The 72,089-nt window shown below is 35.9% G+C and overlaps 3 protein-coding genes across 5 annotated transcripts in view; all 3 read left to right on the top strand.

Moving 5' to 3' along the window:
- The first annotated feature begins 1,562 nt into the window (after positions 1-1,562).
- On the top strand, positions 1,563-19,077 carry LOC141284517 (ferroxidase HEPHL1-like). The gene is made up of 21 exons (XM_073817483.1): positions 1,563-1,811; positions 3,183-3,427; positions 4,507-4,719; positions 4,919-5,107; positions 5,788-6,042; positions 7,323-7,491; positions 7,917-8,056; positions 8,722-8,853; positions 8,979-9,184; positions 9,541-9,691; positions 9,816-10,028; positions 10,273-10,483; positions 10,833-10,972; positions 11,253-11,381; positions 11,503-11,609; positions 11,702-11,927; positions 12,028-12,167; positions 12,937-13,093; positions 17,756-17,791; positions 18,164-18,199; positions 18,313-19,077. Exons 1-21 carry the CDS (start codon positions 1,651-1,653, stop codon positions 18,390-18,392), a joined length of 3,336 nt encoding a protein of 1,111 aa, XP_073673584.1. The 5' UTR covers positions 1,563-1,650; the 3' UTR covers positions 18,393-19,077.
- An 8,018-nt stretch (positions 19,078-27,095) lies between these two features.
- On the top strand, positions 27,096-56,773 carry hephl1a (hephaestin-like 1a). 2 transcript variants are annotated; one of them, XM_073817597.1, is made up of 21 exons: positions 27,096-27,519; positions 27,834-28,078; positions 34,228-34,440; positions 34,614-34,802; positions 35,190-35,444; positions 35,893-36,061; positions 36,865-37,004; positions 37,324-37,455; positions 38,228-38,433; positions 38,701-38,851; positions 38,978-39,190; positions 46,541-46,751; positions 46,888-47,027; positions 48,656-48,784; positions 48,894-49,000; positions 49,088-49,313; positions 49,417-49,556; positions 50,379-50,538; positions 53,478-53,573; positions 55,588-55,620; positions 55,725-56,773. In XM_073817597.1, exons 1-21 carry the CDS (start codon positions 27,353-27,355, stop codon positions 55,802-55,804), a joined length of 3,402 nt encoding a protein of 1,133 aa, XP_073673698.1. In that variant the 5' UTR covers positions 27,096-27,352; the 3' UTR covers positions 55,805-56,773. The 2 variants fall into 2 exon arrangements, with proteins under 2 accessions (XP_073673698.1, XP_073673699.1); XM_073817598.1 differs by lacking the exon at positions 53,478-53,573.
- A 7,908-nt stretch (positions 56,774-64,681) lies between these two features.
- Positions 64,682-72,089, top strand: part of panx1a (pannexin 1a) — a 10,895-nt gene continuing 3,487 nt past the window's right edge. Inside the window, exons 1-3 of one of the 2 annotated variants that reach the window (XM_073817698.1) lie at positions 64,682-64,736; positions 64,869-65,109; positions 69,466-69,590. In XM_073817698.1, the coding sequence (XP_073673799.1) occupies positions 64,926-65,109; positions 69,466-69,590 (309 nt within the window). In that variant the 5' untranslated portion in view covers positions 64,682-64,736; positions 64,869-64,925. Of the gene's footprint in view, positions 65,110-69,465; positions 69,591-72,089 lie in introns of both variants that reach the window. The other variant, XM_073817699.1, reaches the window with a different exon arrangement.

Raw genomic sequence — 72,089 nt, 5'->3', positions numbered from 1 at the left:
TACCACCCAATTTAAATGTTTTTGTCATTGCTGGTAACTTTAATATAAACATAGGTAACTCTAATAATACTACTGCCAAAAACGTTTGAACTATTCTGAGCGTTTTTGGGAAGGATCTGCCCAACAATCGTGAACTAAATATCACAAGCTTTGTTATAAAGTTGTTTGAAATGTCATTGGTCAACATCACTGAAGCCAGATGCCACAATCAAAAAATGGTACATAAATGAACAATAGTGTTTTGTTATAAATGCTATCTCTACTGTACCACTCTGTTGATGTTGTCATTAACAAGTTTAGTATTAAAATTTAAACAGCAATTGCTAAAATTACTCCTATAAGATCAGGAAAATCACTGGCAAGTAATGGAGAAACACAAATGCAGTGCAATGCATGAGAAGAAAATGCTGAAAAGCAGAACTTTTATGGTGGAAAGCAAAGCTAGAAATCCATTATAACATCTACAAAGAATGTCTTAACACTTACAATATATAACTTCATGCTGCTAGACAGACCTTCTTTTCAACTGTTCTAGACAAGAAAATCAACAACACACATAAACTTCTAATTAACCTTCTTAAAAGCACTCTTAAAAACAAAGGTGCTTCCCAATGCCATAGAAGAACCTTTTTTGTTTGAATGGTTCCATTAAGGACCTTAAACATCTGAAGAACCTTTCTGTTTCACAAAAGGTTCTTTGTGGCAAAAGAATGTTCTTCAAATTATAAAAAGGTAAGAAAGAGATTTTGACTAAGTGGTTCTTTGTGGAACCAAAAATGGTTCTTCTGTCATCGCTGTGAAGAACCTTTTGAAGCACCTTTATTTTTAGAAGTGGACCCTGTGAAAGGTTTTTTCCACACAGAAATGTAACAACATTAGAATGGCGATCAATGCATTACTAAATTAATAACATAAACTGGACTCTAGATGAGATGATATATCATTAACATCAGCATGTAGCCAACATCATCTGACCACATTCTTGTTGCTTTTGCCATATCAAACAGTTCCAGAGATAAACACTGAGTCCAGAGTCAAATAGCCCATCTAAAGCTAACGTTTATCACCATAACGTTGAGATCAACCCAAACTATTACTATCAAACAGACATCAACATCTAAACCTCTGTTTAAAAACCTGTGTAAATGTATGACAGAAATAATTCAATCTGGTTTATAATAAGAGAAGCTGGTAATGCTGTTTTTAGAGATATTTAATGATGCCGGAGCTTGACATCAAACAAAGGTTGGGTTTTCACTTTTCAAACAAACATCTAGTGTGATGAGAAGCTTTATTAGAATGTTAGAAGATAATGTTCTAATAACGTTATCTATAAACATTTGTTTTTAGACAATGTTATCCTACCTTTTAGGAAAATATTCTGGGAACTAAAATAAAGCTTGCTGCTGAAAACATTCCCAGAGCAATACAAATGTATAGCTGTGAAACCGGTTCTTAGGGAATCAGGAACACCCGCGGAATATTGCAGGTTTAGGTTTTACTTTCGATATCAGTGTAACCACACAAACAGGGATTTTCCTTTGTCAAAGCCTATAGTTGGAGTGAGAAGTGGCATTACGTGAGTTTTTTTCTTGACTCCAGATCAGATATCGGTTATACGTGTTGGTTTTGTTCATTTATAGGCTATATATGATGAAGTCTGTGCTGTGCGCTTTTATGACGGTCATAATCGCGTTACAGCGGGCCGAATGTCTCCAGAGGACATATTACATTGGCATACAAGAGGAAGACTGGAATTACGCACCGACTGGCAGAAACCTTATCAATAACCGAAGCATTGAGCAAGATGAGTAAGTAATGACATTTATTTTTACAGTAACAGGTTAAATTTTACATTACCCGAGGCTATTTATTTTAGTTTAATAGGCTACTAGGCAAAAATCAAAGTACTATTTTTTTTTATATGTGGATACAGCTTCTTGTAAGTGCGTGGTGTTAGGCTAACACTCTTATAAGTAAGCTGATTCTGTTATTTACTGTGGTCACACCATCTGCGCTTCGTAAAAGTGCGGTCACGCCATCTCCGCTAAAATACAGATTGCGCGCCTACATGGATAACACGGTAACAAACACTTCCGACCTAATGCGGCGCATTTCAGGTTATTAACTACTTTTAATAACTGCATACCAAAGTCAGGACCAATGCTATTATCTATCTGTCTATCTCCATCTCCCAAATCAAAATACTACTATTAATCTGACATGTGTAAAAAATCATAAAAATATGAAATCAAATTGCTTTCTGAAAACTCCAAAACATTATTGTTCTGCATCTCTCCAAGTACCACTGACATAACTTTCATGTTGTTTTACTGTATCATTTTTTAATAATTGCATGCTAAAGTAAGGAAAAATACTATTGAATATTTCTCTATATAGACATGTTTATTAAAATAATACAAATATATAATCAAATATGAAATATAAATAAAAACATGAAATCAAATGTTCATGCAGTTTTACTGTTATACTGTTATACTGATATATATATATTTGCAGAACAAGATTATGGAGGAATTTGCAGAAAACAATTTTATTTTATATTTTTATGAAATGTAAAAATGTCTATACAAGAATAAAAAATAGCATTTATCTTGACTTTAGTATGGAATTATTTAAAAATGTTACAGTAAAACAACTTGAAAATCACCACAGTGGTACTTAAGGAGATGCAGAACAAGAATCTGTTGGAGTTTTCAGAAAACAATTTGATTCCGTATGTTTATGGTTTTTTTTTTTTTTTATGTATAGAAATGTAATTAGCATTTGTCTTTACTTTGGTATGCAATTATTAAAAAATGATACAGTAAAACAACATGAAAATTATGTCAGTGGTACTTGGAGAGATGCAGAACAATAATGTTTTGGAGTTTTCAGAAAACAATTTAATTTCATATTTATATGATTTTTTTTTTACACGTCAGATTAATAGTAGTATTTTGATTTGTGAGATGGAGATAGACAGATAGATAATAGCATTGGTCCTGACTTTGGTATGCAGTTATTAAAAGTAGTTAATAACCTGAAATGCGCTGCATTAGGTCGGAAGTGTTTGTTACCGTAAATATCCATGAAGGCGCGCAATCTATATTTTAGCGGAGATGGCGTGACCGCAGTGATTATTTGATTATTACGATGAATTTCTCTCCTTCCTTTAACAGATTTGCATCGGTTTATCTGTCGAAAGGCCTTACCAGGATTGGGAGTATTTATAAAAAGGCACTGTACAGGCAGTACACAGATGAGTTTTATTCCCAAGAGATACCCAAACCTAAGTGGCTGGGCTTCCTCGGACCCATTTTGCGGGCTGAGGTCGGTGATGTCATTGTGGTGCACCTGAAGAACTTTGCAAGCAGACCTTATTCTCTCCACCCTCATGGAGTGTTCTATGAGAAGAATTCAGAAGGTTGGATATACAAAATCTCTTTATCAGTTCCTTTATTTATTTTTTCCACATTAATTAAATAAATCAACGGTTAAATTAACTGTTTTGGAAAGCCTTGGTACAACATCTTGTTTCAACTTTCTGCAAGATTTTTTGAGTTTATAAAATTCTTTAAGTAATAGATATAGCCTTACTTACCAATTGCCCGGTTGATTGATTACATTGATAATTGCAAGTTTTCTAAAATGTCAGGTTTAAATATACAAATGAGGCATTATTTAATGAAATATACTCATTTTTATTTCATTTCTATCAGTCCTTAATTCAGAAAATACTTAGAACAGACAGAAAACAATATATTTTCACAATTTTGGGGGAAATAAAATGATGTATAAAATCAAGCAAATGATATATGAGCAAATCCTTCTGTAAAAACCTTCAGGATATAGACAGGAATAAAAATGTAAAGTTTGTTGTGTGTAAATGCTACTGAAGTGGAGATTTATATAGGAGAAAAATCATTTTGAGAAAATTACCTTTAAAAATGTATTGTAGTTGAAATCTATTGACAAAAATAGATCAAATGCTATAAAAAAAAAAAAAACACTTAACAGTGTCTTTTGGATATCCCCTAGCATATTTAGTTACATATTTACAACACTTGAAAAACCAAAAAGCCCCAAATCTCAAACTTAACAGGTCCATGAAACGGGTGTTTTTGCCTGCAGTTTCTCCCCTGAAGAATAGGTTAATTATAACTTTACAGTGTCTACATCCAGCTGCTACACCATCACAGGTCAAGTTACTGAATAGTATTATTGTGTGAACATAAGTTAGTCATGCTTGTGATTACAGTACTGTGAGAATTTTCCAATGAGTTTAGCTTCCATAAAAATGGGTGGACTTGGGAGAAAGGATGTTTATTTTATACTAATTTTATACTAAAAGAATAAGGAAAATCCAGTATTCCATGATGCAGTGATTCCCCTGATGATTGAGTCCTAGATGTATTACAATTGGTCAAATTACGATATGAATCTTGAGCATTAGACTGGACAAGCTCTTTTGCTTTTACCTGAATTCCTTACTCTGTATTTCAGGAGCGTTGTATCCAGATGGCACCAGTGGTCTTGATAAGAAAGATGATGCAGTGGCTCCAGGTGAGAGCTACACATACACCTGGCATGTCAAACCAGAGTATGCTCCTACTGAAGCAGATGCCAGCTGTCTCACCTGGATTTACCATTCGCATAGAGATGCACCAAAAGACATTGCATCAGGGCTTATAGGAGCTCTGCTCACCTGCAAACAAGGTAAGGTCCACATACAAGCCCTAATAAACTGTCATTGTGTAGAATAAATTTAGCTTACATGAGCACAGAAGATTGTAGAATATCTCACAGTACCAACTACTTCTCAGCATTAGGAACTTCTTCCTCCTAATTCTGATTATTTTTACCCGTATTAGTCTTTTTCTAATATTTTCTTTCTTTTTCTTTTTCTTTCTCTTAGGCACTCTGGATTCTACCCAAAAGCGCACTGATGTGGATGAAGATTTCATTTTGATGTTCAGTGTGGTGGATGAGAACTTGAGCTGGTACTTGGAGGAGAATATTGAGAGGTTCTGCTCTGAACCAGAGGCAACAAAAGAACTAATGAATAGCGTAGATGAGGATTTTAGAGAGTCTAACCTCATGCACTGTAAGTCTCTGGATGTCTTAAACTTTCATTAATTCATGCATAGAAATCGGGCTGTTGCTCCTTGTGTTCTAATGAGGAATGTTGTTTTTGATCATAGAAATAATTAACTTTTATTTCAACAATAAAACTTTTGTTTCAAAGCTTATTAAAATATTCTATACACTTCTGTTCAAAGCAGCTTACGTAGCATTGCAGCAGTTAAGTAAGTGCTTACTAGCAAAGAAGTGATTAATAGTAATCTTTTGTATCTTTAGGATTGAAATTGTTAAATTTCACTGGATTTGGTACTGACTACTGAATCAAAACTTTCAAAACTGTATCTTTGCTACAGCTACAGTAATTTACATTTTTAAAAAGTAAGACCATATATTTTCATTGTATGATTTGTAGCTGAAGACACATGACTGATTTTTGCATACATTGATGGAAAGTACCTTCCTCTATCAGTTTCACTTTGGAACAAAGGCATTCAGAAATGTTTAGTTTTCCTTTTGATATCCAAAGTTCTCTACATTCACGGTTATTCGTGGTTTTAATTTCTACGATTGAAAATGTATTATTTAAATGAATAATGTATTTTTTCAAATGTGTATATATATCTAATTATTAAACTCATATTATTTTATGTCCTCTATTTCTCAGTGTTACTTGTTCAGTTTGTTCTTATCTTTCCCCATTAGCAATCAATGGATATGTTTATGGAAATTTGCCTGCACCGAAAGTGTGTGTCGGACGTCCTGTGTCTTGGCATCTTTTCGGCATTGGTAATGAGGGGGACGTTCATTCGGCTTATTTCCATGGACACACCCTGATCGATCGCATGCACCGCACAGATGTTCTCAGTCTATTTCCTGCCACTTCCGTCACTGCAACAATGATCCCCAGAACAGAAGGAAAATGGTTGTTAAGCTGCCAAGTCAATGATCATATACAAGGTAGCTATTCACTGAGCAATTATCTCTGTCATCTTTGTGTGAAGCCTACATTTTCTTTTTAAACAGTTTTTGTCTGTAATCAGTGTACAATCACTTTCATTTTTGATTTGTAACCTTGGTAAAGAGTTCATGTTTTACGCTCATTGTAATTCCTACAATTAAAAATACATTTATTATTATGTCATAACAACAATTTGAATCCATAAATGTAACTTGTCAGGATAATTTCCATTATTCTAAATTTCATTCATTTTCAGAGCTTTAACTCTTGTCTTTATCAGTAATTAAATTCATGGTTGTTCAAAAGGACCAATTAGCTCTGCTTAAAATGTTTTATTTGGGTTTACTTAAACTAAGTTTGCTCTTCTTAACCCTTTAACTGATATCTCTTCCGTACGGTTGAGCCAAGATTTATAGGGAAAAAATCAATCAAAAGGAAGAGATGAGGGAGCAATGTCTCCACATATACTGCCCCATCTCTGTGTCTGCTGTTTCCATGGAGGGATGGGAATTTCCAGTTTTCAAGTGACGGCAGCAGTTTACAAACTAAAGTCAGTCACAGAGAAGGGAGATTGGTGCTGGTCAGTCATCAGATAATAGGGTCAAACAAGCAATCAAGGAAGTGTCAGGTTTCAGGCAGGAACAGATGAACAACGACGTAGTAAAACGAACAGTATTTAATAAATCCAACGGGGAAGCACAGGAAACTCAGGAAACACAGGAACACAGGGTTGTGACAGGAAGTATGGATGCAATCATAAAGTTGTTGTGAATAGGGTAGAGGGTAAAGAAAAGAAATATAGGAAAAAAATATGAGAAATGCAGAAATTTTTATAATTTTTATAATAATTATTCAAATCATGCGTGACCATCAAAAAATGTCAATAAAAAACATTGTATAGCATATACATTGCCATACTGCTATATATATTATACAGCCACTTAAAAATTATTATTTTTTTTTTTACTTTGTGGACTCTGAAGGTTGGGAGATGTATCCAAGAGACTAATAAAGTTAAAGGAATGTTTATTATTGCGAAATAACTCATGAAATAGTTCTCTGAATTTAAAATGACCTTTTCCATGGACTGACATCTCAACCGTATGGTAGAGTTTTATAAAAAACATAAATTGAAAAAAAAAGTGCATGAGGCCCTTATTTAGATGTCTACTAATAAGAATTTAAGCATTCCTTTAAGAGGCGAAAGTTAAAAGGTTAAGGGAAGCAACTAAAATTATGATTTAACAATATCTGAATCTCTCTCTGTTCTTGTGAGCAGCAGGTATGCAGAGTTTCTATGAGGTCTCAGCCTGTGGGTCCTCGTCCTCTTCAACAGAAGCCCCTGGTAAAGAGAGGCGTTTCTACATCGCTGCTGAGGAGATGGTTTGGGACTACGCCCCTTCAGGAATGAACTACATGACAGATGTGAACCTTACTACACCTGACAGGTAAAACTCAGATTTGGAGATGTTTTAATGCATAATTGAGTAACTTAAAACCTGCTAGAAGAGCTAATGTGAAATTACTGAGGGATTCTGAAAGCCCTTATCGGTGGTGCTCAGACTTACGCTTTGCTTGTAAATGTTATTGAATAAATGCAGATTGGATAAACTTTTGCCACTATTTATTAATATACAGACAATGTCTGAAAAAAGAAATAAGCAGTAGAAAACAACTGTAAATATATTTTTAAAAATTAACGATAAATGAGAAAAAATATATGTTATTTTCACATATACTGTAATTGCTGCTGCAGGTCTGGTATAATCTCTTATTCATACTTTAAATGTACTTTTATTTTTTATTTATAATCTGCCTGTTAATGTCGTCATTGTATTGGAGTTTACAAGTTAATGTCTTTATTTTCCTGCAGTGACTCTGAATCCTACTTTAGTCGTGATGGTGGTAAGCTGGGTGGAAAATACCTGAAGGCCAGATATATTTCGTACACTGACGATACATTTACTACCAAAACACATGTTGCGGGCTCAGATGAGCATCTTGGAATTCTGGGTAAAATCCTCACTTGTGTCTTACATGTTTATGAAAGCTAATATGTCTTTGTTAATATTTTAAAGTTGGTATGAAACAAAATGTGCTTAAAAGGTGCAAAGAGCATTCAGTCGTTTCACAGGAGTCCATTCATATCAGTAACATGCATAAAGAAAAATATGGTTCATTTTAGGGATGCACCGATACGAATCGGCCGATCATGCTTGCGCGTTTTGTCAGTAAAGCCGGTTCTGTAATCAGCGGTAAATGCCATCAGGTGCGTGATTTCACGTTGAGCCGTATATACTACACACAGCCGTTGTTTACCGAACGAGCTGCGCAAATCCATGTTCATTATCAGTGTGAAAGTGCGCAGCTCGTCAGTGAACAACGGCTGTGTGTAGTATATACGGCTCACGCACCTGATGGCATTTACCGCTGATTACAGAACCGGCTTTACTGACAAAACGCGCAAGTGATCGGCCGATACGGATCGGTGCATCCCTAGTTCATTTTGATTTCCTGCCAACTTTAAAGTTTCTGAGTAAGAAGTGTAGTAATGTGCCTTAGTGGTAATATCATGCTGTGATGTATGAATGCTTTTCAGTTTTATTCAAGTAGTTTAAATGATCGATTTTCTCTGCACTTCCTCCTCTCTCTCTCTCTCTCTCTCTCTCTCTCTCCAGGTCCTGTCATCAAAGCAGAGACTGGTGATGTTATCATTGTGGCATTCCTGAACAGAGCTTCACGTGAATACAGCATTCAGCCACATGGTTTACATTATGAGAAGGCCTATGACGGAGCGAAGTATCAGGATGGTAAGTCATATACAGCTACAGCTAGACACACAGATATAAACATATACCTTTAGTCTAAACAGGGTAAAGTAGTAAGCATTCATAAAAAATAAAAATAAAAAATGTTTGGCTTGTCTCCTCTGCAGGTACTCAGAAATCTGGAGCCTCTGTGGCTCCTGATGAAAAGTTCATCTATCGTTGGAGAGTAATTGAAGGTCCCTCCAGCAGTGATCCTGCTTGTCTTTCATACTTGTACTATTCTGCCGTTGATCCTGTTCGGGACACTAACTCGGGTTTATTTGGGCCCATACAAGTGTGCAAGAAAGGTGTTCTTGATGGAAGTGGCCATCAGGTAACAACTTACATTTTTTTATGAGCTGTTTTATATTAATGGATAACAGGTTTGCAAATCCTAAATTCTATCCTAAATTGAGCAGTCACTTAGCTGGGGCTATACAAGTTTAGATCTAGATAATAATAAACTAACATAAACTAAAGAAAAATAAAACCTTTGATCATTTATTTCTTCAGAGTTGATTGTTTGAAGAATGCACTGTCGTTAGACAAATTACTTGTTTTCAGCATTAGTTTAAGCAGAAAGTCATACACGAATTTGCACAGCAAAGCTATGTATGGGAACTTTAAAAAATGTATGACTATGAATATAATGGCTTATTTGTTTTGTTTGTGTGTGTGATGTCTCTTAAGTATGCCAACAAAATTCAGCATGAGTTTTTTCTGCTGTTCTCTGTGATGGATGAGAATAAAAGCTGGTATCTGGAAGAGAATGTTAAAAAGTTTGGCAGCAGTGAATCAGAACCAGCGGAAGAAGAGTTTCAGGAGAGCAATAAGATGCACGGTATGCATATATGTGTTTGTGTGTGTTTAATCACACAATCATATGCATTTACATCCACACTTTGTAAATACACAAATATATGGTTTGACCGAATTCTTATTAAGTGTGTTTGTGTTTTTTTCAGCTGTGAATGGATACATGTATGGAAACCTGCCTGGTCTGGACTTGTGTAACGGGGAACATGCTATGTGGCACATACTTGGTTTGGGCACTGAGGTGGATATCCATGGGGTCTATTTCGAGGGCAACACGTTTCAACGAGACGGGATGAACCGTGACACTCTCAGTGTCTCGCCACATACCACAGTAACTGTTACCATGATGCCTGACATTAATGGTAAGTCACAACAATTTAACACCAGGGATATGTATTTTTTTAATCGGCTACATTATAATCTAAAATATTATGGGAATTGCTACCCATTGGAGTCAAAGGGGGTGTAGGATTTAACAATGGTTTACCAAAATAAGAGAAGATTTTGCCAGTTTTCTGCTTTTATATACAGTTGCTAGGTATAAAATGTATAATGTATGAAAAATGTTTTTGTAAATTTACTCATCAGTATGCTCTTCCACCTCAGGCCAGTTTGAGCTGAGCTGTCTTACGGGTGATCACTACGAAGCTGGTATGCGTCAGCATTACAAAGTCAAGTCCTGTTCAGCAAAGACTCCTGAACCAGAACATTTCAGCTCCCCAGTCCGGTACTACATAGCAGCAGAGGAAGTTGAGTGGAATTATGCCCCAGACCGCACATGGGAATTAGAGAAACACAAAACTACACTGAAGGACAGGTATACACACAAACTTATAAGCATATGTGTGCACACAGTCTTTAGCAGGGGTTGGAGGGCCGGTGTCCTGCAAAGTTTAGCTCTAACCCCAGTTAGACACACCTGAACCAATTAATCAAGCTCTTAATAAGCATACTAGAAACTCCCCAGGAGGTGTTTTGAGTCAAGTTGGAGTTAAACTTTGCAGGGCTGAGAGGAGTCAAGTCTTGTGCTTGAGACCCACTATTTAACACAAAGTGAGCCACACTGTTTTACCTATTTATTGTTATCTTAAGATTTTCAGAAAACATACACATTTAGATACCTTTTCTCTCCTTTTTATTTTCTTTTTCTTTCCTGCCGTACTTAGCCCTGCAAGAATTTACCTCGAACAATCAGAAAATCGGATTGGTGCTAAATATAAGAAGGTGGTGTTTCGTGAATACACAGATGAATCATTTACCAAAAGGAAACCCAGGATTACAGAGGAAGAACACTTGGAAATAATGGGTATGGCACAACTGACTTTGGAAGTGTGGAACTGGAAAACACAGCTTACAATTTAGTTGTAAATCTAAATGTAGTTGTAAATTTTGTTGTAGCTCTCATTCATTTCTAAACCTGCTTCTCAAAAATCAAACATAAATGCAAGAGGTGTAATTAGTAACAATATTATAAAGCATCTCACATTGATAGATGAATGTTAGATTATGATTCACTATTGGTAAAGCAGGTCTTTGGCTCTTCACCTTTGCTTTTGTGATTCTATAATGACTAATTTTATCTGCAGGACCCATCATCAGAGCTGAGGTTGGTGAGAGGATTCAAGTCGTGTTTAAAAACAAAGCCAGCAGGCCATATTCTGTTCATGCCCATGGAGTGAAGACCAGTAAAACCCATCAAAATGGTGTTCAACCAGGTTTGTTATTACACAAATTTGTCTAAATTGTCTTTTTTTTTTTTTATTTATTTTTTTTTTTTTTTAAGGAAGTGATTGTATGGTATACTGACAAGCATACCATGTGTTATGTGTGTAATAGGTGAAGTGCTGACATACAACTGGACCATTCCAAAACGATCAGGTCCGGGTTCCAAAGAGCCAAACTGTATAACATATGCCTACTACTCTTCTGTCAGCTTAGTTGAGGTATAAAGATGAAAACAATAAGTGAAGTTGATAATGTGAGTTTGTACAGTGTGATTATAGATTTACAGCTCTACTATGTGAATGTTCTTCAGGACTTGATGAGCGGTTTGGTGGGTCCACTGATAGTGTGCCGCAAAAACACCCTGAACACCGACAGACGTAGGACAGATATTGATAAAGAGTTTGCCCTCCTTTTTATGGTGTTTGATGAAAACAGGTCCCATTACCTGGATGAAAACATAAAAACGTACCTCAAAACAGACCCAGAAAAATTTGACAAATATGATGAGGACTTTATGGAGAGCAACAAAATGCACGGTAATTTTGTGTGTGTTTTTGTCTGTGTTACAAGTTTACTGGAGAAATACATGGTGCCTTTATTTTTTTGAAGAACTTAAACTTTCTTTCTCTTCCATAGGTATTAACGGAAAGTTGTATTCTAACCTCCATGGGTTAAATATGACAGAAAATGACAAGACCGAGTGGTATTTGATAGGATTGGGGAATGAAGTGGACATGCACACTGTGCATTTCCATGCTCAGAGCTTCATTTACAGAGTAAATGCATAAACACACCAGAGCAGATCAAAAGGGGGTGGCATGAGGACAATGAGGGTTTAAACATCAAAACAAGTGTCAATGCGTATTTCTTATGCATTAATATGTGAATCAGTTGCATTTCTATAGAGGAAGCTCAAAACAAATGTTTTACTGTTTAAAACAATTAAAAATAAATGAAATGCAAATATCCACGCCAAGATTACAGTCGCCACTGTATCATATTAAGAATTGTCTTTTCCAGTAAATTTACCACATGTGCTTTCATACAAGTAACAACTTTTCTAAGATTAGTTAAACACAAATACTCAACATACATATAATAATTAACATTATATATACAATTAGGAGAAATAATTCATTGAGATTCAATTCTTACCCGGTTATTATAGTTTCCATTCTAAACTGCTTCCATAATGTTTTTCTTAACAATTGATTGATTATTTATTTCTTTCTTTTCTTTTCTTTTCTTTTCCTTTGTTTATGAATTAGACACTGGGTATGCTGCATGAACATTCAGCTTTTTTAAAAATTATTATTTTGCTGGCATAGGCTTTTTTTTCCAGATCGCATTGAAGCGCTGCTACTGAAAGCACTCTAGGAAACACTTCTCACATTTATGTTGTGTTATATTTTGGGATATTAAATACTAAGGTGGTCTCTCTCATCCCATGCCACCCCAGTAGATCCACTCCTGGAACACACTTATGCATAAATACAGCTTAAGTGTTAAAATGTCTCTCAAACACTCTCTTTTTATGTTCCTCAGACGGATCATCCTCATCGTGCTAGTGTATACAACCTGCTCCCAGGAACATTTCAGACCATTGAACTGACTGCAGGAAGTCCTGGACAGTGGCTGCTTCACTGCCATGTGACCGACCACATCCACGCGGGCATGGAGACGCTTTTCACTGTTCATAAAGGTTAGTAGTTCAAAAGTTTTTTTAAAAAAATCCTATGGAGCTCCTAGCCTAGAGAGAGCCTTCAAGATTATAAGGATGCTTTCACATTAGAGTTTATGATGTGGACCTGAGTCCGTTTGCCCTTAGAGTTTAAGTTGTTTGGTTCGTGTCAAATCATTCTTCCAAACTCAGACATGCCTGAGTCCAATTCTGCTCCTAGAGGGCCAATGTCTAGCAGAGTTCCACTTCAGCTTGCTTCAACATCTGAATGGAAGTTTGTAATAATCCTGAAGATTTTGATGAGCTGGTTCCTGTTAAAGTTTATTCAGTTTCTGTGTATTTTTGTACCTGAATACTACTGTTAGACTGAAATTCAGGTCAGGTCGTTTAAGAAGTATTGCAAATTGACGGCGTTTAACCGATGTTATGTGACTGAAAAGTAATTTTTTCCTCTTGTGATAAGTCATGGCAACAGATTTTTGTGGGATTTTGGCTATATTCAATTGAATGTGACCTGTAAATGCGGAAAAACGTTGCCATTGCCTGAAAAACCACCTCATGCGTGGCTTGCATGCCTGAGAGGGTTTTCAAAGATGGCCACAGAGTGAAATGTCTTAAAGGAACTTTGTTAAGCCACAACAATCGTTTCATTACTAGGCTATACCATGGTGTATTTTATTCATTTTGTTAATAAATTAATCATTCAGTGTTTAATATAAGTAAGTTTGTTGTACTGTTTTGTTGTTGTCCATTCAATCAAACTGAGTTGCTGGTAAAATAAAAGTGAAACTTAAATGAGCATGAGCATTTACAAGCTATTTAAAAGCATGGAAAAGAGGGAAAACTCTAAAGAACTTCCCCCTAACCCCTCCCCTCTGTGATATCAGCATTACCGGTGTTGTCGCACCGTTTAACCGGTGGGAAAATCCCTATTAGGTATGTTCATTTCTATTGTCTGTTTGAAGCTGTATCTTTCCAAGAGATATAAAGAGGTTGTTGTTTTCGTTCCTTCGTAAGCATTTGGATACCTACCAATAAGGAAACTGTCTGTAAAAAGCAATTCAAATTTATGGGGTGAGCAGGGCACAAATGCTTGGTTAATTGTAACACTACATGATTTAAACAGACACATCTGTTTATTATTTTTACAATTATTTCACAATTGTTTTAATCTCTAAACTGTTTGAGTTCTGCTTTGTTTCACACATTTTGCTAAAAAATAGACATATTTCATAGACTCCTTAACATCTGTAAATGAAGAAATTAAAACTTAAATATTAGTAGCGAAATTGTACTAAAAAATAGTTATTTTTCTTAAATGCTTTCGCCCATAATAAACTTTTAATTAAGAATAAGCTTACAGTAATGTCAATTGTTTTGTGATTTTTTTTTTTTTTTTATCTCAAATATTTTGGTGGGTCTTGAAATAGATTATACTTGTCTAGGTGGGTTGTGGAATGGAAAAGTTTGAGAACCCCTGGGTTAAACAAATTACAACATTCAGCGATGTGATGATATGTTCCCTGCGTGGAGTAACGTCCGGCCCAGTTGCAGCTTGTATGTATTATTAAAACAAATAGAAAGCAAACAAGTAGTATTAATAGGAATTTATTTTAGTTAACATGTGCTATGATTAATTTGAACAGATTTTTATTATAATTGTAAAAATAATGGAACATCAGGTCATTAATATTGTCTTAAAAGTCATGAAAATGTACTGGTAAAAATATATACAAAAAAAAAAAAATCTCTCCCGTGTGTCCCACAGAATCACATCTAATGACAATAAACAATAACTAGAGCTGTGTTTCCATTATCCTTCAAATTGCACAAACTGCAACTGGTAATTGAAAATACGGTCAATGGAAACAACAATTTGGCAAAAAATCCTATATATAAAACTCTTTCAGTTAAAGGAACCGTATGTAAGAAATTTATTTCAGTTCATAAATCATAAAATGGCCCTGACATGTCACTAGACATTTAGAAATCGTGTTCATTTCAAATACTTATATCACCGGCAACAGTGGTCCGGCCAGGATATTGTCATTTAAAAGTGAAAGTTGCAGCCCTCAACTGATGTTGATGTTTTCATGTTGTGTTTTGGTCTGAGGCTCCACCCTCCAGCTATCTACCAATCACAAAGTCAGTAGAGTTTTGTCATCCGGGTTGCCAGCTCTGTTACAGCTGCGTTACAGCTGCATCTACGAACATGTCAGATAAAACATGTATAATGTTACGAAACCTAAAAGACCTCGTTATGAATCCGAAATACGTCGAAAGATGGAGACGGCTGAAGCTCCTTGTAGCAGCCTACGTTCCTGCTGAATCCTGCAGCTTAGCTGACAACCTCGAGTCAGGGGTGAGGGGATACACCGTTCTACAGTATTTTGCGAGTGATTGCAGTACCAGTTTTGGCCACATTCTACATACGGTTCCTTTAAGGCTACGTTTACATTAATCCGGATACATTTGAAAACGCTCTCCGTCCACACTAGTGTTTCCAAGCGTTTTCCAAAAGTTTCTCATCCACACTGAAACGTAGGAAAACACAAATTTGCCTTACTGGCCATGCATAAAGCCTCCAAAATTATACAGACGTAAAAAGTTTTCACGCAATTCTTCTGGCGGGATAATTTACGGAAATATCTCATCATCCACTGACGCGTCTATATCGCGCTCATTCATATTTTATCTGAAAAGCAGTTGTCGTCATGTTTTGCAGGACAGCAACTGTGAGTAAATCATTTTAGGACATAATTTGAAGAGTGTACGAGGTAAATCTCTTTAGCAGCAGTGTGACAGTGAATAGCACAGGCACAATTACTGGTGTAAACATAGATATCTATTGGTACAATATGCGTCACATGACTATAAATATGCGTCATCGTTTTCAAAAGCCTCCGTTTTCACAGTCCACACTACAACGTGAAAAAGGCGTTTTCAAATTTATCCACTTTGGCCGGAGTTTTTAGAAATAATCGTTTTCTATGAAAAAATCAGGGTTTTTGTGTAAATGAGAGGCCAAACCGCAGGGAAATATCTGCGTCTTCCCTTCGTGTAAACGGGGCCTAAATCTAATGGCTAATGTGGTGCTATAAACCTACCGACATCAAGAATCGGCACATAAATCTCAACATGACTTATTTTGAAAGGAAAACATTATGTTTAATCGCATGTCATCAGTTAATGGAAACGCTGTCATTACGGATCGTTTTTTTTTTTTATATAAAACACTTTTTGAGATGCAGTTATTTTGAGCTGTGTCTTTCTGACTCACAAAAATCATGAATCAGCACATGAATCTCAGCAGGACTGTCACCATGACTTACCGCGAGAGAAAAAAAGTCAGCTAACCAGCCATAATGGAGGATGCACGGGACAAATTTCACATGACCAACCACCACATAGTACTTCTTCATAACCTTTAACCTTCTTGTGATATTTCAACAATCAGATGTTCAGATTTTTTTTTTTTTACATTATATAGAAAGTATTTTGAGCTGTGTCTTTTTAATTCACAAACATTATAAGTCAGGGCATGAATCTTAACAATCAACAAAAAGCTTTATTGTGACATTTAGAGTTGATCTGTTGATCTGAATATGTTGTCATTGTCACAATTGTTGAGGTGCCAGTTATTGACTTTTTTTAGCCTTTAACCGTTATTTCCATTAATGTTAAACATTTGTCACCGTTTTTTTACAGTGCATGCTAAAATCTCCCAAAGTTGTCATGACAGATTAACATATAGATGTACATGCGATATTGGATGGTACTATAGAGATTGTACTTCTACCCGATGCTCAGTTCTAGGAAGAGTCCTGGTTGTTCCAAATGTATTCAGTTTAAGAATTATTTTATTATAAGAATTATAATACCAACAGAATGTTGTATGTAGCCTTCCAAAGATCTGCGTCACACAATCCTGTTTCTGAACTCTGCAGGTTGTTCTTTTAGCAGCTTGGTTTTTGTTCTGATATGCATTTTCAGTTGTTACACCAAGGATGTCCAATCCTGCTCTTGGAGGACTGCTATATTGCAGAGTTAGTCCAACTCCATTTAAACACACCTGAACCAGCTAATCAAGGTCTTCAGGATTGCTGGAAAGTTCTAGACAAGTTCAGTGAATTCAGTTTGCCACAGGTGGATTCCAGTCAAAGTGCAGAAACATCTAAAAGCTAATAAAGATGAAATTAATTGTATCTGAGATCAATTTCAAAAGTAAATGTCAAAATTTAGCCAATATTCAGCCTATATTTTTTTACTTAGCCGAAAATGTGTCTCCGTCTATTTATTTAAATTTGTTTGTCTCTTATTGGAATGAAAAATACTTTACTTTTTTTTTTTTTTGTATTGCAAACATTCAAATATATTCAAATGAAACAATACATGCAATAATGAGAGAGAGCATACCAAAACATTAAGCTTAAATCGTTATTTTCCACATGGTCCTTTTTTTATAGGGGCATGGCCTACGTTTGATACATGAAGATTAAAAAACATGACACCTATAAAAATGATGCATGTATTTTCTTTTTGAGCTCTGTTGTGTTACTAATAATCTCTTTCACCTAGGGATATTATTATGCCTTTACTTTTTTGGTTTAAACAACTGTTTAGAGATGTCAGTAGATTTCTAGGAATTTATATGCATCCTGTTATTTGTATTTTACTCATCAGGCTCCTCAAGGATTGATGGGACAAGTCCAGACGGAGGTATAAAAAAAATTATATTCACTGCACCATTGTTGATGTGCCAGTTATTGACTTTTTTTTTAGCCATCTTTAACCATTATTTCCATTAATGTTAAACATTTGTCACCCTTTTTTTTACAGTTCATGCTAAAATCTCCAAAAGTTGTCATGACAGATAAACATATAGATGTACATGAGATAAGAGATGGTACTATAGAGATACTACAACTCTCTGTTGTGTTATTAATAATCTCTTTCACCTAGGGATATTATTATGCCTTTTTTAGTGTAAACAACTGTTTAGAGAGGATGAATGACTAAACCCAGTAAAATGAGTATCGGTAGATTTATAGGAATTTATATGCATTTTGTTATTTGTATTTTACTCATCAGATTCATCGAAGATTGATGGGGAAAGTCCAGACAGTGGTAAATAAACATTTATCTTTACTGCATGGTTTATGTTCTTAGAAATTCATTTGATGTTCAAATACAATGTTAAAACTGGTTTTAAAAACATTGTCTTGTGTATTTTCTCCCAGTCTTCAGACATTTTGGAAGCATATCTACTGTGATGTCATGTCTCCTTGGATTGGTCCTAATACACTTTGTATCACACTGAAAAAAGATCAAAGTGACCATGAGCCCAACAGAATGGATATATATTGCTGTGATACTGATGCTCTCACTACTACCTCATCTGGCATTCCCACTGTTAAGAAAACCTCTCAGCTTTTGAGAGAAACTGTTATAGAATATATCTGCAAGCAGCGATGACGGGCCCAAGATACAGTGGTACCAAAACCCTAGTGGTTTCAGGTGTCATGTGAGCTCCTGCTTTTACCATCTTCGTAGATTAGCGACGGTTAAACACAGTTTTGAGACTGTAAAACATCCTTTCATCTCTTCATGTCTCAATTATTGTAACTCACTTTACTATGGTTTGCCGGTCTCATCTATACATTGACTTCAGTTGGTTCAAAATGGGTTTATATTACACCTATCTTACCATCTTTTGTGGACAACGCTGTAAATTGTCTCACTCCTCAAAATCTTTCAGAGTTGCTTACTGTCCACAATTCTGTCAGATCACTTAAATCTCAAACTACACATATGTTAAGGGTTCCCAGAACTAGACTAAAATGTAGAGGAGATAGAGCCCTCTATCTATCTATCTATCTATCTATCTATCTATCTATCTATCTATCTATCTATCTATCTATCTATCTATCTGTCTGTCTGTCTGTCTGTCTGTCTGTCTGTCTGTCTGTCTGTCTGTCTGTCTGTCTGTCTGTCTGTCTGTCTGTCTGTCTGTCTGTCTGTCTGTCTGTCTGTCTGTCTGTCTGTCTGTCTGTCTGTCTGTCTGTCTGTCTATCTGTCTGTCTGTCTATATATATATATATCTCTATCAGAACTGCTTCTACAGTGTCTGGATTTAAATATCTGTTAAATATCTCCCATGCTTTTAATGATGTGTGATTTTACTGGATTTTATTGTTGTGTTAAGCCTATGCAATACGAATGTTGAAATTAGGTCTGTGCATTTTTAAATGCTATAGTAAGGTTTATCCTTTATATACAGCACTTATATCAACAAAAGTTGTTTTAAATGTGCTTTATAAATCAACTGAACATTGCATACTGAGTTACATCAGTGAAAGGTTACTCTAGAATAGCAAGAATGTGAAACAGATACACACAGAGAAAGATAAAGAAATAATTTATCTTTATATTTTAGATTTAATTACCTATAAGATTTTTAAATGATTTTTAAGCATTTGTAAAAATAATTATATAAAACTGTATTCATGGAACTGTATAGTTCAACTGTTTCTGTGCATTTTTTTGGCATTCTAACTGCTATCTACTATCTGAACAGACAGAAAAAGGATTAAGTCCATTTAACACCAAGAACGATAACTATACAAACATAACATTCTAAAAATAATTTTAAATTTAAGAGAAGAGCATAGTAACACCATGGCTACAAGGATAAAGATACAGGAGGACGATAATGGTGGAATCAATTTCAGAACAGTTTTTTTTTCCCAGCTGATAAATGATAAAACACTGACAGCTAATCAGACTTTATTCAAAATTAAAAGGCTTGTCCATTTGAAATATCAGGCGACATTGTAGAGAAGCAAACAGACATTGCATAGCAAACAGAATTACATAAAACATAAAATTACCTTAGGAATTATGTGCTAGTTTGGACAACATTGTCTTGCTTCCTTTGAAGTTGCAGTAGAAATTAGTAGGCATTGTTTTTACTTTATTTTAAATAAACATGAATAAGTCACGCAATTTCAATGTGTCAATGTAAGAAAAAATATAATTTTACGGAAAATAACTTTTTTTCAGATTGTTTTCTTTATTTTAAATTGTAGTCAAAACTCTGTTAGACTATCTCTAAATTAAAATCATCTGTTATTTTAAGAAAAAATAATCTGTAATTAATACAATAACAAAACCATTAGATGATAAAATGGTTAAATGACTTGATTTAAAGAAAGAATGACTTAAAGTGTTTCTGGTGGTTGAATTGTGTGGATTACCATTGTGCTGAAGAGTACACTGCAAAGAAAAAATGCTTTTATTACTTAGATTTTTTGTCTTGTTTCCAGTCAAAATATAAAAAAATTCTTAAAGGGGTCATCAGATGCCCATTTTCCACAAGTTTATATGATTTAAACTACTTCAGTCTGTGTGCACTGAATTTATTTAATACACGAGAATTTTAAGTACAGACCCAGTTCCTGCAATTCACCTGCCTCATCAAACCATGGACACAATTTTTTATTAATTTTTATTAATTTATTTATTTTTGCATTTTACAAAACGTCCCAACTTTTTAAATTGGGATTGTATTTTTGATATGTATTAATTCGACTGATTTTCAAAGTGTATAAAGTGTAAAATTAAAACTAATGTCAGAATTTTCAGAATGTCATCAGCCAGTAAGATATACCAACAAGACTTCACCAGAACTCACAGGTACTGAGGGTGGGGTGAATATCTCTGATGATATTATAGTATACTAATAAGGAGACTGACAAAGAATTATGCATATGCAATACTCAGATCCAATACAGCTGATAAAATCATCAACATCTTGGAAGAAGTCTTCAGCTGTCATGGTCAAGTATCATTAGATCTGGTTATGGTCCACAGTTTATGTCTGCTTAGTTTCAAAAGTTCTGTGAGACAAATGGCATCTAGCATGTGAAAACAATCCCAAAATTGGAGCAGGCAAACAATTCACATTGAAACACATACAAATAGCTCAGATGGAAGAGCTAGAGTGGAAACAGGCGCTCCTCAGTTATGTGGCCATGTACAGATCTATTGATGACAATACTTTTGTGAAAAGCCCTGCTTAGTTGCTTTTCAATAGGAAAATTAGGAAAAAGCCATAGATTTTAGAATTCTTTCAGTGAGAATATAAATTACAGTCCAAATGAACAGCAAAACCAACCATAGACAGAACCAGGCAGAATTCCTGTTAAAATGCCAATCTAATACGTGCCACTAGATGATGGTGTTGCTCCACAAATGCGACCACAGAGACAAATCAGACTGCCAGAGAGACCTTACTGTTGAGTAAGCCTGTTAAAAAATGTGGTGCTCTCAAAGTATACAATAGAGTGGCCAACATCAATATTTTCTCAGGTTAAATGTGAAGCTATAGGGTGAATAAAAAAAAAACAATAAAAAAAAAAACATGTTTAATTCTAAGCAAAGGTGAGATGTTGTGTATCAAGTGTAATGTGTGACATAAACGGTGAAGAGTAAAGAAATAAATAGTGCTCAGTGGTCTTGTGTTTGATTTGTTTCAGTGTCTTTAGCTAGTTTTAGGACAAAACTGGTGTAATGCTTAATTTCTCCAAATCTTTGTCAGTCAAATAACAGATTCTAATGAGAATCGGGTTAAATGTTGCATTGATCAGACTACAGACTACAAATTGGAAATATGAAAAAGGATAGTTTTTTGTTGACAATACACAATCAGATATAACAGGATTTGCATCAAATAAGAAACTAAGAAGATATTAAGTAAAACTACACATAATTTCTTTATTTCATGTCTTTGAGTTTTCATCATTTTGGATTTAAATGTCTCAAACGGAACACAAACAAAGTATGAACATCAAAAAATAAAATAGTTTCAGCAAGTTTTTTTTTTCTTTCCTGATGTCTTTTTAACTAATTGGTTCAGTGAATGCTTGCTTACAAGGACAAACATTTGTCGTCATCTACTGGCTTAACAATGCCAGTGGCACTAAAGTCCCTGAAAAGTCAATCTGGAATGCACACAAAAAGCAGAGTGATACAGATGTTGCAAAGTCAGTGCTGATACTGGTGAAATACACAAGTTTAGCTATACTTGCATCTTATCTCATACCTGAAACATGGCTCTGAAATTTCCACTCAGCAGCTTCTGTGAACAGTTAAGCCCGTCTACTTTGATATGATCTCACATTAGTCTGTTAGACCGCTGGGGCAGATCATGAGAAAGTCTGTCATTTTGGTGTTGTGCAACATCCTTGCAGCACCAAACCAGCATTAATATTTGGCAATTGTTTCACTGCTATATGTGAACCTGGACCACAAAACCTTAAGTAGTCATATAGCCAAAAAATACATTGTATGGGTCAAACATTTTTGATTAATAATACGCATTGCTAAGAACTTCATTTGGACAACTTTAAAGGCAATTTTTCTCCATAATTCGAATTTTATTTTGCACATATGTCAATGGAGAGCTTATTTTATTAATGGAAAGCTCGTATTATATTCAGCTTTCATATAATTCTCATGTATAAATCTCAATTTTAATACATTGACCCTTATGACTGGTTTGCTGGTCCAAGGTCACATATACCCTAGAAAAAAACATTGGTCTAAGCCCTGGGAATATCAGTGGTCGGTATGGCCATGATTATTGCAAATCAATAAGTTATAATAATAGTTTTAGAACTATATACAATATATAACAAGCAATGCACATGCTAGAACAGGCTGTTGCAACCAGAATGTGGTTGCATTTGTCCCTTCCCTCATGGGCCAGAGATTCATAACAGTATTAATTTTTTTTTTTTTATTGTCTCCTATTCCAGCTGAGGAAAAAACAACAAACAAACTAGTGAGCCCTGGAGATAACAGCTCACGCTGATGTGTGTCAGGTCTCTGGTTAACATCAGTGACATTCACAAAGGTTTGCAGAGAAACAGAACATAATGTGCCGATAGGCCTTTTTATCTATGTTTTGATCATTAAAGAACAGGCAAAAACCTGTACAAATAATAGGGTAAATGTATTTCATTTGCTGCCTATCTGATGTCACTGGAACAAAAACAAATACTGTAAATGTAGTTATTTTAAACACCTGTTCACTTACAGCATTAAAAAATTCTTATCTGAACAGATAGGATTTCATATTTTTAAATGAAAACAGATGACAGCTGCAGTGCAACTATTTTAAATGAATCAGGCACTTCCAAATTTTCCTTTCATGACTGTGTGCAGAATTAATTAGGACAGCGGTAAACAAATATCCCTTGGATATGTATATTTTTTGTTTTTTAAGAATCCTGGTATTGTGTGTTTTATTTCAAACTATTTACAGGCCACTAAGATACTGCAGCTATACCACAGAATTTGCTAAATTAAATAAAAACTTTATCTACTCTGAGCACCTTTGATCTCACCCAGCACGAGGAAGGATCCACCCACAAATGTAGACACATGTTAGATCTGCTTTTTGGTAAAGGCCTTAGAATGTCAGTCTGTCTGGTCACTTCCGCATTGCCTTTGATATGTCTTTACCGTCCTTTAAACCAGACGCCACAATCTAAAAGCTGTGTTTTATTTATGAATGCTATATCTGTCGCCAATCCCACATACAGACATTTATTAATGGAGCATTTACTAAAATCACACATTAAGTTGAGGGAAGTTATTGACAAACTTAAGGCACCATGGAGAAACACAACAGCAGTGCAGTACATGAAAAGAAAATGCAAAAAGCAGAGCTCATGTGGCAGTAAACAAAGCTAAAATCCTTTTATAACATCTACAAAGAATGTCACTTACAATGCAACAGATTGTAAGACCTTCCCAAGAAACTACTAGACAGTAGCAGCAAATACAAAACCCTGTTAGGCTCATGACCAAAAAAAAAAAAAAAAGAGCATATCACAGCAGGTGTTATTACACTGGCTTCCAGTGTATTCATTTTAAAGTGCTTTTTAATGGCCTTGAACCAAAATACCTGTCCAATATTTTGGTTTTATGTAAACCAAATATGGCTCTCAGATTGCAAGGATGGAGTCCATAATAACACCTATAGGGTTAATACAAAACATGGTGAGATGGTGTAAAGCTATTATGCCTCCCGCAGAACCAGCTTTCAGAAGATGTCAGATGTGCCCTGTCTATCTACATTTAATCCAGATTGAAAACACAACTTGTCCCAAGTCACTAGTTTCCTTTTGCTTTAGAAACTATCATTCTGAAGTGTATTCTGTTTCTATTTGTACTATTTCCTGTGCTTAGTTCCTGTTTTTTTTTATTTACATGGTTTTTGCTGGTTCTTGTTTAGTTCCTTTTTTGGTCATGTATTCACAGCCCTGGGTTTGGATTATTAGTTTGTATAGGTTATTGACTTTGTTTGCACAAAGCTCTTTCTATTTCTTGTTCAATTGCTTGGATTATTGTCTTGTTTATTTATTACATATCTGCTGCATCTACAGACTCAAATCTCCTCTTTTTTTTTTTTTTTTTTTCAATGTTACAAAATAACTGACCAAAGAGAAAAATAAGTATCTCCCAGCAGCAGTAGAAATGCTGCTCTTTATCAAGGGGGAGACCAATAACTTAAGGATCACACTTGTGAGTATCTCCATCTAGCTCAGTGTGTGCATTACTCAGATGACTTTCTGCAGCTTCTGTCACACAGGAAACAAAAGGCAGTTGATGAGGAGGATCCCAACCCCCCAGAGCTTCCAAGTCAATATAGAGCATGCTGTCATATCCTTCTCAGAGCCAAGACCCGCCACCAGGTCCTGTCCAGCTTGTTGGGAACTCTGGCTTCAAACACTTCCCTGACCGTTCCTTTTTACCTTTTTACTTACTTAAACAAAGCATGCAATCCAATTGCAACAAAGGTTTGATGGATTGCATCAACCCATTTAAAAGCTTCACAAGGTGTCTATGACAAATGCTGGCAATAGAACTGTTAAAGATCATAAATCAATATGAAAAATAGACTAGTTAATGATTTAGTTAGAAGTTATTCCTGGGATTCTGTGCCTTTTGTGTCCCCAGTAAAGAACATTGTGTTATTGCCTTAGAATTTCTAACAACATACATTTTAAAGTCGTCTTTGACATGAATAACATTTAATCATATTTAAAGGGATAGTTCACCCAAAAATGAAAATTTGATGTTTATCTGTTTACCCCCAGGGCATCCAAGATATAGGTGACTTTGTTTCCTCAGCAGAACACAAACAAAGATTTTTAACTCAAAGCATTGCAGTCTGTTAGTGATTTAATGGCAGTGGACGGGCACCATACCTTTGAAAGTAAAAAAAAAAAAAAAAAAAACATGCACAGACAAATCTAAATTACACCCTGCGGCTCGTGACGATACAGTGACATCATAAGACAAGAAACGATCGTTTTTTTTTCTGCAACGGTTTGAGTTTAAAAAATCTTCGTTTGTGTTCTACTGAGGAAACAAAGTCATCTACATCTTGGATGCCCTGAGGGTAAGCAGACAAACATCAGATTTTAATTTTGGGGTGAACTGTCCCTTTAAGCTTTTTTGGTAAACAATTCTAAACATTTTACAGCATTTTAAACCACCAAATATCACCCTTATTCCATGTCCAGTTTTCGATGTCTTCTGGACATCATAATGCATTTTTTTCAAATCAATTCTTGTGTAATTATCATAGGGAGATGTAACACACATGAAAAATATTTTGGTCAATCTTAGGTATGCATATTTAAGGATCCATTTACTAAATGTGTTCAACCTGTTGATTTTCTGACTTTGAGTGGACACAGAGTGGACATTTTGACTTAAAATCTGCCATTAGAAGTAAGTTAGACTAACACAGAAGGTCTGTCAAATTAAGAATTAAATATTTTTTACTGCCACTTTTACAAATAAGAATTTCTGTTTACTCTTTTTCATATTCCCCTTAAAGGAGTAGTTTACTTTCTTGACGACTGAAGAAAAAAGACATAAATATCTTGGATGACAAGGGGCTGAGTAAATTATCTGTAAATTGTTGTTCTGAAAGTAAACTACTCCTGTAACAGGATTGGCATGTTAAAGTTGACCACATCGAACTGGAAAGATAAAATAAGTAAAAATGGACAATTAACAATACAAAGACCCAGGTGTTTTCCCTCTAATGAAATGTTGTCGGCCTATTTCCTTTTTCCAACTTTCATTTAAAGGGCCCCTAGTTGAATATAACAGGGTGGACAACATTTTGAGGAACAAGCTAAAAACCTTTATAACTATTACTACTACTACTACTGCTTTATAAAATTATTATTATTATTATTATTATTATTATTAATATTTTAATGAATTTAATACTTGGAAATATATTTGTATTACTATTTCTAATATACCAAACAATGTGAAAAAAAAATCTTAATCAACATTAAGTGTTGTATTCATCATCAAAATAGAAAAAATATTTGGCGATTTAAAATGCTATGAAATGTTTAGAATTATTTTTTTTAAATGTGTAAATATTAAAGGTCAAAAGATGTTATTTAGTCAAAGGCAACTTTAAAATTGATGTTGCTAAAAAAAATTTAAGGCAATATCATGATCATTACTTTTTGGTGCTGGGGATGCTGGTTTATGCTGGTCCTTGACCCGCAACATGACCAGCATAGACCAGCAAAGGACCAGCATAAACCAGCTAAAACCAGCATCTCAGCACCAAAACATACCTAACCAGCATATGCTGTTTTTTTTTTTTTTTTTTTTTCAGCAGGGATGACTCAAAACTAAACCGTGTTTGTTAGAACAGCTGTTGGATTTTACAGTGCAACCTGACGGTCACTTTGGCTGAGTTTACCAACACATGTAAATGGCAGGGGTATTAAGAACAGGCCTATTTTAAAGAAAGCCGGCACCTTTATTTAAGGTTTTTAAGACTTCGGTATTAGATGTTTTAAATAATTGTCGAAACACCGGGTAAATCGATGGTCCTGTGGTATTCAAAAAGCGGCGCGCATGGTTGCTTCATAGCGGAACGCGACGTCATCGCGTCTGGACATGTGTTGAGGTTGTTAGGAGCGCACTGTGACGAAGAGAGCCGGTAGTTTCACTTCTCTCGGAAAAAACCCTTTTTTTAGGGAACGCCCGTTAAATATGTTTTGTGCAGTTTAACTGAACTTTCAGTTTCGATTTTAGAATTGCCGCAGTAACAGCGAGGCTTTGTTAAGCAGATAGGTTTAGTGCGCAGTGGCATTTTGAGATTGTGATTACGTGCGTTTTCTCATGACTCCAGCTCAGATTTTGGTTTTACATGTTGGTATTGTTTAGATGCAAGCGATGAAGTCAGTGCTGTGGGCTTTTGTGACGGCTTTGATTGCGTTACAGCGGGCCGAATGTCTCCAGAGGACCTATTATATCGGCATAAGAGAGGAAGACTGGAATTACGCACCGACTGGCAGAAACCTTATCAATAACCGAAGCATTGAGCAAGATGAGTAAGTTCGTTTACAAACAGAAAAATAACGCATATCTACAGTATTTGTAAGTAACAGGCGTAGCCTACTTGGCGACTTTTCAAAATAATTTTAATAGGCATAGGCGATTATTAATCAACACAGCCTAGGGCTACTAATTCATACTCATTTTTATATGTGAATAAAGCTTCTTGCGAGTCCATGATGATGTAGGCTAACACTTTTAAAGCTCGTATTTGAGGTTACATGGACTCTGAACTGTACACCGTAATAAAAACACCATATTCTCAATGTATGATTTATGAATATTACAATTAAATCCCTTCCTTTAACAGACACGCATCGGTTTTTCTGTCGAAAGGCCCTACCCGGATTGGGAGTGTTTATAAAAAGGCATTGTACAGGCAGTACACAGATGAGTCTTATTCCCAAGAGATACCCAAACCTAAGTGGCTGGGCTTCCTCGGACCCATTTTGCGGGCTGAGGTCGGTGATGTCATTGTGGTGCACCTGAAGAACTTTGCAAGCAGACCTTATTCTCTCCACCCTCATGGAGTGTTCTATGAGAAGAATTCAGAAGGTCGGATATATATGATCTCTCTATCAATTCATTTACCTATTTTTCCACATCCTGTCGTTCTGTTAATCTAGCTGTCTTTTTATGTTTATCTTTGAGTTACAACAGCAGTTTAGAGTCTCTTGACACACATCCCATAAACCAGTAACAGAGCAATAAATGAAAAGTGTGCAGAAACGTGTCAAAAAGCAAGTTGTTGCTGTCACTCATTATCCCTTGCATATGCAGAAAACTTAAGTTTTAAAAAAAAAATGTCACTATTGAAATAAGCTCTTTAATATGATAACCTTAGTACAACATCTCTGTTTTTATCCATGTAACAAATTAACATGTCTGTCACCAGTGGCGGACTGGCCGTCTGGACGTTCGGGAGAATACCAGAACGGCCGCTGCAACAGGACGGCCGTCGGCCTCTGTGCAGCAGCCGTCACAGTTTTTTCTTCTATTTTTTTGCTCATAATTTACTGTTGTTCTATGTCAAGATCGATAGGTGGCAACAATGCGCTTACAAGCCCATAGATGCGCAAGGCAAGCTCACTCGTCAATGCTTGTCACTCAACCGTTTACAAGTGCATGTGGGAGAAAGAACATGGATACTGCAGGTTTTGGTAATAGAGAAAAAAAAGGAAAGAAAAGGGTGTGAAGGAGGAGGCTGCGGCCGCAGCAGCACAGGGACATAGAGATCAGGGACAGGTGCAGGAACAGGGGGAAGTTCCCCAGACAAGTGCAGTGAAACTCGGCATGAGAGGAGGATCATTAGTGTTATTTCCTAGGTAATCTGACTTTAGCAAATGTAATTTCAGGTTGCTACATTTTTATCTATTCCCCAATTAAATAAAACTATTGCAGTTTTTACAGTTAGCTATAAAACACGATATAAACATGCCACTGCATTAACATGAAGGCAGAAGACATATTTAACTAAACCGTTTTTGTGCACACTGCAAAAACTCCATCTAATCAAGTCAAAAAATCTTGTTTCCTGCTAAAAAAGTATTTTTAAACTTGTTACTTATATACTAAGCAAGAGTATAAGGTGTTAGATTATTAATCTTATATTGAGTATATATGCCTTATTTTTAGAATTCTTGTGATTTGTCTTATTTCATTGGTAGATTATTTCACTTAAGTTAAGAAATTTTCGACTAAAATCAAGTATTTTAAGGGTTAGGTTAGTCGAAAGCTTCTTAAATTAAGTGAAATAATCTGCCAATGAAACAAGAATTTGCTAAGAATTCTCAAAATAAGACAAATATACTCAAAATAAGATTAATAATATAACCTCTTCTGCTCTTGCTTAGTATATAAGTCTCAAAAGAAGATCAAAAATACTTTTTAGCTGTAAACAAGATTTTTTTTTTTTTGACCTGGTTAGATGAAGTTTTTGCAGGGCCGAATTTTTTGCACAAATAAATAAAGAGATTAGTAAGTAAATATAGTTTAAGATTGCATGCCATTTCTACCATTTGTTTTTGTAGGTTTTAGGTAGTCACCTCATCTGCATTTTTTTTTTAGCAGAGAGACATTAAAGAGGGCTGTTCTGTGAGTATTCTACACTATGCTTTTAGTCAAAATCAGAGATAATGCTATAATTTTGAAGGTAAAACATCATGGGTTAAGATTTAAGTATTTTGAGACCCGTGTCGGCTGCTGATTAGCTTTCACACACATCTGTTGTTGTGGGCTGAGCTGAGTCAAAGTCCAGGGCTGTTTTTTAGTCCCAGTCCGCCACTGTCTGTCACTCATGATCTCTTGCATATGCACAAAACTTAAGTTTTTTTTTTTTTTTTAATATGTCACTATTTAAATAATCTCTTTAATATAACCTTGGTACAACATCTTTGTTTTTATCCTTGTAACAAATTAACATGTCTGTCACTCATTATCCTTTGCATTTGCACAAAATGCATTTTTTTTTAAATATGTCACTATTTAAATTAGCTCTTTAATATAATTGGATAACAGCATTTTTGTTTTCATACATGTAACAAATCAACAAGTAACTTCCTCAGTAGTTTCTACAAGATTTTTTGAGTTTTCAGATTGTTTGTTTGTTCATTTATTTATTTATGGTTGGTTGAGTTTATCTTTACAGTGTCTATTTCCTGCTAATTACTTGACCATCACTGGCCAGGCCAAGTTACTGAATAGGCATTATTGTGTAATCCTATGTTAGTCATGCTTGTGATGACAGTATTGTAAATATTTCTGATTGAGTTTAGCTTCTATAAAAATCTGTGTGAACTAAGAAGAAAGGTTGAATTTTTATACTAAAAGGGCAAGAAAAATTCATTTCCCTATCAATACTTAACTGATACTGCGTCGCTAGATGCTATTTTCTTGTTAAGTCTGACGTGGCGTCACCGCTCTATCAGATGCCATGAGAAAACAACAAATGTCGCTAATATACACTTACAATGTGATATAATACTATGAAAAAAGGTATAATCCTCCCCTTCAACTCCATACCAAAATCCCAGATTGCCAGATAATGAAAATATAAATATAAATAAATAAATAAATATAAATATTATTTGTTTTTAGGACACTTTGAGCACGGATACTGTAGTGTACATTGTCATTTTAAAAATATTTAGCTTAAATGTTTAATATGAATAAAGAGTGCTCATAAATGGCGGTTGAGATAGTATTCTCAAGGAAATAAATTGGGGCTTGGACCCGGAAACAGCATTCGTTGGACCCGCATTATGTCATCACTTAACAAGTGGATAGGGAAAACTGCTTTTTCCCAGTTAACTGATGCCTTTTTTAATAACGCATTGACATACTGCACAGGTATTGGTTTGTGCAGTAAATAAGAAAGTTCGAGTTCGATCTATGCTCTATAAGCCTTACTGCCGTTGACCAGCCTCACGGTGGATCAAGCTGAACCAGCAACCTTTCTGCTCTGATTTTCAGCGTCTTCAACAGCTGTTTTCAGTGTGCAGCAGCTCCAATTCTACAAGCTATTTCCACGGCGTTGTTTTAAATGCCGCACCGTTATTGCAGCTTGTGCAGGACTCCCCTGTACGCTGATTACTGTTCTCATTGCAAGAACATGAGTCTTGCCTCTCTGCCCTTGTGGATCACATTTTTTTCAGTCCCCCATCCAACCCATTTTGTGAGGAAAAAACAGTGGGGCGCTCAAATGTGAGTGAGCTCACGCTGGCTCAGGTCCCGCGTGCCTCACCCTCTTCACAAAGAGAGGCTTCTCTCGTCTTGTTCACTCACTCAGACCAGTGTTCCTCTGCCAGCATGAAGATAATCCTGGAGATGATAGTATGTCATTGGTGACCTCAGACACAGAGGATCTGTCTGAGTCAGTTAACAATTTTTGGCTTCACCTCGCCCCCCCTACATGGGGCTTGCCTACAATCATGATGGTTCTTAAGAGTTCCCCCTTAGAGCCTCCACAATAGGCTGACATTCGGCCTGTCTCATTAAAAACTGCCCTGCTACTAGCTTTAGCATCGGTTAAAGGTTCTATAGAATGAAAAACTGTATTTTCCTTGGCATAGTTTAATAATAACCGTTCTGTACATGGACATGACATACCGTGAGTCTCAAACGCCATAGTTTCCTCCTTTTTATATAAATCTGGTGTTTGCAAAAGTTCACTGAAAAATAGGCTAATCCTATCATAACAGACTATTATAATCACAATCATTAATAGTTACGCCCCCAATATTTGCATAGCCAAATCATCAGAAGTTCTGCAGGCAGGCTATTGTAAAAAAAAAAAAAACTAAGCGAGGACAATAGCGAAAATTGCAGATCACGGGAATAAATGTTATGTGCAGGAGATGTTAAGTGCAGGGATGGGTTGGTGTCTGTACTCAGAAAAGGAATAAAGAGTGCTCATAAATGGTGGTTGAGATAGTATTCTCAAGGAAAATAAGTTAAGGCTTGGACCCGGAAACAGCGTTCGTTGGACGCGCATTATGTCATCACTTAACTAGCGGATAGGGAAAACTCCTTTTTCTCAGATAACTGAAGCCTTTTTTAACAACACAGTGTAACTGCACGGGTATTGGTTTGTGCAGTAAATAAAAAAAAGCCAATTAGGCAGAGGAACTGCAGGAGCCAATGATCATGAATCCCGCCAGAACCTGCCACCTCCCCTGTACGCTGATAACTGTTCTCATTGCAAGAACATGAGTCTTGCATCTCTGCGCTTGTGGATTGCATTTTTTTCAGCCCTCCATCCACCCCAACCCTTTTTGTGAGGAAAAAACAGTGGAGCGCTCAGATGTGAGTGAGCTCACGCTGGCTCAGGCCCCACATGCTTCACTCTCTTCACAAAGAGAGGCTTCTCCCTTCTTGTTCGCTCACCCAGACCAGCGTTCCTCTGCCAGCGTGAGGATGATCCTGGAGATGACAGTATGTCATTGGTGACTTCAGACACAGAGGATCTGTCGGGATCAGTTAACACTTTTTGGCTTTACCTCGCCCCCCTACATGGGATCGTCTGACCTTCGGCCCATCTCACTGAATACTTCCCTGCTACTAGCTTTAGCATCCGATATGTGAGTAGGAGATTTACAGGCGTTCTTGGTGAGCCCTGTCTGCCTTGAGTTTGGACCGATGACTCCAAGGTCAAGCCAAGGCAAGGTTTTGTACCTAAAGCGCTACCACCACAAAGAGGCACAAAATCACTTTCCAGAACATTTTCGATCCCCGTTCCTGAATGCAAACTCCCTGACAATTTTCAAGCGACTGCTGAAAACTCATTTCTTTCAACACTATTTGACTAAAAAAACAAACTTTTTTATATTCCTCCCTTTCTAGCTTATACTCATCTAAACAATGCCTGAATCTGATATAAGCTATTATGAGCACTTCCTTTGTTGATCTGCCTCTTTAGGATCAATCGCTTGTATGGCACTTTGGATAAAAGTGTCTGCTAAATTAATAAATGTAAATGTAATGTAACATCTAGGGGGTGGAGATGGGTGGGTTCAGGGATCAGGGGGTGGAAACAGGTACGTTTAGGTATGTGTAAGATGGGAGAAGTTAGATCTAGATCCAACCTCGCCCCCTGGATCTTGTGTTCTGCAGTAAGGACCATCTCGCTTCCTCCCTCAGAGGAGGACCAGGAGTTAAATTTGCTCTGTCCTGTCAGGGCCCTGAGAAGTTACATTGAGCGTTCTGCCCAGGCGTGGTCTAGTGGGGTAGCCAGCTGTTTTAGGTTTTACAACTTGGATATCCCTGCCTAACAGGCTCGGGTCCATTCTGCTTAGTAGTTAGCAAGGGACTTTGACCGTAGCATGTTCACAACCACTGGGATTACCTGGCTCTTTTACTCTTCTGGCCCCAAGGTTAAGCCCATCTGGACAATCATTCTAAATACCTAGGTGCTTGAGACATGTTCACATTACAGTAGTTCCTCTACCTTCCCACGGCGTGATTGTACTGGTTCCCCATAGTGTCTAGCGATGCAGTACGAGTGAAGTATTAAAAGGGAACATGCTCGGTTGCTAACATAACCTTGGTTCCCTGAGATATGGGAACGAGTACTGCATTACTACACACATAGCATAGCAATTGACATCTGGCCCAGCTCTGGGCCAAGCAGTTACACTCAGCCCAAATGCAGCAAAGAATTACACCCCTTGTGTGGCCCAGATCTGGACTACAGACATGAGCCATACATGACTGGCCCAAATCTCAGCCAAATAGTAACTTATAACCAGCCCTGAACTGGGCCAGAACATGTTTTAATAGTGCTACCCAATCTCAGCCTTCAGTTAACCACATAGAGACCATGCCGTTCTAGATAGCTGCGCGACCCTGTGTTGTAGCTTCAGTCGAATTAACCTGAAGATCCTATGCCAGAATGCCTGCTTATATGGCAGGATTCATGATCATAGGCTCATGCAGCTCCGTGGCCTCGTCATTGGTTTGTTTTTTTTATTTACTGCATGAGCCAATGGCCGTGCAGTTACACTGCGTTATTAAAAAAAGGCTTCATTATCCCCATAGCGTCTAGAGACACAGTACCTGCATTCCTGTATCTCAGGGAATCAAGGTTACGTTAGTAACCGAGTATGTTTTCCATGATGCAGTATGTCCCCTTTAAAGATGTTTTCCAATTAGTCAAATTATGACATGACTCTGAGCATTAGACTTGAATTCATTACTCTGTATTTCAGGAGCGTTGTATCCAGATGGCACCAGTGGTCTTGATAAGAAAGATGATGCAGTGGCTCCAGGTGAGAGCTACACATACACCTGGCATGTCAAACCAGAGTATGCTCCTACTGAAGCAGATGCCAGCTGTCTCACCTGGATTTACCATTCACATGGAGATGCACCAAAAGACATTGCATCAGGGCTTATAGGAGCTCTGCTCACCTGCAAACAAGGTAAGGTCCACACACAAGCCCTAATAAACTGTTGACGTTTGAAATAAATATGTACCCAAGATTGTATCTCACAGCACTAACTATTCTTTGCATCATGCACTCATTCATTTTCTAAATCTGATAAATTTTACCCTTATCAGTGTTTTCCTAATATTTTTCTTCTTTTCTCTTAGGCACTTTGGACTCTAACCAAAAGCGCTCTGATGTGGATGAAGATTTCATTTTGATGTTCAGTGTGGTGGATGAGAACTTGAGCTGGTACTTGGAGGAGAATATTGAGAGGTTCTGCTCTGATCCAGATGCAACAAAAGAACATAAGGAGAATGCAGATGAGGATTTCTTAGAGTCTAACCTCATGCACTGTAAGTCTCAGGATATCTTCAACCTTTACTTATCTAAAAGTTTAAGACATCCTAAGTTGTTGCTCCTTTTGTTCTAATGAGGAATGCTCTTTTTTATCAAACAAAAATTTCCATGATGTAATTTTTAGCTGATGACATAACTGATTTGTGTATGCTTTCATGGAAAGTACCTTCTTGTATCTGTTCTTGTATCTGGCATTTAGAAATGTTTAGTCCTCTGCACTCTGAAAGACCATCACGGTTATTTTTTATTTTAATTTCTTAGTCTGACATTTGATTATTTAAATGAATAATAGGCAGAAGTATTGTTTTTCTTGTATTTATTAATATATAATTCCATATTTCTCAGTGTTACTTGTTCAGTTTGTTCTTATCTTTCCTCATTAGCAATCAATGGATATGTTTATGGAAATTTGCCTTCACTGAAAGTGTGTGTCGGACGTCCTGTGTCTTGGCATCTCTTCGGCATTGGTAACGAGGTGGACATTCATTCGGCTTATTTCCACGGACACACCCTCATCGATCGCATGCACCGCACAGATGTTCTCAGCCTGTTTCCTGCTACTTTTGTCACAGCAACAATGATCCCCAGAACAGAAGGAAAATGGTTGTTAAGCTGCCAAGTCAATGATCATATACAAGGTACTAACTGATCTATTGTCTTTCTGGCCTCTTTGTATAAAGCCTAATATTTGCTCCTAGTTTTTTTTTAGCATTGTTTTTTTCTTTAATCACTGTACGATCACTTTGAGTTTTGTAGCTTGATACAGTGTTCATTTTTTACTAGTACATTTTATCTTTCCTGTGATTTGTTCCATAAGGTTGACACATTGTTTAAGTTATTTGAAAATAAATAGTTATCATTGTCATTTGGTCAAACTGAATGTGTTTATGTATTTTTCTGTTGTTCTAAGTTTATTTCATTTTCAGAGCTTGAACTCGGTTGTCTTTATCAGTCATTGAATTCAAAGTGGCTCAAAAGGACTGATTAACTGAGCTCTGCTTATAATGTTTGCTTTAAGTTTTCTTAAGGGAAACACTAAAATTATGATTTCAAGCTATCTGAATCTCTCTCTGTTCTTGTGAGCAGCAGGTATGCAGAGTTTCTATGAGGTCTCAGCCTGTGGGTCCTCGTCCTCTTCAACAGAAGCCCCTGGCAAAGAGAGGCGTTTCTACATCGCTGCTGAGGAGATGGTTTGGGACTATGCCCCTTCAGGAATGAACTACATGACAGATGTGAACCTTACTACACCTGACAGGTAAAACTCAGATTTGGAGATGCTTTAATGCATGATTGAGTAATTTAAAACCTGCTAGAAGAGCTAATGTGAAATTACTGAGGGATTCTGAAAGCCCTTATGGGTGGTACTAGACTTATGCTTTGCTTGTAAATGTTATTGAATAAATGCAGATTGGATAAACTTTTGCCACTATTTATTAATATACAGACAATGTCTGAAAAAAGCAAAAAGCAGTAGAAGACAATTGTAGATACAAGTATGTGCCAAAAAATTTGAATATCATATGGGGCAGCCATGGCTTAATAGTGAGAGAGTTGGGCTTGAGCAAGCCACTGAACCCCCAGTTGCTCCCCGGGCGCTGGAGCAATGGCTGCCTGTGTGTGTGCACTTGGATGGGTTAAATGCAGAGGACCAATTTCGAGTATGGGTCACCACACTTGACAATACGTCACGGCTTTCACTTTCACTTTAAATATCGAGGGAAAGTCTTTTTATTTCAATAATTTGTTTCAAAAAGTGAACTTATGTAACACAAGTTTCACTTTTTGAAACAAATTATTGAAATATTGAAATAAATGGACTTTCCCTCGATATTCAATTTTTTTGGCACATACCTGTATATAAAAAAAGTATAAATAAGAAAAAGTTTATTTATTTAGAATTGATGTAATTAATGTAATTATCACATATAATTGCTGCTGCAGGTCTGTTATAATCTCTTATTTATACTTTAAATTTACTTTTATTTTTTATGTATAATATGCCGGTTAATGTTGTCATTGTATTGGAGTTTACAAGTTAATGTCTTTATTTTCCTGCAGTGACTCTGAATCCTACTTTAGTCGTGATGGTGGTAAGCTGGGTGGAAAATACTGGAAGGCCAGATATATTTCGTACACAGACGATACATTCACTACCAAAACACATGTTGCGGGCTCAGATGAGCATCTTGGATTTCTGGGTAAAATCCTCACTTGTGTCTTACATGTTTATGAAAGCTAATATGTCTTTGTTAATATTTTAAAGTTGGTATGAAACAAAATGTGCTTACAAGGTGCAAAGAGCATTCAGTCGTTTCACAGGAGTCCATTCATATCAGTAACATGCATAAAGAAAAATATGGTTCATTTTGATTTCCTGCCAACTTTAAAGTTTCTGAGGAAGAAGTGTAGTAATATGCCTTAGTGGTAATATCATGCTGTGATGTATGAATGCTTTTCAGTTTTATTCATTGATCGATTTTCTCTGCTCTTCCTCCCCCACTCTCTCTCTCTCTCCAGGTCCTGTCATCAAAGCAGAGACTGGTGATGTTATCATTGTGGCATTCCTGAACAGAGCTTCACGTGAATACAGCATTCAGCCACATGGTTTACATTATGAGAAGGCTTATGAAGGAGCGAAGTATCAGGATGGTAAGTCATATAAAGCTACAGCTAGACACACAGATATAAACATATACCTTCAAGCTAGAGGTTCTAAAAGTAGGGAGGCATTTACTCAAAAAGTATAAGAACCACTGCTTTATGCCTTTGGTGACATTTTAATTTGCAAACTGAACACGAAGAATAATATTTGACAGCTTTATACACACATTACATGAAATGTGTCTACAATATTGAAAATACAAAGCATAATTCTAAATTTTAAGTCATAAGTCTAAAGGTCTTTTTTAATATGGAAGATCCAGAAAGTGAACACACTTTGACTCATATAACACTCGCGCATGTGGAAGAAAACAGACAGTGTTCTCCTCCAGATCACATAATTCAGTGGAGAATTAATAGAAATTATATTAAGGACATGTGAGAATAACCATCTGTTCTCTGATGCGATAACAAGAGTGCATCCTCTTCTCTCTCGGAATACTCTTCTTATGTGTTTGTTTACACTGGTTTTCAAAACAGCGGCACCACTCTTGTCCTTTCGTGCAACAGCAGCTTCTGTGGGCACCTGATGTAATGCTCAAATCTTATTGGACGGCTGTGTTTTCGCTTTGAAACTGAAAAGATTTGTCGGACTGATTGTTAAAAAAACAGTCTCTTTTTCGGTGCACGCATGTTCGCCGTCTACGTGGAAGCATCCATAGGAATCTGTTGTTTTATTCCAGCGCGTCATCGCTTGTGATATTCGTTTCGCTTTTACGTGCTCATTTATTTTTTATTCTTTTACTTTTCTCCTTCACAGGTACTCAGAAATCTGGAGCCTCTGTGGCTCCTGGTGAAAAGTTCATCTATCGTTGGAGAGTAATTGAAGGTCCCTCCAGCAGTGATCCTGCTTGTCTTTCATACTTGTACTATTCTGCCGTTGATCCTGTTCGGGACACTAACTCGGGTTTATTTGGGCCCATACAAGTGTGCAAGAAAGGTGTTCTTGATGGAAGTGGCCATCAGGTAACAAACTTACGTATATGTATATACAAACAATATAGTAAATAATAGGGCTTAAAATGGATTTAAAATAGGTAAAATACATAAGGATCTGTTTTATATGAACTATTTTATGTTATTGAGTGACCAGTTCGCAAATCTGGCCTAGTTTTCTTAAAGCAATTTAAGAGTTAATTGTTAACACTGCAGTTTGTGAAAAAATAAATGTAACGCAAGGAAATCTAATGACTTATGTGTGTGACTTTCCATGTTGTGGGTGTGTCTCTTAAGTATGCCAACAAAATTCAGCATGAGTTTTTTCTGCTGTTCTCTGTGATGGACGAGAATGAAAGCTGGTATCTGGAAAAGAATGTTGAAGAGTTTGGCAGCAGTGAATCAGATCCAGAAAAAGAAGAGTTTCAGGAGAGCAATAAGATGCACGGTATGCATATATGCGTTTGTGTGTTTTTATTCACACAATTATGTGTGAATTACTTCCTCACTTTGTAAATATACAAGTTTGTGGTTTAACTGTAATCTAATTAAGAATGTGTACAATCTTTCTCAGCTGTGAATGGATACATGTATGGAAACCTGCCTGGTCTGGACTTGTGTAACGGGGAACATGCTATGTGGCACATACTTGGTTTGGGCACTGAGGTGGATATCCATGGGGTCTATTTCGAGGGCAACACGTTTCAACGAGACGGGATGAACCGTGACACTCTCAGTGTTTTCCCACATACAACAGTGACTGTTAGCATGGCACCCGACAATAATGGTAAGTCACAGCACTTTTACATGAAAGATATGTAGGTGTGTATCCTGTAGACTCAAGCAATAGAATATATGACAATTCATCACTTTGCAATCGCTGTGCTTTTACCAATAATGATGCCAGATCATAACCCGTAAATCGTAACTGTTTTTAAGAACATTCTGGAAAAGTTATTTTTCTCAGGACATTTCCAGAACAGACATTGCAGTGTTTTTTTTAGTTTGCCTCTTTTAGTTTACTGTTGATTTTCAACAAGAGAGAACAAGAATGGAAAATTTGCAACAAGAAAGATATGAAATATATAGATGAAAATGAATTCATATGAATTCATTTTGCCACCAGTAACCAAACAAAAGTACGGTGGCTTGGAACAGAAACTGTGTCAGGTGATAGCAGTGAGGAAGAAAAACCTCTGACCAAGTAGAATGAGCAAGTGATTACAGCAAACACATGATTCCAAACGCAATTCAGTATTTCTGTATGCTTTTCAAAACTGGAAGCAAGTCTTTTGACTAGAGACTGACATGGACAACAGAGTTGAGTGAGATCATTGAGGCAGGGGTTGTAGCCTGACCAGCAGGTTAAAAAATGATAGTAGAGCTGCAGTATGAGGGTTTGCACAAGAATCCTGCTTTGCAATCCTGTCTGGTCTTGGCATGATGTGTTGTGGTGTCAACAAGGGGTTTTGCAGCCAGGGATTGTCTGGTTGTATAGGTCTGTGTAGGTGTTCCCTAATGATAAATGGCTGTTTTGTGGAATTTGCTTGGGGCAAGTCCAACATCTGGCCTGGATACAGACTGACTTTGGCATAAGAGTTAAACAAACAAAGTAATAAGCTAGGTTCCAACTGCAGTGTAAAATAAAATGACAACAGTACCCTTACCAAAAAGAAGTATACTTCAAGTTTGTTTTATTAAGTATACTTAAGTAAAGTTCAAGTATATTTTTAAGTATACCTTATGTAGTAAGTAGACAAATATCAGTGTACTAATAGTATACATTTAAGGGTACTATTCCAATACTCATTGGGACTAAATTGGCCCACTTTCTAGTATATAAAAGTATACTTTAAAGGTCCCATATTGTACACATTTCTGGAGGTTTATTTTAGTTGTTGATGTCCTTAAGAATATATATTTGCGGTATAAGTGCCAAAATCCATCTCAATATATTTTTACAGCTCCTTTTTTAGGAGCTCTGTCAAAAACAGGTCGATTTTGGCCCATCTACTTAATATTCATGAGCCTCTCTTCTGATTGGCCTGTTGTTTTCTGAGTGATGCACAGCCAGGCCAATCACAGTTAACTACGGTCATGTATGCTGTATCTAGCCCAGAGCAATAGAGAGAGAACCTAGCCTGCTGATATTCAACAGGATGTTTCAGAATGATCATTAATGTTTTTTCTTTTTCAAACACCGAATGCAGTAAGCTACATAACTGTTGCTGTAGTAAAGCCCCTTTCACAATCCGCGCTGATTCCGGAAAATTACAGGAACGAGCGCTGTTTGAACAAAAGCCAGAACCGTAAAGGCAGTGTTGTAGTGATGATGCACGTTATCATGCGACTCTTCACGACAAAAAATACGTGCAAAGTGGAATGAAGCAGCGATCAGCCAGCTCCTCACTATCAGCGCTGAAGCACATATTGTTCATCAGGTTAGTTTAAGTTTAGTGAAATGTACGCATCGCGTTACATCTCACATCCAAATGTCACATGTCTTTATGGGTTGTGTGTAAAGCATGCACAGATTCCGGAAAACAACTGTGAATGAACCAAATCAAACAACTCCGGAACAAATCATGGGCCACTTAACCGTGTATTTACCGGAATGGCTGTGTGAAAGAGGCTGAAGTTGACTGCCACTGGTCTCTTATATTAATGTTGTTCGGAAGTCTCTGCAATGATGTAGTTTCGACATCTATCGACTGAACAGGGTTTTCTCGACTTGTTTTCGTGTTGTTGTTCAGCAATGGAATGGATGCGATGTTGTCAGGGGTTTCACAAAAGGAGGGTGGGACGGTGGTTGGTGCTCGGGGTGGTGACTGAAGGCGGTGACTGAGTAGATCGGACGTCAGATTTTTACGGAAGTCACAGCGGCTCGTGAAAATGAACAGCTACTTTAAGCAGGCTGTGTGCAGTTTAGTGTGGATTGTCTGTTTTGAAACTTATATGGTAGTTACATAGCCCATAGACCTCAGTTATCATGAAAAAAGCCAGGAAATTTTGATTTTGACAATATGGGACCTTTAAAGCAACACCAAGTAACTTTTCCCTCAATGCTCCCTCTACAGGTTAGAAGCGGAATTGTCCATTACCGCTGTCGTAAATAATTTAGCCTACCGTTGTGTCACATGCACGTTATTTGTTTGAAAGGCTATCCAGGACCGGCTTTGGAAATAACGATGTCCAGTGACAAGGTAGAGTATGTTGTATGACTTTATAAAAGTATGAAAACCTTTTGTGAAGCCTGCCGTGAAGCAAGTCGCATTTGTAGTATCATTTGAACTACAAAACCCGATGACCCAAACTTACATAGTGCTGTTATGGCTGATAGAGGGTCGCAAAGCGAATACGAAAGTGCCGTTTCACCCTGTTATGAGTTGATGAACCACTGACATGAGTTCGGAAACATTATTTTAAGGTAAAAAAAAGTTACTTAGTGGGACTTTAAGTATAACAGTAGTAAACTTTGAGTACAAAACTTTTTTATTTACATCGCTGTTTTTAGTTTGTACTGCAAGTATACTTAAGTGAACTTATAGGTATACTGATAGTTTACTAGTTAAATGCTTTTTTATGCATTTTAGGTACACTTTGAAGAATAGGCTTAGTAAACTACTAGTTTAGTAGTTTTATACTGCAAGTATACTCATACGTTTTCTTTAAGTGGACTTTACATCATACTTTAAGTATACTACTATGTCTCTATTTAGGTATTAATTTGTATATATTTTGTTATATGAATATCTGAACATAAAAAATCATCAAAAGAAAGAACAGGGTATCTGCTTGTAAACGAAAACATTTTATTCTAGCTTCATGCATTTTTTTTTATAAACACTTGAATGTGGGTAAGGTTCATAAATAAAAAACTTAAACAACATTTTGAACAAAAAGCTAAAAAAAAGACTATTCATGATAATCAAAACATCGATCAACACCCCAAGCTTCACAGTCATTATTACCTCTTCATGGGTCAACATTTTATTCCATAACGTTCCACAGTTTTCCATTTCTATGGTTTTGATGCTGTTTTATGTCTGACGATTGTGTTAGATTACATGTGGAAGCATCTGTTGTTTCGTTTTCGTCTTCACTTGGAAATTCTGTTCAGAAGATGTGCAATAGCGCCCCTAGCATATAACAATAAAACACGGATTCTCATTCTCAGCACAAGTAGAGCTCAAATATATTGAGACTTTTTCTAAGTATAAGTCAAGTATACTAAAATGTCATTTTAAGTATATTTCTGAGAAGTATATAAAGCACATTTCTGAGAAGTACATAAAAAGTAGACTGAAAGTATACTTTACTATTTTTCAGTTTAAAAGAAGTACAGTAATATCACACTTGAATAAACTTCTCTTTGAGCAGCACATCAAAACAGTGGTCATTATGAGCATGTGTTTTTGCAACTGTTTTGTTTTATATGTGGTATTTTGCATTTAAAATGATCCGAAAGTCTTCAGATTTGCGTCAGAGCTAAACAAAGAGGAGCTTAATATAATTAATTGTGCAACAGTTGTGCCTTCTAATTAGGGCTGCACGATTAATCGCACAATGTTGTGAGGCGCGTTTAGTCAATGAAGCCGGTACTTTGATTAGTAGTAAATCTCCATCACGTGCGTTTAGCTGGAGCGTTCAGAGGCGTAAATCACCGACAAGCTACGCCAAATCACGCTCAAAATCGCATTCGATTTTGAGCGCGATTTGGTGTAGCTTGTCAGTGATTTACGTCTCTGTGTATTAATTGCCGCTCCAGCTGAAGTAACGTGATGGAGATTTACTACTAATCAAAGTACCGGCTTCAGTGACTAAACGTGCCTCACAACATCGTGCGATTAATCGTGCAGCCCTACTTCTAATACATCTTTGGAAGCAGGAATATGTCAAAAATTTGATGTGAATGCAGGCTTAAAAGAACATTTAAAAAAAAAACATCTTTGTGATAGAATTTGGCACAACTTGCTGTTGACGTGACTGGATATCAGAACACACAAGGAGAGACTAACTACTGTAGTCTTTAAAATGCAACCTCAGAGTGAACAACTAGTCTGTAGGCGCTTGTACCTGCTGTAGGGAAACTGCTGCTGTTCGTGCCAAGTGTACCCGGATTTGGAATGCTGTTCCCAACAAAGCAGTCTGTGTCTTGTGGGAACTCCAGAGGGTATTGAGCCCCTTCAAACCAACAAAATTTGTTGCAGAGGCACTGCTAAATGATTTGATGTCTGTGAATGGCTGTTTCTTGCCCAAGCTTGTTGAATGCTGACTGCAAGGCAGCAAAGGGTCAGCGACTATGGCCAACAGACGTCAACAGATAACACACTGATCTGAAACTATTTGTCGGTGTCTATAAGTACAGTGTGAATTGGCCTTTAGAGAAGACAGCTGAGAGGAGATGACAACTGTGAAGCAGCCCATAATGATTTCTTAGTGCACACAAGGTATGCAGTATATTTAGGATGACTGTCAAATTTCTCATGCATATTCTATGACTGGGCATTGGTTGCTAATTCAATATGATTAGTTTACCTAAGGTTAGCAATGCCTGTCTTTCAGTCTACTATAATTAAAAGGTATTTTTTTTTCCAGAAAGCTCTTTATTATTATTATTTGTACATCTTTCATGGAGTTCTTGAAGTGGAAAAAAAATAAGTGCTTCTTCTTGAGCCACCTCTTTGTTGCATTGCCAGTGTGTTTTGGGTCATTGCCATGCTATAATACCCATCCACGACCCATTTTCAATGCCCTGGCTGAGGGAAAGCGGTTCTCACCCAAGATTTGATGGTACATGGCCCCCCATCCATCGTCCCATTGACGTCCCCTTAGCAGAAAAACACCCCCAAAGCATAATGTTTCCACCTCCATGTTTGACGGTGGGGATGGTGTTCTTGGGCTCATAGGCAGCATTCCTCCTCCTCCAAACACAGCGAGTTGAGTTGATGCCAAAGAGCTGGATTTTGGTCTCATCTGACCACAACACTTTCACCCAGTTCACCTCTGAATCATTCAGATGTTCATTGGCAAACTTCAGACGGGCTGTACATGTGCTTTCTTGAGCAGGGGACCTTGTGGGCACTGCAGGATTTCAGTCTTTCACGGTGTAGTGTGTTACCAATTGTTTTCTTGGTGACTATGGTCCCAGCTGCCTTGAGATCATCTATCGAAGTGGATAGCATATACCTTAAAACTTCAGGTTACATGAGCCTAAGCTCTTTTTAAGAGCTTTTAATAAAATCCATGCACAAGTTAATGTCAGATCATTTTAGAATACAGTATAGGATGTACTGACTATTCTTCAGTTTTATGCAGAAATATGACAAAAAGAATATCAGATCTCTGTTGTATAGCCAAAAATAAATGCAAAAACAAGCTTTTCTGCATAGTTGTGTTTGACACATGACAACTGTAACATTGCATCTTACAAGGTAACACAATGTAACCTTGCTTATGCATGAAATGTGTCCCCACATAAAGTCCTTGAATTTGGGAGCATTGGACCTGGAAAGTCATTGAAAGGTCTTTGAATTTAAAGTGAACCAAGGTGTGGGTACACTGCCAATGGTCATGCCCTAACTTTGCCATTTCTGTTTTACATTAGTTTTGAATATTTCCCATGGGCATTTAATAATGTAAATTTAATAAGTTAAATCTCTTTTAAATCTTCATGGATTATTATATATCACTTATAAAGGATTAAATACAAAATTAACAGTAGTCAATAAGATTGATGTGGTTTAGAATTGGTAAAATGTGCTTGGAAAAAATATATGATCAGAATATCAGCTTGCCTAATAATTATGCACACACTTTATAAGCCAAGTGAACACTTGGTGGTATAGTGTATGCCACGCTGGGATAATTCCCAACAGAATTATGTTTGAGTCACTCGAAACTCAGACATAAGTCGGCAGACCATATAATAGCTCATGATATAACCAGTTAAACAGCTGACCAGCTATTTGTAAACATTATACCTAAAATAATATCATAATATTAATCTAAGCTCTGTCTGGATATTAACTGCTGAATGTGCATTGTCTCTGGTCATCTGCTACTGACACAGCAAAACCCCTAGAGTTAACAGTGAAGCAGTGTTAAAGTTAATGATATAATTAGGCGATTAGTGATAAACACCTGCTGTTTACAAGCAGAATCACTGAAGAAAGGAGAAACACAATCACTGTACTGTACTGCTGAACCTGCATGTTATAACAATAACAGCTCATCAGCTGCTCTACCACAACTTGCCCTTAATGTTGTCTGCCCTTACAGACCTAATGCTCTTGGACAGGGATATCCAGTTTCAGACAGGTCAAACACAGGGCAAACACAATAGCAGCAGGGAAAATGCTTCAAAATTAGAGTTCACAGTAAAACAGAAAATCTCCCCTAATGGGTGTACTAAATATAGTGCTTAAGGCAAGTATTTGTTACTCAATCCTTGGCTAAATAAACATCATCACTTAATGCCAGACATACTCATTTAGTTTAGGGTGGTGCATAGAACTCACTTGTCCAGATCTAAACTAAACTAAATATTTTCTGACCTCGATTCCACCTGCCTTCTCTGAACCATCTACATTACCTGACTCTTTCTAGTGCTGTTCCAACTTGTCATTTCTGGGGAAGAGTTTTTAGAGTCTTTTTTTTTCCTCAATAGATCTTTACTCCTAACAGCATTTTTTGTATTCTGTCTAAACTGACCTCTTTGACAGTATAGCCTTTGAGACTTCACTGGCTAGACGACTTAAAAACAGGACCTCAGCAGTCCCTTCTGTTTATTGCCACTGGGTTTAAGGTTTGTTTACCTGCTCTTAAATTAAGTGACAGTGAGGCAGAAACCTGAACACTTCTTGAACATTTGGAACCTGTTCTTGAAAAATATGTCCTAGTGTTATAGTGCCAAATATCACATATATGATCATACTGAAGTTGAACTATTTAATAAGCAAAAAGTGACAAAATGCTCAGCAGCAACGCAGATAGGAATATATATATATTTTTAGAGGCATGTCAAAAGGAAAATACTGCCATCCATGTAATATCCTGATAACCTGTATCATTGAAGTATATATTATTGTTTTTGACAGTAAAGACATTTACTCATCAGTATGATCTTCCACCTCAGGCCAGTTTGAGCTGAGCTGTCTTACGGGTGATCACTATCAAGCTGGTATGCGTCAACATTATGAAGTCAAGTCCTGTTCAGCAAAGACTCCTGAACCAGAACATTTCAGCTCCCCAGTCCGGTACTACATAGCAGCAGAGGAAGTTGAGTGGAATTATGCCCCAGACCGCACATGGGAATTAGAGAAACACAAAACTACGCTGGATGAAAGGTATACACACAAACTTATAAGCATATGTGTCTACACAATCTTAAGTTGAGCTGTAAAATATAAGAACAGGGGACTGGATTTTAAGATTTCTAGAATGCATACACACTTTTTCCTTTTTCTCTCCTGCCTTACTTAGCCCTGGAAATCTTTACCTCGAACAATCAGAAAATCGGATTGGTGCTAAATATAAGAAGGTGGTGTTTCGTGAATACACAGATGAATCATTTACCAAAAGGAAACCCAGGATTACAGAGGAAGAACACTTGGAAATAATGGGTATGGTATCTAATTTTGTAAGAATGAATTGTAAACTACTTTTTTCCCCCTGAAAACACTGCTAATGATTTAGTTGTAAATCTAATGGTGTGTTCACATGTGTTTGGTTCGATTAAAATGATTAAATGATAAAGCGATTGCTCTGCAGCTCATTTAAGTAAGTGTGAATGCTACCATCCGACCCCTGGTGCACACCAAAAAAGCGGAGCGAGGCCGCTTAAAAGATGGGTCTTGGTCCACTTTTAAACAAACTCTGGTGTGGTTTGAATGATATATGTACGCAACACGGACCAAATACTTCTAAGCGAATCAAAAACAGGAAGCAATGACAATCTGCAATGCTATGCGACATGATTTTACAAAGGGAAGGAGCGGTGTATCCAAAGCAAAATGAGTATCAACAAGGAGATAAAGTGCCTTATATGAGCTCTTATATGATTGCACCTTTTCCTTTTGTTTGGAGTGTTCGGTGAGTTTCGTCACAAAATATATGTCATTCAGCCCGACCAATCAGGTTGTGAATTCTTTAGGATCGCTGTCAAAAATGCCAGTGTAAACGCTAAGCGGACCAAGACTAAATGTATAATTTTTCTTTTTGACCCAGACCAAATGAACCAAACGAACCAAACTACAAGTGTGAACACACCCTATATGTAGTTGTAAATTTAGTTGTAGCTCTCTAAATTCAAAAATCAAACATTCATACAAGAGGTTTAATTAGTAACAATATTATGAAGCGTCACACATTTATAGATGAGTGTTAGCTGAAGATTCACTATTGGTAAAGCAGGGGGCTGTTTCATAAAAGACGCTAAGAAAAACCTGTCAATTGGGACTAAAACGGGTTTCATAAATGACAATTTTAGTTCACGCAATCTCACTAATTTGATCCAGGTTTAGTGAGTCAAGATAATGTCAGCCCTTAATGTCGATCATGGAACAAATCTTACACCACAGCAAACAGCAAATATATTTGTGCCTTTAAATGTGTTTGGGACGTTGTGTTTTCCCTAGTGCATAACAGATATGTCACAGTTATGTTCTTCATCTGTTAATGTTAGAAAGTCTTGCAAGTATATCCATTTTTGTTTACAAGGATGAACAAGCGCTGCTGCGCGCATGCGCACTAAACAGAAAGAATGCAGAATAATAGCACAATAATTTTGTGTAAAATATACATTTTTGCTCAAATATTTGTTGTTGGATATTAAATGTGACACGTAGAATTTTAATCCTACATATAAGTCTATTTTTACGCAGTTGGTTGTAGCCTATATTTTATTATTTTATTTATTTAAGTTGCATTTTTTGGAAGGATATTAAAGTCAAATAATTGTATGTGAGAGAGTCAGTGGTAATATCAATGCGATCTATTGGTCAGTGTTAGAGGAACTCAGTTTAGCCAGTTCTGGACCAGGTTTGTTTCCTAGCATAAGTTGCCACAGTGACTGAGCTTGAGCTATGGTAAATTTCCTTTTGGAAACCAAATCAAGTTACATTAAGTCAGACTAACTGAAATAAGCCTGGCTTATTTGGTAAACTTGTTTTATGAAACAGCCCCCTGGTCTCTTCTTTAGCTTTTTACCTTTGCTTTTGTGATTCTATTGTGACTCTCAATTTATCTGCAGGACCCATCATTAGAGCTGAGGTTGGTGACAGGATTCAGGTTGTTTTTAAAAACAAAGCCAGCAGGCCATATTCTGTTCATGCCCATGGAGTGAAGACCAGTAAAACCCATCAAAATGGTGTTCAACCAGGTTTGTTCATTACAAAAATTTGTCTAATTTGTCTTTTTATTTGGAAAGGAGTGATTGTATGGTATACTGATAAGCATATCTTTATGTGTATGTGTTATGTGTGTAATAGGTGAAGTGCTGACATACAACTGGACCATTCCAAAACGATCAGGTCCTGGTCCAAAAGAGCCAAACTGTATAACATATGCCTACTACTCTTCTGTCAGCTTAGTTGAGGTATAAAGATAAGAAAGTGAAATTGACATTGTGAGTTTGTACAGTGTGATTATAGATTTACAGCTCTACTGTGTGAATGTTCTTCAGGACTTGATGAGCGGTTTGGTGGGTCCACTGATAGTGTGCCGCAAAAACACCCTGAACACCGACAGATGTAGGACAGACATTGATAAAGAGTTTGCCCTCCTTTTTATGGTGTTTGATGAAAACATGTCCCATTACCTGGATGAAAACATAAAAACTTACCTCAGCACAGACCTAGAAAAATTTGACAAGTATGATGCAGACTTTATGGAGAGCAACAAAATGCATGGTAATTTTGTGAATGTCATTGTCTCCAAGTTTATTGGAGAAATACATGCCTTTTTTTAGTTGGACTTTTTGTTAAAACTTAAAACTTTCTTTCTCATCCACAGGTATTAACGGAAAGTTGTATGCTAACCTCCATGGGTTAAATATGACAGAGAATGACAAGACCGAGTGGTATTTGATAGGACTGGGGAGTGAAGTGGACATGCACACTGTGCATTTCCATGCTCAGAGCTTCATTTACAGAGTAAATACATAAACACACTAGAGGAGATCAAAAGGGGGTAACATGAGGACAATGAGGGGTGTCAACATCAAAACAAGTGTTAATGCGTATTTCTTGTGAATTTATGCCTGACATACACAGTATCATGTCCGTTAATATGTGAATCAGTTGCATTTCTATAGAGGAAGCTCAAAGCAATCATTTGCTGTCTAAAAATAATTTAAAATGATTAAATTACAAATATCTGGGCCAAGAAAACAGTAGCCGCTGTCTCCTATTAAGAATGCTAAATTGACATAAAATTGCCTGTTCTGGGTGATGAAATTTTGTTTAAAAGTGAAAACCCAACCTTTGTTTGATGTCAAGCTCTAGTGTCATCAAATATCTCCAAAAACTGCATTACCAGCTTCACTTACTATAAACCAGATTGACTTTATTTCTGTCATACATTTACACAAGTTTTTATTGAGATTAACAGAGGTTTGGATAGTTTGGTTTTGATGTCACCGTTATGGTGAGAAGCATTTGCCATTTTGAGACGCTTCCATGATGAGGCTTTTTTTTTTTTTTTATTATTGTTTATATATGTTTTACTTTTTTATTGTTATTATTATTATTTCGCCATGCATAGTGTTTTTTTTTTTTTTATCAGATCACATTAAAGCACTGCTATTGAAAGTAGACTAGGAACTGTGCTTAAATAATAGTTTGGGATATTAAACGCTAAGGTGGTCTCCCCCACCCCATGCCACCCCAGTAGATTTACTCCTGAAACACAATAAAGCATAAATACAGCTTAAGTGTTAAAGTATCTCTCAAACACTCTCATTTTCTTTCCCTCAGACGGATCATCCTCATCGTGCTGATGTATACGACCTGTTCCCAGGAACATTTCAGACCATTGAACTGACTGCAGGAAGTCCTGGACAGTGGCTGCTTCACTGCCATGTGACCGACCACATCCATGCGGGCATGGAGACACTTTTCACTGTTCATTCTAAAGGTTAGTATAAACGTTTTCAAAAAGGCATACAGAGCTCCAAGCCTAGAGAGAGCCTTTAAGGTTAGCATAAGGATGCTTCCACAGTAGAGTTTATGATGTGGACCTGAGTCTGTTTGCCCTTAGAGTTCAAGTTGTTTGGTTGGTGTCAAATTATTGTTTTAAACTCAGACATGCATTAGTACGTTAGTGTCCAGTCCTGCTCCTGCTCCTTTGATGTTAAATCCATTGTTACAGAAACATAATTAACAGAAGAGTGCCCAGAAAAGTTGGAATTTTTCTGGAGTGAAGCTGAATTTTTGTTCATCTTTTGTTCAAAAATACTGCAACAAATGCACATGTGAATCCAGGAATGCACAGGCTAATTCACAAAAGCAAGAATCAAAGTGTAATAAGAAGCTTACATGGATTTTAGGTAGTATAGTATAATCCACTAATACACAGGGAGCTTTTATATATGTATGAAACAAAGTATTCATGCGGCAATACATACAGAGCTGGTTGCATTAGTATAGTGTCTCAATAATATTATACGTTTTCAGTTTTTATATAGAAGGGATGATTTGCACACGGGCAGAAAACTGTGATGAATATTATATGCATTTTGTAACAAACTTGCCAAATGGTCAGTCTGTATGTGGCCTTGTCCCGGAATACTCTGCTACAAGAATATACAAAAGCAGCTTTATTGCAGTCCCAAACAATGCTGCAAAAACAGGGCAACAGGCAGAAAATGAAGACAATGGGTAATCCACAATATAGAGTCCGCAAAACACAGAGTAACAGAAATCATGATTACAAAGGAGATGGAAACTGAAGTCCAGAACAAACAAACAATGTGCAAAGAAGTGCCCTCTGGTGTCTATCAAGGGCATACCAGCTGCTGGCTGTGACATAACCCCCCACTTTAGGAGCAGATTCAAGACAAGAGAGGAGATGAAGCAGACGCCGAAGCCTCAGGAGACTCTACAGCAGAAGCTGCCTCCTTGGGAGGAACTGTAGTAGATTCAGGAGTAAACTCCTGAGCCTACTCAAACTTGGGTGCACTCTGGAGTGAACTCATAGACTGGAGCAGGCCCTAGAGTAGACTCATAGATTGGAACAAGGTCTGGAATGTGCTCATAGACTTTGGAGTGCAGAAGTCAGGTCCTCCAGGACCATCAAACTTGGGACTACTATAGATAAGGGAGACATACCAAAAGTGCAGGTCTGAGGTGCCTCCAGGACAGGTTTAAAAAAAACACTGTTTTAAGGTCTACCAGAGTCTGGTCCTTTAGTTCCACCGGACTTGGGACCACTAGAGCGGATTTTGCTGCCCTCCTCCTTTTTGGCCTTTGTTTACAAGTCAGAGACAGTGAAGCCTCGACATCCACTGGAGGTGTTGTAGCAGACTCTGGTATCTCTAGGGGGACTGCAATGGACACAGACTGGCCTGGTGTTACTACTGTGGCAACAGAGATAGTCAATGAACCCCTAATAATCAAGAGTCTTAAGTCCCTCCATCTCCCATAGAGGCAAGGGGTTATCAAGGCATTCATTAAAAATCTAGTTTAATTTAGAGTCACTGAGTTCCAGTCCAAAAAGTCTGTGCAAGGCCTCCTACTTTCATCCCTTGTTGCCGTAGCTGTGCCTTCCTCTCCTTCATAGAAGCTGGACGAAGAATCCAAATGCCAATAGTCCAAAATTCAATGAAGGCTGACTAGCTGCTGGATCTGAAATGGCTTCAGTATTCTGTCACTGAATACTCTGTTACAAGAAGATCCATTAATATAATGCAATACTGAAGTAGATAAGGAATCAGTAAACATCATATATATCAGGTTGAGGGTAATGGAACAATCATTGCAAAGGAAGACTAGCACTGGGAACTGAAGTCCAGAACAAACAAACAATAATCCAGAAGAGTGTCCTCTGGTGGCTGTCAAGGGCATACAAGCTGCTGCCAATGTTGTTCAGAAATGCGGCACTTCACAGACCAGTTCTGAACTTCTGACTTGACATATACAGTACAGACCAAAAGTTTGGACACACCTTCTCAGTCACGAAAATAAAGAAAACTCTTTGACTATGAAAATTGTAGATTCACACTGAAGGCATCAAAACTATGAATTAACACATGTGGAATTATATACATAACAAAAAAGGTCTGAAACAACTGAAAATATGTCATATTCTATAGGTTCTTCAAAGTAGCCACCTTTTGCTTTGATTACTGCTTTGCACACTCTTGGCATTCTCTTGATTAGCTTCAAGAGGTAGTCTCATACATAAAAAGTATTATTCAATGTTTTTTTTACCTAATGGTAATTATAATTCGCATTCGGAGATGGACACTTCTTGACTGGCAAGACGGCCGCGAGAGGAAACTCAAACAGTGAAAGAGAGTTGTTCAAAACCTTTCTTTTTAGAAAACTCTGTGTACACAAACAATGTTCTCAGTGCTTGAGTTCATGTGTAGAGACCCAGGCGAAACTTCCAGCAAAGTTTCATGAAAATAAAGAAAACTCTTTGAATGAGAAAGTGTGTTCAAACTTTTGGTCTGTACTGTATATATATATATATATGCATGTATGAAGCTGTTTTAATTACCATAAAATACAAATTACTCAGTTACTATATACTACTGCTTTACTTGTATTTTATAAAGTATAAAGAGTATAAAGGTTAATTTTAATGAGTTGGAGAAACCCATTGATAAACCAGTCTGATTAATTCATGTATAGAGCTAATTTGGTTCAAATGGCTGATTTCAGTTTTATCTATTTTACACGTTAATTTCTGGAGCTGGTGTGTGAAACTTATTATTTACTGAGTAATACTACTACTACTAATAATATTAACAATATTAATAATAATAATAATAATAATAATAATAATAATAATAATATCCTTGTTATTGTAAAAGCTAGTCCTTGACCTATGAACTATCCCTTCTGTGTCAGAAACAAACACTGTGTCAGGGATAACCACTCGTGCTTCCAGTGAAGAAGATCAGGGAAAGGGGAAGAAGCAGGTGACTAGGATATCTGAGGTAGAAGGTGAGCTTTAGAAAACAAGCTTTAATATTGTTGTTTACATTTCTTGAATTTCAATTTGATCATCTAAATGCACAACAGCTCATAATAAATGTGGACAGAAAGGATTTGTAAGTTGCTGATATAATGAATATGGTGTAGTTCTCTTAATTTTACAGACTAATATTTACACACGTACTTATTAGTAAGTTGAAGCATATCACCTTTTCCAGACCCAGGGCATTTTCATGGTTTCACATTGGTGAAAAATGCTGAGCAGGAAGATCGGGTCAAGGACAGAAGCAGTGAGGATGATGGAAGTAGAAAGTGCAATCAAGACAACAAAAGTCTAGCTAAAGAAAAGAGCCAGAGTAGAGAGTTTGGTGATGAGGAAGATGAGAATACAGATTACCTAACCGATGAGTCGGGTCTATGGCCAGACACAGTAATGGACATTGAAAGGGAGATAATTGTTAGAAGGTTAGCAACAAATGTTGCAGGCGTGTTAAAAGAGATGCCAGTAGATTCTCAAGGGAAACAATTTCCAGAATATCTGCAGTCCACAAAAGCTGCTAATGGAAGGGATTTGCTTACTGCAACAGCACAAATGCTTTTTACTGTATTCCAGAGTGCTCTGAGCAATAGGGATGAATAAATGAGTAAACCTCACTTTGCTCATCTCAAGAGGCTCACTAGTTAGGATAGGACAATATTTAGCCGAGATACAACAAAACAAAATCTGGAATTCGAAGGTGCAAAAAAATCTAAATATTGGGAAAAACACCTTTAAAGTTGTCCAAATGAAGTTCTTAGTGATGCATATTACTAATCAAAAATCAAGTTTATATATATTAATGGTGGGAAATTTACTGAATACCAAAACCAATGCACAGTTCACCTGTTAATCCTGTCAAACCAGTTGCTACAGGCGGCAATCACACAGAGATAGCAATTTTCAATGTTGCTGCTATAGAATTTGGATAGAAAAAAATACAAATATGGTTGTGCAAATTTTTTGATAAATAGCAGAGAACAGCATGGTCATTCGGTTCAGTAAAAAGATCTAAAGAGTGTATTTGTGTCAGTAAATGTACACGCAATAGGGTTGCTATGTGTTGTAGTTGTGCATGATTTAGAAATGGTGGAGAGACACTCGACAAATTTCAACATCTTTAAAAATTATTTGGAGCTCAAGATGTGCTTGAAAGGTACTCTGCTTGGCAAGACATTCCACTTGTGAACAGCAAACAAAAACAATTTCTCTTGGTGGGAAATATTTTGAAAATGCATTGGTCTAAGGGTGTGCACATGTAGGTGAAGTGTTTGTGAAAGAGGTGTGTCTTCAGCTGCTTTTTGAAAGATGTGTTGGTCTCAGCAGTTCAAGTGAAGGTGTGCCTTGCAATCAAAGTGCAGAAACATTTTAAAGATGATCTACAAAAAATGCAATGCACAAAAAGTATTTTTTAAAAGTAAATGTCAAAATTGCTTTAATGTTAACAAAGGCCACTATCTTAATGTTACTTGGTGAGAGTTGTTCCACTTTCTGTTGTAATTTTAGTGTCCTTTTTCAGAAGGACAAAAATTACATTTGAATTGCAATTATTCAAATATACAAATATATAAATAAAACTATATATAATTTAAAAACAAATCCACATACATTAAAGGGATACCAAGAAATTGAACTGAATTCTTTATTTTCTCATGCATGACATTCCCTTTTTTACATAACACAAAAGGAGAACTTTTTAAAACAAATGTCCTAGTTGTGCTTTGTTCATATAAAAACAGTAAATGTTTATCCTCTTTTCAAATTTGCAAAAATATATAAAATGACCACTTTGATAAATTAAGATGAATAAACTCTCAACATGACTCCTTTAAACTCTCAAAAGTATGCATGTACTTTTTCCTGAGTTCTCTTTTGTGTTACAAATAATTGCTCTCTCATTTAGGGATTTAATTATGCTTTTAGTTTTTTAACATGGTGAAAGACTAACCTGGATAAACTGATTTTTATTTGTATTTCGTTCATCAGGGTCAACAAGTGGTGACAAAAGTTCAGCCAGCGGTAAATAAACATTTATATTCACTACATTGTTTGTCAAAATCAAGCAGTGTTTATATACAATATGAAAACTGCTTTTAAAAATGATATTCTGTGTTTGTTTTCAGCCTTGAATCGTTTTGGAAGCCTATCCACTGTGATGCTGTGTCTCCTTGGATTGGTCCTCTCACACTTTGTATCACACTGAAAAAAAACGATCAAATTGACGATGAAAGTGTTATGACACTGATGCTCACTACTTCGTTACCTCATCTAGCGTTATCACTGTATAGCTGTTAGGGAAACGTTTTGAGGGAAACAGCTTTTGAACAAGGAAGATATAAAGATTAGTCTTTCCATTTTGATTTAACATGCAAGTAATGATCTGTGTAATTATCCATATAATTTTTTTAGTTCATAAAATCAAAACATTAAGGAGAATGTACTTTACTCCCCAGCACTGCATGATTATTATTTCTCTCCAATCGAAAGTGAGCATCTCTATGTCCTAAAGTAGAACCCTTGAAGTGGGGACTTTGGAGGGAGCAGGGCTCTTATGTATCATAAGGTTTGCCATTAGGAATGCACTTAATGAAGGGAACAATAAAAAACAACATATTTACTTCATAACCTTCACCTGGAATGTTAGTAGAGGACGACCGATATTTGATTTTACTGATACCGATAGCTAGGTAGGACTACACTGGCCGATATGATTAATCGACCGATTGTGGCTACTGGATGGAAAAGGGTCTCCGCTACAGGTTTGAGCACCAGTGAAATAGTTTATATAAAGAATTGCTACAAATAAAAAAAACTGCTGAGGTGGAGTTTTATAAGCACAATGTATTAGCTGTAGCTGCTGTAGAACTGCACTATGCCAGTTGCTTTCAATTCCTATAAATGCACTAATGGTGGCCAAAACTGCATGTGCCACTTCAGTTAGTGACTGAGTAAGAGTGAGTTGAGTAATGAGTGTGTGGATGAATTGTTTAATATTGTTTGTAATTTAAGATTGCTGTGTGACATTTCTATTTCTGATTACAACTATTTGTAATCGTAATTGTTACCTGTTTTTTTCTGATGAACTGTGGCTAATGTGATACTGAATTACAAATGTTGATTTATAAAGAACAAAATGAAAAGAATAAAATAAAAAGCGGAGTTATGAATATGAGTAGTAGTATTAGTATTTTGAACAATGGTGGCTTGAGTGTTTCATAATTATAAGTATGCAGGCAGTTTATATGTACTGTAAGCGTCATATAGGTGTCACAGCACGCATTTTACATTGGTGTTTACAAGCATTTCAAATGCATTTGCTGAGCATTCAGCAGTATACATGTACGTGTGATTACTTCACATTAGTGTATGAAAGTTTATCATGGATTATATATGTAAGTGATGTTTAATTTAAAACCTATGGCACTTTCACTGCAAAAAAATGCTTTTCTAACTTAGATTTTTTTTGTCTTGTTTCCAGCCACAACATCTAAAAATAGATTTTTTAGACAAGTACAAAGGAAGTGAGTTTTTGCTTAGAGCAAGCAAAATAATCTGCCAATGGGGTAAGCAAAAAAAAAAAAAAAATCTTATTTCAAACAGAAAACAAGATTATTTTTCTTACCCCATTGGCAGATTATTTTGCTTCTTTCATGCAAAAACACACTTAAATTATACTTGTTTTTTTTTTCTGAAAACAAGACAATAATCTTTATTTAAAGGTGCCATAGAATGCATTGATACAATATCTGATATCTACATAGAAGGTATGGCATAGGAAAGGGCACAAATTGTCCAGAAATAGTTTTACAAGTCCATTTACAACCCTTGGATTTGTCCCTAGAATGAAATGCTCTGTTATTGCTTTATTTGGAAGGTCCGTGAATATTAATGAGGAGCTCTGCTCTGATTGGCTGTTTCACAGAGCGGCTCATCTCAATAGCCTGCACATGGAGGAAATATATATTTAATTATGGAGCTCTAGCCGCTTTTAATATGCGGTTTGTTGAGTCTGCCCTTTTGAATCCGCAACATTTTACTCTGACTGTTATGATCGCTTGTGCTCTGTAAAGTTATACAGCAGCGACACAAGTACTTACCACACAAGCTAGTGATGCTCAGGATCTGTAAATCATTCACCATCATCAGCGCAGTCATCTCTCTGTTTATGTGGGAAGTGAAATCTTATGTACTGCAATGTAACAGGCTAGCACTAGCATTAAGCTAACCATGTCCTTTCAGTGGCTTGCCTTATTTTACTGATGTACTGATTTTACTGATGATTGGGTGATGCAAATGTTGGGGGCGTAACTATTAATGATCTTGTCTATTGCATAATAGTCAGTGTTATGTTGGAATTTACCTATTTTTCAGTGGTCTTTTGCAAACACCAGATTTATATAAGGTGGTGTTTGAGACTCAAGGTATGTCATATCCATGTACTGAACTGTTATTATTTCACTATGCCAAGGTAAATACAGTTTTCCATTCTATGGCACCTTTAATAATTTGTAGATATTTTGGCTGGAAACAAGATCTAAATGAGAAAAGCATTTTTTGCAGTGTAGACCTGACCATTGCACACTATTTTTTTAAACGTAGGCCTTATTAGATGAAAGTGCTTCACCCAGAGTTTGCCGTCAGTATGACGAAAGCCTACACTGTAACTAATAATATTTCTAAGGTGGAAAAAAATCTGTTCTACAAACTCTGGAAATTACTTTTTAAATAGCTGATTGCTATCCAACAATACATAGGCCTACAATTTCATAACTGGTAAAGATGACAAAACAATATAAGAATCAGATTATCAACCATGAAATGAGATCAATTCAGCTGTAAAGCATGCCCTGTAGAAAACAATATAACAAAATGTTATACTCCAGCTCAGTTCACTTCTCATCCAATAGTGTCTGTACAGTCAATTCAGTTATATGGCTGAATATAAGTGTGTCCAACTAAGCAAGCCAGAGGTGACAATGGCAAGGAACCCATCAGTGACAGAAAGAGACTTCTTGGATAGACTCCCTGTCTATGTAAACACATGAGAACATGAAAAGTAAAACAGACACCCATTCCTTACAAACAGGCACATACTTGGTTTACACTGATCAGCCACAACATTAAATCTACTGATGGGTGAAGTGAATAACAGTTTGAACTTAAAAAAATAAGGAGTATAAAATGCAACTTCACCTATTTGCACTTTACAGTATTCGCTTCAGTACAATTCATTTTATCACCTGGGCTCGGTTTTTCAAAAGGTTTAATCCGGATAAAATTGATCCGGATTTAGCAATCCTTTTTTTTGCGATCCGTGATCACGTAATCCAGATTACTTTTGAGCCAGTTTTTCAAAGCAACATCTGATTGGATCAATCTGATCCGGATAGGAACTTTTCAGGATCACCAAATCTGGATAACCAGTGCTCAAACAGGATAGGAAATCACAATGTAGAACTATGGATATGTAAAGAGCAACAAGTAGAATCGCCAGTGTGTTGTCAATATAAATTTATTTTTATTTGAAATGAAAACACACACATTAAAAAAAAAAAAAAAAAAAAACTAAAAACAAGAAAAACCCCTCCCCATCCTCTTCCAGCAGTCCTCTCAACTGAGACCTACAACACAAACACTGTACAATGAGGATATTTATAACAAGTTTCAAATATAGATGCATTGAATAAAAAAAAAAAAAGAGTTCTTAAGAGGCGCTTTGCATGCCTTAACTACCTGAGAGCGGAACCACAGAAAGCATGCAACATAACCCTTGCCTGTATTGTCCTGCACAACATCGCTACTAAGCGCAATGTCCCTCTCTGTGCTGACAATGATGCACCTGAGCCCCTTGGAGACCCTAACCAACCTCCTGCATTCTGCCAGAACGAGCAAACAGGACGTGCAACAAGGGACGCAATAGTTAGACACTATTTCTGATTTGGATTTGTTTTGGATTTCAAAAATCAGTAATTGCCATTCTTTGCATTTTTTTGGTTATTCTGTAATCATTGCATGCATCACTAATAAATATTCTAAAAACAAAAATATTTTCGATTGTGATGAATATATATATATATAAATTAGTGACAGAATAAAATTTATTGTTTTTGGTCAATTTTGACAGCTGTTTGGGGGATTATTTTATGAGGCCAAACTCTTTCTACTTTGCTGTAGGCCTATACTGAAAGGCTGAATACGTTAAAGCCTACCTAATCACTGTAGCCTGACGGATGAACCAATAAGATTAAAACCTTATGAATAAATAGGATATCTTGTAAGATACTGCATGATCCAAATATAGTATTATTTGATACAGTTTTTAAGTTTTCATTACATTTTGGGCATGAAATCCACGCTGAATCCACCCTTCTGGGCCCAGTTTTTCAAAAGTAATCCACTAGGATTTTGGATAACGGATTGGATCAAATCTTGAAAATGGGTTTTTCAAAAGAAAAAATGGATTACATAATCGGATTAGATCAGGTAATCCAATCTTGGTTTTGATCCGGATCAAACCTTTAGTTTGGGTTTTTCAGACCTTTTTTGTAGGATTTGGATCACTTTGATCCAAAAAATCTGGATTAAACTGATCCCATCAGAAGGGTGGATTCAGCGTGGATTTTATGCCCAAAATGTAATGAAAACTTTAAAAATGTATCAAATAATACTACATTTGGATCATGCAGTATTTTACAAGACATCCTATTTATTCATAAGGTTTTAATTTTATTTGTTCATCCGTCAGGCTACAGTGATTAGGTAGGCTTTAACGTATTCAGCCTTTCAGTATAGGCCTACAGCAAAGTAGAAACAGAAAATAAGAAAGTAGCCTCATAAAATAATCCCCCAAACAGCTGTCAAAATTGACCAAAAACGATAAATTTTATTCTGTCACTAATTGATATATATATATATTCATCACAATCGAAAATATTTTTGTTTTTAGAATATTTATTAGTGATGCATGCAATGATTACAGAATAACCAAAAATATGCAAAGAATGGCAATCACTGATTTTTGAAATTATTATTTGACATTAAGTCTTTTTTTTTATTCAATACATCTATATTTGAAACTTGTTATAAATATCCTCACTGTACAGTGTTTGTGTTGTATGTCTCAGATGAGCGGACTGCTGGAAGAGGATGGGGGTGTTTTTTTTTCTTGTTTTTAGTATTTTTTTTTTTTAATGTGTGTGTTTTCATTTCAAATAAAAATAAACTTATATTGACCCCACACTGGCTATTCTACTAGTTGCTTTTTACATATATATAGTTCTACATTGTGATTTCCTATCCTGTTTGAGCACTTGGCCAGATTTGCTGATCCTGAAAAGTTCCTATCCGGATCAGATTGATCCAATCTGATGTTGCTTTGAAAAACTGGCTCAAAAGTAAGATGGATTACGTGATCACGGATCGCAAAAAAAAAAAGGATTACTAAATCCGGATCAATTTTATCCGGATTAAACCTTTTGAAAAACCGGGCCCTGATGGGATCAGTTTAATCCAGATTTTTTGGATCAAAGTGATCCAAATCCTACAAAAAAGTTCTGAAAAACCCAAACCAAAGGTTTGATCTGGATCAAAACCAAGATTGAATTACATGATCTAATCCGATTATGTAATCCGTTTTTTCTTTTGAAAAACCCATTTTCAAGATTTGATCCAATCCGTTATCCAAAATCCTAGTGGATTACTTTTGAAAAACTGAATGGCACCTCCTGGTTGCACCTAGGACACAGCTCAAGACTATGGGCGACAGGGCTTTTAAAGCAACCGCTCCTCGTCTGTGGAATGCCCTTCCAGAACAACTCAGAGCCCCCAAGACCATGGATGTTTTTAAAAGAGAACTGAAAACCTTCCTTTTCAGAAAAGCGTATTTTTATGTGTCTGTGAATTTGTTTTTTATTTATTTTTATCTGTTTGATCTTTGTAGCACTTTGAGATTTGATGTCAAATGTATAGTGCACTATGAGTAAAATTCATCATCATCATCAACAGACTGATCGATTTGTGTCTTAAGACCTCAATGTATCGTCATGAGCTGCAGGATTTAATTTGGTTTAGTTGATTTTTTTACTTTTAAAGATTCGGTGCCCATTGACTGCCATTATATTATATTATTGCAACGGTTTGAGTTGAAAAAAATCTTTGTGTTCTACTGAAGAAACAGTCACCTACATCTTGGATGCCCTGGGGGTAAGCAGATAAACATCAAATTAATAAATAAATTTTTGGGTGAACTATCCCTTTAACCCCAACCTCATCCCAACCTCATTCTAGATCCTTCTAAACCACTGTTCCAGAACACATCTTTATCGTGCTCCAGCACAACAGATGGCACTCTGCAGATATTTAGTTGGCTCGCAGCCTAACAGTAAAACTTATAGAAGAATAAGAAAATGAAAATGAAGAAGTCCAACTAACTCGATCAGTGATATGAATCGATTCCCTTTCATCTCTTAATAGCTTGTCTATAGTGGAACATCTTTACCATAACAAGATATGACATGAAGTGATGCAGAGTCTATTTAGAGTAAGACAATCTGGACTCATGGTAAACTTCTTGTGGGTACCATTGCATATAGGGATGACAGGAAATGAGGAGGCAGATCATCTGGCTAAACAGGCTTTAAAACATTCACAAATTGAAGTTGAAGTGGCATTGAAGTAAAAAGTATAATAGCAAATTAAACAATAAAGAAATGGCAGAAGGAGTGGGATAGTGGAATAAAAGGTAGACATTTGCATTGCTGTGACAGCAGATTATGCTGTATGTTATTACATGAAGTGCATTACGTTAAGCTATGTATAATTTAGTAGCGTTATTATTAGCTAGATTTATTGTAGGGTGATATCAGGTAAATTGGGGCATCAAGTAAAATGGTCCATTTAAGGTCTGAGTGCCATATCTCCTTAAAAGTTAACAGTCAGTGGCTGCAAAGAATTTCAAACTGTTGCCATGAAAGTTCTTGACATTTAGCAAATGGGGAAAAGCCCTTATTTTAAGACCGCGCCTTTAAAAAGCAAGGTGAGTGGCCTGACATATATCCAATCTTACTTCAATAACAAGGATGATAAATCAATAAAAAAAACAAATGCACATTTAGAAATAATAATTCATAACCCTTGTCTTGATGGCCTCTGTGAGATAAAATGCTGATTTTGCTAGAAAATACAGGTTTTTATTTTAAAAAAGCAATTGTAGTTACTGACCCAATTTACCTGAATGTGTTAAGATAAAATGAGCCAATAATTTCAGTTAAAACGTTTGGGCAGAAATTCTAGTGGTTCCTCTTATTAAAAATTATTTTTTATTATTAATATATTGTATTATTGCATTTGTAACATACCTTTTTCACATTTTACCGTTTGTATGTGCATTTTAGTGAGGCATGTGCATTTGCATTGCACACAAGAAAAGGTTGGTGTTGAAAGAAGATGATATGGAAGGAGGAAAGAGGATGTATTAATATCAAGAATGTGTATTGGACATTGTTTATTAAATCAAGCACTTCATAGAACAGGGAAGCATGAAACTGGAAATTGTGAAAAATGTGGTCAAGCAGAAAAAGTAGAACATGTAGGGGAGAGTGAGGACGGTTGCAACACTTTTTTTTTTTGCATTTCCATTAGTTTCTCGGAGACTATTTGTACTAGAAAGCTGAAATTTTACTACAATAAAGCCACATCTGTCAGCTACTCACTCATATTGCTGCAACATGTGTACATATGATAATATATGCACAATTTACACTTAAATAGACGAAGTGAAATGTTGCAACATTTAATAAAATGTAATTAAATCATTGTTATATATCTTTTTTTGCAATTCCTTTATGTTATTTGTGCACAGTCTTTAAAAAGGTAAATTGGCTGTATGAAAACAAGGAATGCCAAATGAAAAACATTAAGCAACAAGTAGATTTTTTACCTATTCACTTAAAAAAAAACAGGTGAGGTGCCTAACTATTAAAGGGGTGCATTAATATTATCATTATAAAGTTACAATTATGTAATGTTATGGCAAGCTTTTAAATCAATATTGTGGTAAGGGACAGTATGTTGGGACGGTTTCAACAGTGTGTTGCAACTGTCCCTACAGTGATAGCCTTGATAAAATTGGTATATGTGACCCTGGACCACAAAACCAGTCTTAAGTCGCTGGGGTATGTTTGTAGCAATAGCCAAAAATACATTGTATGGGTCAAAATTATTGATTTTTCTTTTATGTCAAAAATCATTAGCATATTAAGTAAAGATCATGTTACATTAAGATAAAATTCCTACTGTAAACCTATCAAAATGTAATTTTTGATTAGTAATATGCATTGTTAAGAACTTAATTTGGACAACTTTAAAGGTGATTTTCTCAGTATTTAGATTTTTTTGCACCCTTAGATTCCAGATTTTCAAATAGATGTATCTCGGCCAAATATTGTCCTATCCTAACAAACCATACATCAATAGAAAGATTATTTATTGAGCCTCCATATGATGTATATATCTCAGTTTTGTAAAATTTAACCTTTTGACTGGTTTTGTGGTCCAGGGTCACATATTAGCTTGACATAATATCACTTACACACGCTATGCCTATTAGAAGCTCAGAATGCACTGATCAAACTGTTATGTTTTTAAAATGCGTCACACAAACAACTTAGACACTATGACCAAAAATCTCATCTTTAGAAAAAATACTTTTTTACCATAAAAAAAAAATATATATATTTTTTTTTTTGTAGAAAGAATGATCACATGTGGCTGATTTCTTCCAGGAAGTATGATGGGCCAAAAAAGCATGTGCAGTATGAATATCATCTCTGTATCTTATTCCTGCTTGAAGAAAGATTCAAATTAATTAATTAATTCTTTGGGAATAAATAATTTGGCACTTCAGATTTTATTGGGAGACAGACCACGGCAAGATAATTTATAATGAATTATTTTTCTATTTGAAAGAAACAGGAGGCTTCCCTGCTATTATGCGCTTCACACTCCTTTCCAATAGGTGGCGGGAATGCACCTTTTAAGTCGGTCTGCCAACCGCCAGTAAACTTCAGAAGAAGAAGAAGAAGAAAAAGAAAACGAAAAAGTTGAACAACAAGCAGAACGAAATGTTTGCGGAAACGGTATCGTCGTTTGCGTATTTACATCTAAAGCTAATTACTGTATCCGTTCATACATAAAGCTTGTAACTATCGGTACAAATTGGGAGTACAAAATGAGTACTTTTTAACAAGGATCCACTTTCTTATTTGTAGTCCGAAGTTGGATGGATGTTTGTGATAGGAGTTTGTAGATAATAAAAGAGGAAAGTCATGGCTATAGCTGGCGCCGCCACACAGTACGTGTTCTCGGATTTCGTACTCAAGGAGCCAGCGACAGAAAACAGGTATAAAGGCATCCGTTTAGAGCTGGCCCTGGATAAGATGGTCACCTGTGTCGCGGTGGGTCTGCCTCTGCTTCTCATCTCTCTAGCCTTCGCTCAGGAAGTGTCTGTCGGTATGTTATTTTTGTCACAATGATAAGATATTATGCCTAAAAGTCATATTTTGCTTGTCTGTGTAATCTGAAAAATTTCACTTCACACTGAAACTATTTTCTAACTGATGATGGTGATCTGTTTATTGTTAAGAGCAGTGAAGGCATGCATGACCTGCATTTGTCACATTTACTTTTGGTGTTTTATGCTGAGATTTGTTTAATGCAAATTTGTTTGTATAGCCTATTTAATGACAGATCAGTTTCCACTATAATTATTATTGTATTTTCAGAAATCAGGTGAGTTTGCACAGAGTTAATTGATTGCCTTAACTGTAATTTCCCCATAAAAAAATAATGTTAAGGGTAAGTAGCTCTAGCAGCTTATTCTTTGAACATAACCAGCTCTGGATGGGTGTGCTCCTGTTGCTGCAGATAAATATATATTTCATCTTCAGAGGTATTCATAGCATGCATACTCTTTTTATGAGGCTTCAATAGGTGTGACTGCAGATTATGGTGTATGTTATTACATGAAACGCATTATGTTAAGCTATATATAATTTGGTAGCATTAGTATAAGCTAGGTTTATTGTATTTTTTTTTTTTCATTTAAAACATGAACATGAAGTTCTGCAATAATAATAATAATTAAAAAAAATCATCAGATATCTATGTGCTACATCTCAGTTTACAATTTTTTTTAAATCATAGTTTTTATTTAGCATCAAACAATATTATCCTTGTTGACCATCTTAAAAAAACATTTCTGCAAGTGTGGCATGAAGATTAAAGATTAAAATGATTGCATAACAGCTCCTAGGGAGTGATATAAGAATTTGAATTGTAAAAGGCATGCTGTTTACAGTGTTTTAAAAGCGTTAGCTGTAAATATAAATGACTAGTTGTCTACAATTGCAAATAACGATAGATGCTGTCATAGTCACAAGAGATCAAACACTATTGCTTCTCAAGTGGCACGCAAGCACGTTTGAGCTTTCATTTACCATATTTGATGTGCTCTATCAATGTGTATCATTAATGTTTTTTTATGAATTAGGAGTTAAATGTAATTGCTTAATTGTATAATATTTAGGATGTGGGAAAATAGCCAACTAGTTGAAATTTAGCCATTTTAATGGTACTTTTTAAAAATAATACATGATATCTTTTTGATTGCATTTCACCTCAGGCTTTGCATGCTTTTTTTGTTTCACTCATTGCCTGCTTAGAAATGTCTGCTTGGTAGATGAGTGAGGTGTGGGTATTTACCAGTTTACCAGTGAATTTTCTCATTCATTTTTTTTGCTGTCAGTTTGGTTTAGTGGAAAATAAGAACAACTTGAATAGCAATGCATTTAGAATTTCTGTTTGATTATTAAATGAAGCATTCCAAAATAATAACTGTAATGTTAATGTTAAAAATTAGATCGTACTCATATATTGCGGTGACAGATGCTAAAACACCACAAGCACAAATGCTTGAGATTGTGTAGCAGACAAAGCTGCACTGCTTATTCACACCGAGAGAATTGTTGGGGCTGGAACACATCAACAGTGACGTTATGTAAATTGTCCGATTTGCGTGGATTCGACTGGAGGGATAGTTCACCCAAGGCCGATTACTAGGGGCGTGACGAGACATGAGACTGTGTTCACGAGAACGAGATGAGATTTGTTAACTTTTTAAAAGAAATCCTCGATGAAATGTATAGGGAAAATAGTATTTTATTTTATTTTATTTAACTAAAAAACACAAAATGCAAAAAATGTTGGTGCATTTTGACATGAACTTGTACTTAATGAAAATGAAACTTCTATTTTAATGAATTATATGCAGTAATAAACATGTAAACTAAATCTGCATGTTTCTGGATAAATTGAAAAACTATTTCCTTTTATAAATTGGAGATCACGATTCTGAATCGATTCTTTATTCTTGATTGTTAAACATTTATTATGTGGGTAACACTTTATTTTACAGTCTCCCAACTAGTTAGCATGCATATTACTAGAATACTAGCCATTAATTAGTACCAGTTAATGCCTTCTTCTACATGAACTTGTTCTACATCACTGATACCTAAACTTTAACAATGACCTTACTATTAACAAGCAGCAAATTAATTTATTGAAGGAAAAGTCGTAGTTAATAGTGAATAAGCATTCCCTATTCTAAAGTGTTACCAACTATTTAAAAGTACATTTATACATATTATTTAGAAATATAGTTATAGCGTCTTAATAACATAGCATTTATTAACACGCTATAACTATATTTCTACATAAAATAACACATATTCCTACTGTAATTTATGATCAGTTCAGGTAGTTAAAACATTAGTTGTTATCAGTTAGCTGTTTTTTGGAGCTCATCTAAAGTGAAGACTATCTATACCCCGTAAAGCAGCAGAAATTAATATACGGTATGCCAACAAAATAAGCAAAAAAAAAAAAAAAAAAAAGCTTAATATGTTGGTGTAGTAAGAAGGTTGTCTTGTTTCAGTTTCATGGCTGAGTGGAAATTCAGTGCAAACAGTGAATCACAAAGTACCAAGTGTGGCAAATTTTCATTTACATTTCAAATAGAAGACTCACAATTAGCTAAAAATAGAAAATTAAATATATTCATAAATACGTGGTCAAAAATGTATTTTTTTTTTATCATATTGCAGCGATTTAGATTAATGTTACTGCTAAGTTATGTTTTCTGGAGGTGAACAGGATTTAAAAAAAATTTCAATGACATTGCAGAGGTTTATTTTTCATTTTAAACCAAGTGTACAGTTGTATAGTTCTGTTTTTTTTTTAAACTTGAGATAAATATTTCTATGTTCTGTATCACTCTGTGTTTCCTTTTTCTGTTAAGAAGATGGTTGAGCCTTTAAATCTCCTTTGTAAAAGTTACGAGGCATAAATAGTCTTCAATTTAGATGAGCTCACAAAAATAAACTGACAACTACTAAATTAGCAAAGCATTTACTAACACACTGACTAACTATTACTGTATGTCTTAATAATAGGTAATGTACATTTAAAGTTTATTAATCATTTAGTTACATTTTCTAAATGATCTTATAAACTACTGACAACTGGTCTGTTGCTCATATAATGGGCCTACTAAATTTAGAAATGATTAATTGATCATTAATACATTATGAAAATACAATTATTAAAAACATAATAGATATGCTTATAAATCAGGAACAAAACATTTATAGCTGAATTTATGAACTGCTTATATATTATGTGGGTATAATGCTTTAAAAATGATTAATATACCATTTCTTAATGCTCAACTAATGAGAAATAGCGTGCAGTGATTGTGTTTCCATGTGTGGCACACCACAGAAAATTGACCAACACTGTTGCACTTCTCTCTGGTTATGTGTTTTGTTGGCTGTTTCCTTCTATCTTTGCTCTATTTTCTGAAAAAAAAAAAAAAAAAAAAACTATTCACTACTTCATACCCTTACGAAACAAAAGATTTATGGAAAAAATACTGCAAAATATAATGCAATATATGACATAACAAATTTCCCTATATGTTAAACTAGTGTGTACATTTTTTCAAAATACTACAATATATTCATTGACCACGTGTATGTATAGTCGTGCTCATAAATTTTCATACCCCTTGAAGTATATGCTAAATCTCAATTATTTTCACAAGAGGGATCATGAAAACTGTATGTTATATTTTATTTGGTACTGTCCTGAATAAACTATTTAACATAACATGTTTAAATATACCCCACAAGACAAAATAATAACTGAATTTATATAAATGACCTTTAAAAAAAAAAAAAAACTATTGAATCTTAATACTGTGTGTTGTTTCCTGGTTGATTTTTATTTTTTGTAATAGCTGAATCCCTTGTTTGTCCTGTTCAGCTGCCTGCTTTTCTTCAGAAAAATATTCCAGCTTCAGCACATTCTTTGGTTTTGTTTAAGCATCTTCTGCAGAATTTCACACCTTCCAAATGTGACTGTATGATTTTGAGATCCAAACAACATAAAGTATTAAGATTCAAGGGTATGAAAACTTTTGAATGGAGTAATTTTTTAAAATAAAGTTATATAAACATCTGTTATGTGAAATGGCTTATTCAGGACAGTACTAAATATAAAATAACATGCAATTTTCCTTCTTATTTTGTTAATTATTAACATTTTGCATATTCTGCAAAGGGGAATGTAAACTGGATGGATGGATAGATAGATAGATAAATTAGCTTTTTGTCATCTACATTGCTTGTGCTCATCCATATAATGAAAATGAATAGCGGCCAACTTCATGATTTAAAGAAAAAGAAGCAGAAGTCTTTACTAATTTACTTTTTTTAATCTAAATAAACCTGTTTCTCTTTTCTCTAGGTACACAGATTAGTTGTTTCTCCCCTATGAAGTTCTCATGGCGTCAGGCTGCTTATGTGGATTCGTACTGCTGGGCAGCAGTGCAAACACAGGACACAGGAGGCCAGCCACTATGGCTGCATAAGGTAATCCCATAAAACATTTTCACACTTTGTTTGTTTTACTGGTTTCTGCTTAATATTGATGTCCAGACCTATCACAATAACTCAAATTAATTTTAATTTTAAAAAATCCTCCATCACAAATAAACCTCTTTGTGGATTCCCTTTCTTTGATTTATTTATTAATAAAGTAAAGAAAGGGATTGCCCTCCATAACAATTGTCCAATAAAACCAAATTACTCAAATTACTTTTACACTTTATTGGCCCAATTATTAATTACCAAAAAATCTGATTAATCGGTTTTTCGAAAGTACTCTCCAGAGCAAAGCAACATACTTTATGAATTGATGAGTGATCACTGATCAAGCTCTCTACTGATTTGGTCAATGCATACATTTATTCAGGAATTAAACACCACTGGTTGTTGTTTGGAGTACTGTAGTCTTGTGGCTTAACTTTTACAAATTTTACATTGAGGGCATGTGGTATAAATGAGACTTTCAACAGACTGCTATCAGACAGTATACCTAGGGTTTTAACAGAGTTACAGTAGCAGTAACTCTATCAAAAGACAGGTTGTACTCTAAGTCATTACATTTGGAGGTTTTAAGTACAATTAGTAAGGCCATTTTTTAAGTGAAGCAAAATTACTAGCATCCCAGCTTTAAGTATCATGTAGTCCATTCATTTAGAATATTTGGAAGATTTTATGATGACTTAAGGAAATATAATGCTGAGTATCATCAACTTAACAATTAAAACTTTACTTAAGCAAAGGTCCTAATATTGAGCCTTGTGGCACTCCATATTGAACCTGTCATTGATATACCACTTCATTTACCAATGCATAGTGACAATAGTCCAATCAAATCTCTGAAAATTGTGAAGATTTGCAAAAGATTAGACAATATCAAACCGATTTTTTTTCTTGTGCACATAAATACCTAAAATAAAATTCCCCAAACATAAAGAAGTCTAAAGCGGCTTAAGTACGGTGACCCAAAAGTTAAAAAAAAAAAAAGTAAATGCAAATCTAAAAAACAAAACTGAAAACATAATGTAAAGTCATAAAACACAATGACAAATCAGGTAGTTATAGCTGTGGAATAAAATATAATGTATTTCCAAAGCTCTGTGGTTCACGCTAAAAAAATCTTGAGATTTTGATAGAGGCACAACAGAAAATGCCTGTGTCAGCGGGTAACATACGCTGAATAGCGATAACATAGCTAGAACTTGTCATAGCTAGAATGTGGCTAAACAACTATATGGTCAATAAAGTGATGATTAAAATCTTGCAACAATGTGAAATGGTGACAGGGAATAACATTTTAATCAAGTAATACATGTTAAACTTATTCTGCAAATACATATACAGTGCCCTCCACTAATATTGGCACCCTTGGTAAATACAATCAAAGGGTGGCTATGAAAATAAATCTGCATATTTATCCGAAAAATTCACAAAATTGTAACCTTTCATTGAAGTAAAACGATGGAAGCTGATGGGGAAATCTCATTATGAAATTATTGGCACCCCTCGAAATTTGTAAAGTAAAATAGTTCTGAAGTATATTCTCAAGTATATGAAGTATATAATAAAATAATAATAATTAGCACACCAGGGTGGCCAGGAGTGTAAAATTGTCTAGCTCTGACTTTCGGTTCCACAGTATTATAAACACAAAGGTCAAATACCCTTAATCATTCATCACCCAGAGTAAAACCAAAGAATGTAGTTCTGACGTGCAGAACAAGTTTGTTGAGATTCACAAAATAGAAGGTGGAAACAGCTAAAGCATTGAAAATCCCTATTTCCACCATTAGGGCAATAATTAAGAAGTCCCAATTAACTAAAGATGTTACAAATCTGCCTGGAAGAGGACATGTGTCTATATCATCCTAATACACCGTAAGGAGGAGACTTTGAGGGGCCAAAGACTCACAGCTGGAGAATTGCAGAGATTAGTTACTCCAGCATATTCAGTTGTCACACACGACTGGCCTCTATGGTCAGATGAAAAAACCCACCAGTTGGTTTTGGTGTAAACAGGGGTAAAAAGCACCCCATATCTATGGTTAAATGTACTGCTGGATCTTTAATGCTGTGGGCCTTTTTTCCTCCTGGACATCTTGTTCAGCTACATGGCATCATGGATTCTGTCAAATATCAATAGATATAAAATCTAAACCTGACTGTCTATATTAGAAATCGTATATGGGCTGTTGTTGGATCTTCTAGCAGGACAATGATCCAAAACAAACATAAAAATCAACACAGAAATGTGTCACTGAGCACAGAATGAAGCTACTGCCATGGCCATACCAGTTCCCTGACCTGAACACTGTAGAAACTGAAGAGAAGCACCACCATGAAGCTGGAGCCTGAAGGGTTTTGTTGTTTCTGAAATGTCAGAGTGTTTTCTGACAAATAATTTTTCAAAGAAATAAACGGAAGAAAGTAATGAATGTATTGTAGGACAACTTAGCCCCTAAAATGCACTTCTCTCCTCTCTCTGCA

The sequence above is a fragment of the Garra rufa genome, chromosome 14, assembly GCF_049309525.1.
Source record: "Garra rufa chromosome 14, GarRuf1.0, whole genome shotgun sequence".
NCBI classification, from domain to species: domain Eukaryota; kingdom Metazoa; phylum Chordata; class Actinopteri; order Cypriniformes; family Cyprinidae; genus Garra; species Garra rufa.
The sequence above is the reverse complement of the archived record's forward strand: the minus strand, read 5'-3'. Positions and strand labels throughout refer to the sequence as shown.

Coding starts and splice junctions, on each gene's coding strand:
- LOC141284517 (XM_073817483.1), top strand. CDS start 1,651: ATGATGAAGTCTGTGCTGTGCGCTTTTATGACGGTCATAATCGCGTTA. Junction 9,185..9,540: donor TTGATGGAAGTGGCCATCAG/GTAACAACTTAC, acceptor ATGTCTCTTAAG/TATGCCAACAAAATTCAGCA. Junction 11,928..12,027: donor GGAGAGCAACAAAATGCACG/GTAATTTTGTGT, acceptor TCTCTTCCATAG/GTATTAACGGAAAGTTGTAT.
- hephl1a (XM_073817597.1), top strand. CDS start 27,353: ATGCAAGCGATGAAGTCAGTGCTGTGGGCTTTTGTGACGGCTTTGATT. Junction 27,520..27,833: donor CGAAGCATTGAGCAAGATGA/GTAAGTTCGTTT, acceptor TTCCTTTAACAG/ACACGCATCGGTTTTTCTGT. Junction 34,441..34,613: donor TCTGCTCACCTGCAAACAAG/GTAAGGTCCACA, acceptor CTTTTCTCTTAG/GCACTTTGGACTCTAACCAA.